This window comes from Ahaetulla prasina, chromosome 4, assembly GCF_028640845.1.
Source record: "Ahaetulla prasina isolate Xishuangbanna chromosome 4, ASM2864084v1, whole genome shotgun sequence".
In the NCBI taxonomy this organism is placed as follows: Eukaryota; Metazoa; Chordata; class Lepidosauria; order Squamata; family Colubridae; genus Ahaetulla; species Ahaetulla prasina.
In genome coordinates, this window is record NC_080542.1 from 104,817,828 (window position 1) to 104,889,916 (window position 72,089).

The following is a 72,089-nucleotide window of genomic DNA, read 5'->3' on the forward strand; positions in this document are numbered from 1 at the left end:
AAAGAAGGAAAATGTTTAATAAACTAAAGAGATTAAATTTGGGCATAATAGCAATACAGTAAGTCCATATAAAACAAAAACAAAAATAATTGCTAGAATATCCCAAACTAAGGAACATATATGCCTCATTAGCACACACACACACACACACAAAAAAAAAAGAGGAGTAGTGTTATATATCAAAGAGGCAATTTCAGCTAAATAAATCTACAAGGATGAAAAAGGAAGGATCTTGATTGTAGAGACAGAAACAAATCAAAAAAAGGTTTTACTAGTAGAAATCTATGCTCCGAATGGAGGACAAGAGCAATTTTATAGGAAATTACATAACATCATTCGTGATATAACATATGATAATATTTGTACCTTGGGAGACTACATTGCAATACCTGATAAAAAATTAGATTATAAAAGTAACAAGATGAAGAAAGTAATAAGAATCTTACCCAAAACTTTCTTTAAAATGGTGGAGGAACTGAAAATAAAAGATTTGGAGAGAGAGAGACATCAGGCCATAAATCAATAAACGTATTACTCAAATAGACACAGATCTTAGTCCAAAATAGATATGGTCTGGATGTCAGCGGAATTACAATCGGATGTGAAAGAAATCAAAATTGACACAAATCTTTGGGTGGACCATAATCCTATGAAAATTAGCCTGATAGGAAAAAAGAGGGAAGCAAGATAGACATTGAAAAGATCAATTTTAAAGGATGAAGAATTCAAATTAATGATGGTCAAACAACTAACTCTCTTTTTTAAAGAAAGCAAAAAAGAAGATACATCCCAAAAAACCTATGGGATATGGCAAAGGCATAATGAAAGAAGTTGTCATATCTTATATGGCAAAAAAAAAAAAAAAAAGCAAAGATGGAATTGCCTGGAAGAAGAATACAAAAGATTGGATGAGAAATTACAAGATGAGCCGCAAAAGAGAAATATAAAACAACAAATGGATTTAATTAAACATAAACTGAATCTACTTGAGAAAAAGGACTTGGCACAACAGATAAAAAGGACAAACCAATTTTTTTTTGAGAATGCCAACAAACCGGTGAGAAAAAAAAAAACAAGCAGAGAAGAGATGGATCAATAAATTACAAGATGAAGAGGGGAACATACGCTACCAAAATGAGAAGAAAAACACAGTCTAATTTTATGAGAAATTATATAGACACTCACTTCTATGCAGAACTGAAACTATTACAATGTCTTAAGAAAGTGGAACTACCAAAAATCCCGGAGGAAATTAAAAATACGTTAAATGAAGAAATAAGGATGTTAGAATTAATAGAGGCGGTCCAAAAACAAAAAACAATAAGACACCAGGCCCTGATGGTCTACCAATAGAATTATATAAAAAAATGCAAGATAGCCTTTGTTGTGACCCAGGTTCCTGGACCCGGACTCCTGGACTCGGATGATTCAGAAAGTGAGGGAGAAGACCTGGCAAGGCATGCTTCTCTTGGGCCCTCTCCCTCCCTGGCACCCACTCAAAGGGAGAAGGAGGGGCCGGCAAGGCTTGATTCTCCCGAGCCTTCTTCTGATTTGGCAACGCCCCAAGAACAGTTTTGGAGTGATGCAAGACTGCACAGACGTGACCGGCACGCGCAGCAGAGGAAGTGTTGGGACAGAGCCAAGGAATGATGGTCATGCAGTGACATCTGCAGAAACTATAAATAGGAGGCGGGACTTCCTGGTTTTTTGTCTTGGACAAAGCAATTAATTTGCGCTGGCAAACTGTATCAATGGAGGGAAGAATATATTTGTGAGTAATTCTGGCCTTATCTATAATTTCCTCGTTATCTCCAGAGACTTGGCAGGCCCGTGGGTAGATGTGGCCAGGACATTTATCTATGTAATTAAATTAGAAGAGAAGGCCTTTGACTGACTCTTTGTTGGGAGTATTGGGGGAGGGAAACAGAACAGCCTAGGACAAGTCTTACTTGAAGTATATAACGCAGTGTTAGGAGAGGTGAAAATACCATCATCGTAGGTGGAGGCAAATATTGCACTGATACCAAAGGAGAACTCTGATAGGAGTTAATTAAAAACTATAGGCCTATATCTCTTCTAAATACAGACTATAAGATATTCACATTAAAAATAGCCGATCGTCTAAAAAAGTTTCTAAATGAGTTTATTCACATTGACTAGAATGGTTTTTTACCAAAAAGAAAAATGAAAAATAATATGAGAATATTACTAGATGTTTTAGAATATTACGAGACATACACTGGTACACAGGTGGCACTGCTATTTTTAGATGCCCAAAAAGCATTCAATAACGTTAATTGGGAATTTATGGCACAATTAAAGTATATGGAATCTGGTGATAGATTTTTAAAAATATTTTTGATGATATATTCTAAGCAAGAAGCTAAAGTAAAAGTGAATGGGGAGGTGACAAAAATTTTTAAAACTAGACAAAGGTGCCCACTATCCCCATTATTGTTCATATTGTCTTTGGAAGTGTTAATGAGGATAGTACGGAAAGAAACACAAATGAAAGGTCTGGAAATTAGAAAGAAATTTACAAATTGCAAGTTTTCACAGACAATCTGGTTTTTATTCTTGAGAAATCACTACAATCGGGTGTGAAGCTTATGGAAGTATTAGAAGAATATGGTGATGTAGCTGGACTGAAAATTAACAAGGACAAAACTAAAATGATAGTCAAAAATATGACAAACAAACAGAAGGAGGAGTTAACTAAGGGAACAAATATACAGATAGTGAAGAAAATGAAATATTTAGGAACTTATATAAGCGCAAGATGCACTTCAATTAAAGAAGATAATTATGCCAAACTAATAAACCACATAAAAGAAGATTTGGAAAGATGGAGAAATTTGAGGCTCTCTTTAATGGGAAGAATAGCAGTGATCAAAATGAACGTACAATCAAAATTACTCTTCTTTTTCAGAATATTCCTATAAAATTAGATAAAAAATATTTTGAAAAATTGAATAAAATGACTCTGAAATATATTTGTTGAGGGAAGAAACAGAGGATTAAATTTAAACTTTTACAAGAAGCGAAAGAAAGAGGAGGGTTTGGCGTACCAGACTGGGAGTTATATCATCAAGCAGCAACACTCACCTGGATAGTAGAATGGATAACTCTAAAAAATAGAAGATTGTTAACTTTAGAGGGTCACAACCTACATCTAGGATGGCACATATTTTTTGTGGTATGGGAAACAAGTAGCACGCCAATATTTTCAAAGACATTTTATAAGACAGGCTTCATTAGAGATATGGAATAAATTCAAACAGCATAACTACAGGAAGGTTCCTATTGGGTTATCTACATTAGAAGCATTAGTGCACCCAAATCTTATAAATCAGGGAAAATATGTTACCTATAAGGATATAATAAATGAAGAAGGGGGACAGAAATCAAGGCAAGAATTAAAACAAGGGTAGAATTGGAATGGTGGCCCTATTTACAAATCCAATCGCATTACTTGAAAGATATGAAATTAATAGGGAATCAATGACAATAGATCTTTCTGGGAACAAATGATAAATTGGTAAAGAAAATTTATAAATTCTTATTGGATTACAATATGGAGGAAGAGCAGGTAAAGGAAACAATGGTGGCATGGGCAATAAATGTTGGTTACAATATACAATTGTGGAAAAATTATGGAAAAATAGCAAGAATTATGGGGGGGAAATAGGAAATTAATATTGGCAATACCGTATAAAGAGAATTTATTCAAAATGTTCTACAGGTGAGGAGTGAAATTGGCAAAAATGTTTAGAAATTTATTACCAATATGTTGAAAATGCAACCACGAACGAAGCACATACTACCATATGTGGTGGTCATGTAAAAAAGCAAAGGAGTATTGGTAGAAAATTCATTTATGGCTGGTAGAATTAACTGGAAAAGAAATAGAATATAAACCAGAACTATTCCTATTGGGAATTATAAATGGGAAATATAGTAAAAGTGTAATTTATTTAATACATATCATAACAGCAGCAAGAATGATCTTTGCCCAAAATTGGAAAAATAAGGAAATCCCCCTAAAAGATAAAGTGATCAAAAATCCCCCTAGAAGATGAAGTGATCAAAAATTTTTTGACATGCACGGAAATGGATAGATTAACATTGGAATTGAAAAATAAAGGCGAGTCAAAATACTATGAGATAAGGAACAAATTTTATCAATAGTTGGAACCATTTTATCAATGGTTGGAATGGAAAGGAGGGACGAAAAATATGAACTGACTAGAATTCATAGAATGGAGAATTAAAGTTATGTATGTACTTGCAATAGAACGAAAGTGGATAAGACAAAGGTATAAGTAACATAGATAACAGACGAATGTTTTCATATATGTAAATACTGAAAAGACCAAATGTATGTAAGTAGTAAGGTATATATGATACTTATATTTTATTTTAGCATGTATGGCAAAGATAATGCCAGGACGGTTACATCATGTCCAATGTTTTAATATGTGTTTAATAAAATTTATTTAAAAAAAGAAAGAATGAAATAATTGCCAACAGGATTTTTACTCCATGGGAGTCTGTGCATGCAACCCAACATTCAAAAACTGTATACAATGGTACCTTGGTACTCAACTGCTTTGAAACTAATCGATAATTCTCATCATTCATCTGGTACTTAATGCACAAGCTTGAGCTTGTTGGTGTCAGCTGCCTTATGACTCACTACATTATTATTATTCTTAAGGGGGAAAATGGTACTTTCCCATTAAGTGCTTTGGTACTCATCATTTTTGATACTCATCACACCTTCCCAAATCAATTAAGGATGATTACTGAGATACCACTGTGCTTATCAATATTTACACTGCACATTAAGATATAAAAGGAAAAAGAATGCTAGCTGGTATATTTGACATCAGAGGCAAGATCAGTCTATTTGTTGTGTCCTGGATAAATTAACAACTGGATAGGTCTGAGTCCTCTCAATTAAATACAGTTTTGAGGTGTTCCTCTATCAGCAGTGACTTTTATTTTTGCATCACGATTCTCAAAATGAAGCTCTCTTGCCATATTTCTTCCATTCACTTCATCAAGCACTCTGAAGCTTCAGGCTGGATTTCAAATTAAATTATCTGTGACAGAAAATGAATTTTACACTCTAGTAATAGAGGAGGGAAGAGTGGGATGCCGGAAACTTATTATAATTTCACGCCAGAAATGCTTTAAGAAACAGAAGAAAATAATGATTATACATAATTTTTCAGAAATTTTAACTTAGTCAGAAAATACTAAAAGAAAAAATCAGTGCAGGAACACTTCCTTAGCTTATCATTTGATTATTGGCAGTGATGGTGAGATCAGATTCACATCAGCAAACAAAATGTGCGCACTGTCTGTGCAAAACATAATGCCTAAAACAGGATTTCATTGAGATTAACTACTATTTGTCGTGACAGGAGTCAGAGGTTACCCTATTCGCTAAAAGAATGGAGCACCATTTCTCCTTATCCCATTCTAATTTTTCCTCATTAATCCATACCCATTTTAACATCTACTTTGTAATTGTAGTTCACATTCGACAGAAGAAGAGACAATTTACTGGCTAAGATTTGCTCTTTTTTGTATTTATCCAGTCCAATGCTACTCTCTATTTAATGGTAAAACTGAAGACAAAAAAGGTTGGGCCAATCAAAATTCTAAAAAAGTTAATTATAATCCATAAAAATAGGAAATATTATTTTTGTTGCAAAATAGTAATTTTAAGGCGTAATTTCGCATCCTGCTGAAATTGAATCATCTAAAGGCTTTATATGGATGGGGCTTTTCCACTTTTCTCTTTATCAGTAGTCAGGACATTATATGAGAACAGACCAGAGGTGGATTTCAGCAGGTTCTGACCAGTTCTGGGGAACCGGCAATGGAAATTTTGAGTAGTTCGAAGAACCTGTAGTAAAAATTCTGACTGGCCCCGCCCCCACATCTATTCTCTGCCTTCCAAGTCCCATCTGATTGGGAGGAAATGGGGATTTTACAGTAATCTTCCCCTGGAGTGGGGTGGGAATGGGGATGTTACAGTATCCTTCCCTGGAGTGGGGTGGGAATGGGGATTTTGCAGTATCCTTCCCATGGAGTGGGGGAGGAATGGAGATTTTACAGTATCACTCCCCTGCCATGCCTACCAAGCCATGCTATGCCTACCAAGCCACACCCACAGAACCGGTTTTGAAACCCACCACTGGAACAGACATATCTTTCAGTAAGACAACAATGTCCAAGAGATCAAGGAGAGCAAAAAATAGCAAGACAACTGCTATGGACAGCCGGCGGCCATGTGATATGGGGCGCACAGCTGATTGGTCTGCCGGCAAGGCAGCAAACTGGCGGGACACAGTAGCACGCTGATTGGCTGAGACGCTGACAGCTCCTATATAAAAGAGCTGTCAGCGCTGTTGTTGTTGCTTGTTAACTCGTTATCCAAGTATCGGAAGCGAGTCACGGTTGAAGGTTTCTGTCAGTTAATAAATGGTTGTTAATTGTTACCCTGCATCGCCTCCTCATTGTTGTTCTGAGAATACAACACTGGCGACGGAGGATGGGATTTGCCTGAGGCGGCAGGGCTAACAGAGTCATTTACAGAGTCGTTAAGAACTATCAGCTGAGCAGATCCACAGCGAAGACAAAGACGGGTCAGTTAAAGCTGCAGAACAGTGCCTAACCAAGCATGGCAACGTTATCAACCTTCACACCCTTTGATCAGACAAAGGAAACCTGGGATTCCTTCTTAGACCGTTTTGCTTGTTTCCTATCTGCTAATGATTATAAGGGGCTACCCGGGGACAGGAAGTTAGCTGTATTCCTGAGTGTCTGTGGACATGATATGTTTGAGAATGCACGAGCTCTTTTGGCACCTCAATCAGTCCAGGATGTGGCTTGGGAGACCCTGTTAGCTGTTTTGAAGGGTCACTATGCCCCACTGCATATTCTAAGTGGGTCGAGGTTGCATCCATGACTTCGACCACTGCTGAGGTGGTTGTAAAGACATTGAGGAAGGTGTTCGCTACTCATGGCCTGCCTGATGTGTTGGTGTCAGACAACGGTCCGCAATTAACATCAGCACACTTCCAGACCTTCCTCGCGAGGCATGGCATTCGCCATGCGCTGTCGGCCCCGTTCCATCCGGCCAGCAATGGCCTGGCTGAACGAACCGTCCGATCGGCCAAAGAGGTCCTGGTAAAGTTAGGGCCTGGGGACTGGCATACAAAACTTGCCACGTATCTCCTATCACAGCACTCAACACCTAACCCAATAACTAACCGTAGCCCGGCCGAGCTACTGATGGGCCGGCGGTTGAGAACTACTCTTGATCGATTGCATCCTGACTACTCGACAGAGAAACCCCCGGACTCCATGGGAGGGGCTAGGATATTCCAATCAGGGGAATGGATTTATGCCCTAAATTTTGGTGGGGACCCCCGATGGCTGCCAGGTCAGGTAGTTGAGGTAACTGGGCCTCATTCATACCGTGTGCAATTGGACGATGGGCGGATTTGGCGGCACATTGATCAAATACGGAAACGCCGTTTACCCTCGGTGGGAGAAACCCCCAATGAGATAGCTACCCCACTGACACCTGTGATGGTAGGCAATGAGGAGGAAGTTGAGGACATTCCTAGCACAGGGGGGTCTTCCAGTACAAGCGAGGCCACAGACTTACCCCCATGTCAGGGTCAACAGGCTGTAAGCGAGTTTCCTGCAGTAGCAGCCGATCCGCCTCCAGCAGTTACAGAAACTCCGCTGAAAGGTCCACCATCCCAAATTGAAAATGCTGCACCGCGCAGGTCAGGGAGGAGCCGACACCGCCCGGCATACTTGGCCGATTACGCTTGCGCGATCCAGGAGGGAAGGAGTGCTATGGACAGCCGGCGGCCATGTGATATGGGGCGCACAGCTGATTGGTCTGCCGGCAAGGCAGCAAACTGGCGGGACACAGTAGCACGCTGATTGGCTGAGACGCTGACAGCTCCTATATAAAAGAGCTGTCAGCGCTGTTGTTGTTGCTTGTTAACTCGTTATCCAAGTATCGGAAGCGAGTCACGGTTGAAGGTTTCTGTCAGTTAATAAATGGTTGTTAATTGTTACCCTGCATCGCCTCCTCATTGTTGTTCTGAGAATACAACAACAACCACCAAATAGTTCAATTCCTTTAATGACTTTATTGACAGCCACATTTTACTTAAGCACTATCACAGATCTGCACCAGTGGTGGGTTTCTACTGGTTCACCCCAGTTCAGGCAAACTGTTAGTGGCGGCAGCGGGAGGCTCTGCCCACCCACCCAGATGTCATCACGGACACTCTGCACATGCACAGAAGATGCGCAGAAGCACCATGTGTGAGCAAAGTGAGCGCACACACACACTCACAGTTCAAAACCAGTAGCGAAAGTAAATGGAACCCACTACTGATCTGCACATCTTTCACTATTGCATACCTATTGATCATGGAGATGAATAGGGAGGGGGAAAGAGGTTACAGCTTGAGGTACTTTATATTCACATATTATTTTTCTCAGCAAGCTTTGAGTCTGGTTCTTCTTTTGATTGTTGCTGTTGTTGCTTAGGTACAATTTTCACCTAGTGTTTCTTTAGGGCTATTCTGGTTCCAGACTTACTGGTCTTCATATCTTAAAGGTCGCATTCTCTAGATTGCTTTGTTGCTTGTTTGTTTGTTTGCTTGCTTGCTTTCTGGCTTTGCTTGCTATTTTCCCTTTTCTTTCCTTAAACTGTTCAGATATAGTCCACAATCTTCACAATAAATTAATTTTCAGGGGAGGTTGAGTAATCAATTAGAGGTGAAGCAAGGGTAGTGATAGAATCACCAGCAAGGTAGTCATCTTTGGAGATCAGGAAGCCAGAAAAGAGGGAACGAGGGAGTGACAGAATGGTAAGGGTTAAGAAGAGATCCTGTGAAGTTCAGGTGTTGGGAGAGGGAGACCAGAGTGCAGACTAAACTGGACCTGGCCACCTGAAACCGGAGGAAGATGGAAATCCACAAGAAAAATGCTATGGGGTTGATGCTATCCTAGTCATTGCTGGTTGTCAATATAGTAATACACAATATAGAAGGTTGCTGTTCTCTGGGACAGAGACAGATATTGGAGGAAGCCCCCAGTCTGGAATGGGAGTATGGAGAAGCTCCCATAATCAAGACTCTTAATGAAAAAGGGTTCTCTTCTGTTACAGAGGCTGAGAGGCACAAACTATTCCAATAGAACAGCTGAAGTGCTTGAGTTATATGCAGAGAGCTACTGGAAGAAGAGAATATGTTAAAACAATTACCTGTATAAAAAAGACAATCATCTCAGTACTTTTAGAAGTAGTTTCTAGTTAATAACTCTTCCCAGCTGATACTTAAAAAACATCCATATGATGTTTCTGAACATCATCCGTATGAAAGTTCTGAATAATTCTGGGAATAGAGGCACTATAGCAAAATAAGCCTTCTCTGACATGGGAAGAAATGTAAATGGTACTTCTGGACTAGCCAGATAAGGAAGCTCTATCGCAGCTGGAGTTTTATGCCATTTTAAATACAATTCTTCATTTCAATGCAGAGTTATATTAAATTCACACTGCAGCAAACACACAGTTTGTGCAAGAACCTTAATCATAAGTTTTTCTCGTTTACCACATTTGGTTTGGAGTCCAGGCAAGAGAGCAAATAAAAGATGAGAACATCCAGCCAAGTGTAAATCCAGAAGGATGACTCATCATTTCTGACTGATGTCACCCCTTGACTTAACAGATGTTCTCAGTCTGAAAAGAAGAGCTGTGGTCTGCCATGACGATTAATATTCTGTGAATAATAGGAAATTGTGTTAATATGGGATCCTGCCTAAAGCCTTGAGGAATTATGAGAAGCAGTGTGATAATGGAAAAACCTGATGTACTAACTCATGGCAAAATTAATAACTCTTATTGAAGAATGGTAGAAGCAATAACTGTGCCTTTATTATTCCAGGTGGCTTGCTTGGAACTATTTTCTAACATTAATTTTTAAGTAAATTTTAGCATAGGGCTACAGCAATAGCACACACCCATTTGAAATATTTCATGAGATCTGTGTGATTAAAGAAGAAACATGTAAGTTTGAAATTGGTCATGCATACATGATCTCCTATGGTAATGTTGTTTATATTTGCATTTCCAGACATTAAGCATAATGACATTTGTAAGCTGTATGTTCACTCAATCTAGCCATTCAAAGCAGAGTAATTTGCATCATTGGGCATCAGCAAAACCTGTCTAATCCTGACAGGTAATCCTTGTTTAATGACAGCAATTGGGGCCAGCATTTCCATTTCTAAAATATGTAGACCCAAAGTGTAGCATCTTATGAACACACCAACCGACAACAGCAATTCCACTTGCCATTGTTAAACAAATGCTGCATGGTCATTAGGTGCAATGCCAATTATTGTCATTTGCTACTTCCTGCTGGCTTCCCCTTTGACTTCACTTGTCAGAAGCTGACAGGGAATGTTTCAAATGGTGATCATGTGACCAGACAATGCTTGACCATTATGTGTGGCAATATCCAAATACCCAAATTGTGGCCAATGCTAAATGAGTGATCATTAAACAAGAACTATATCTACTATATTCCATTGTTCTGATTCTTTTAGTCATCTGTATGTTTTGTGACTCTTTGGAATTTTGCAGTAAGAAAGCAGATCCATTAAAGACAACTGAGGGATGGACAATCTTTACTTCAGGAAGCAAAATTGGTGTTGCCAAGTTGTCCTAGTGAAATTGATAATAAGTACTGGGCACAGGCTCATTATTCTCCATTTGCTGCTCAAGCAATTTTTTTTAACTTGAAAGTGTTTGATATATGTGATCATTTAAGCAACCAAATTTGCTTATATGAGGACAAAGCACAGCATCTTCCATTTCACTATTCTATTCCCTATCACTGTGTATGGAACTACTTGTTAGATGCCCCGTTTTTGTTGGACTATGCTGGCAGTTTGCCACAAATCCATGAAACCAGTTTACTCCTTTCTATCACCATTTGTACATTGTTGGAGGCAGAAAGTGTTTGTGTTCACACATTATAATAAGATAGTTTATTGATTTTGGTCAGCATATTATATGAATCCAGACACAATAATTTACAAACTATGGTTTTATCGATTAAAGATGTGTCATCCCAGGGGCCATGGTTTATTTAAAAATCATTGTTAAACAAATTATAGTTGTTGTGAGATTTTTTTTTCTCTACTTTTAGGATCTTTGTATCACAATGAGAAATAGTAAAAATCCATGCCCATTAAAGAAAAACACACAAAGCTTCCATTGCAATGTTTGAGACATTTCTGGCATTCTGCCTAATTAAGTCTGGAATTAAGCATCAATCTCTATGGGCCTTGCCAGCAGTGGTGCAGCCATCTCGAAGATTAGTTCCCAATCTTCTTACAAGGAAGAAATAGAGCAGGGCAAATTAAATTATTCTCATCAGGACTCCATTATTAAATATCTGTCATTTCAGCCTTTCAAATACAGACCTTATTTTCTAAATTTTCCACATGAGAAGCATACATTCCATCATAACTATATAATGTAACTGGCTAACTTGTCCAAATAAACACTGCTGTTATATTAGACTTCTTGCATGCTAAAGGCAATTGCCATTTCCTTCTTCTGGGATGCTTTTTTTCTTCAGTCTACAGTTGTAGCATTTCTTGATGGTCTTCTGTCCAAGTACCTTGTAGATCCAATTCTGCTCCAAAATAGGCAACTTTACCATGAATGTGGCAGCTTCTTATATGTGGTAGTGGGCAAATTTAGGTATTTTATTTCGTTTAACAGTACATAATATGTATGGGAATAGTCAGTTTGTAGGTGGTTTTTCTTCTGAAATCTTGCCAAGAAAACTACAAGGACTAGTCCAAGCACTCACCTGGAGTCAGGGATGATTCAAATATACACTACAAACAAACAAATTATGGAAGCAGAGAAATTCCTCAGAATAAGAGTCCCCAATGAAAGTACCAGGAATTACCTTTGAAGAATGTGATATGACAATAATGCATTTTAGAACAGGGCCCAGCTATCCCCATAATTATTATGAGGGCATAATTTGAGAGGTGGACAGGCAGGCAGGCAGACATAAGTATCTCTGGGGAAAACAGGAAAAAAATATATCTGGGAGAACTGGGATAAGATGAAAGTCATTGGCCTTATTTAGAACACGCAAATGACATCATGTAGTTTATTTGGTTTCGGCTCAATCAGTTATGTGATCTTAGCTAGTGATGGTTTATTCACTAAATTATAATTGTAAAAGTTAGAGCATGGCATTATGTGTGAATTCAGCACAGTAGCACTATCAGCCACTATGCCATGATTTGGATTATGTCAGGACAACTTGGCTGGCAGGGGAGCCATTCTCAGCTATCAATAGCACTGGAGAAATGTTCTTCCATGGGGACCCCAAAGTTTGGGCCTATTGGTGATAGACTGTGTTCTACTTAGTAATCACAGATTCTGCAGTAATGTTTAATCTTTGCAAATTAATTATTTCTGTTTTCCTAAAAAATATTTCTGTTTTCTTATTTCTATCCCTTCTCCCTGTAGATAATCTTAAAATGCATGGAGTGGCAAGGATATTAATATGCATTTCTCAATTAGTTGGAATATTCCACTGGAATATTAGTAGATTCTTTCCTTCTCGTAAAAATGATACAATAAATAGAGTTGTCAAGACAATAAATAATATTCTATACACAGATTAGAGAAATATGCACTTTCCACATAATTTTATTTTTTTTTCAGTTGTGTCATAGGCAACAATAGTTATGAAATAAATAATGTTGTAGAAATCAATTCTTAAAAGTGAGCCCCTGGACGAAATATATAAAATGAATGCTACTTTTTATACAATTATTAGGTTGGGTACTACAATTATTATACATGCTATTTTAGACAATAATGAAGTTGTAAATTAAATTTTAATAGCTTGAAAAATCACTCCTCATTAGGGTGACTCTCTTGCATTAAAATGTTTCCATGTATAGTGCACAAGTAATTTATTTAAATAAACATACGTACAAGGATAATGAAGGGAGGAAAAATCTACAGAATTCAGGATAATGACTGCATGCACTGGTGGGTGGACTTATAGCTGATCTTCTACCAATGGCACATGGAGTTTAAACCAGGAAAGAACTATGAGGGTCAGTGTGACACCCATCACCACATTGCAGGATCTTCATACCTACAACACATTATGAAAAAAAAAAGGAAAAGATTCAGATGTCTCTGCAAGAAAATTAAAGAGCATTATATAATGTTAGATTTTTGAAAGAGGCATAGACAATGAGGGATCATAATACAATTGAATTTACAATAATTTGCACAATGATTTGAATTAAAATTTACATATGAAGCAAGTGAAAAATAATATTTTACTTCTAAAATGCAGCAAATTCTGATTTTTTAAATTTCTTTTTATTATTGGTATGCCACTAAAGAAGATAGCCAAGTTTAAACTTACTAAGCAATTGAATTGTTAGCTATGTATTAATAAGTAGAACTTATCTGTCTTTCTTCTTTGCATGCAGGATCATTATCTTAGCAATATAATGAAACATGTTTATACTTAAAATGTATTATTTAGTTATACATAATTTACAAAATGGTTATGTAAAAACTATGAAATTATTTCAGACATATTATTTTATACTTTTCTACTGCTCCTTATTCTGGAATAAGTATCAGTAACTTTAGGAGAACTTAGTCACACAAGTTACCTTATATTTAGTCCCAGTGAATAAATTAAAAATGGAGACATTTTTGACTGATAAATGTTGCTGGATTGAAGTTCCACCAGCTTCAGCCACCATGGGTAATAACCAGAGAAATGGGGAAGAACATGAATTCCTTATTCTTGATGTAACATGATTCATCATATGAAAGAAAGCAAGTGTCTAACAGCCTATAAATTATGTCCACATTGTGATAGATTGTACAATGAGTACAAAGAAATTATGTGACAGTTTGAACATGTTCTCTGAGATAGATGCTAAATTTCTGGATTTACATGAGTCTTCAATTTTTAGCCTCCCAAGTATACTAGAACTCAAATTACCAGAATTCTGAGCCAGAATAATTAAATATTTTCAATATTTGCAAGTTAAAGTCTCAAATTTTATGAAGGACACTCAGTTGGGAAAAGAAGAATAAGACAAAGCATTTAGCAGTTTTTAATGTATGTATGCTATCAACTTTTATTTCAAATCAATGAGGGACTGTGATCAGAATAGCTCCAAGGGGCACATCAAGGAGAGCCCAACAATATATATAAGAGTGAGAAAAGGCAGCTGAATCAAGATCCTCTTGCTATTTCACTTTATAAACATAGGAAGTGTATAACACATAGTCCAGCTCTTACTTCTTTGTGCTGATGTTGAAAATCCAAAGACAGGTAATTGCTCTGTTCAACTGAATAAGGTTTCTCCAATTGCAATGGGAAAACTTTGTGACTGAGCATAATCTTACTGTCAAATTTATCAGATTTGGGTTATAGCCTTTCTACAAATCTTTCCCATCATATCGGATAGAATGGAGAGAGGAACATTTTTCTCATCTCTCTAGGGTTACATTGGCCAGCAACATTGGAAACAACCATTTGCCTTACTATCTATAAAAACACCTTATAAGTAAATGAGGCTTTCTTCTGTTTTTTTCCCCTTGCCTCTACACAAAAGGCTTCCCATAATAAATAGGCATTCTTCATCCCACACCTATCAATTTATACCCATGTATTTATACACCTATCAATTTATACCCATGGGAAAAATGGGTATAAATTGATAGGGGGAGAATGAAGAGCATCTATTTATTAAGGGATGCCTTTATGTAGAGGCAAGGGGAGGGGGAACAGAAGGGCAAGGGAGAAAATTACAGAAAATGGATATATCCCAGAACATGAATTTCTTCCCATGCAGAAAAAAGAAAGAAAGAAATTGGGGGAGTATTCAGAAAGAATAACTGCGGAATAATAGCTGCCAACATTCACTATAGTCTGCAATTTATAGTTTTACCACAACCACTGACATTTATCTGCTGTGCTTATAATCACTTAGAAATAATTTTAAAATTCTGCATTTGAAGAAGGCAAGTTGTTCATTTCCAGAATTTCATTTGAATCTAAGATGGCTGGGAATTAAACCATTTCTGTACAAGAGATGATATATCTCTTCTTAGTAATGGAAACAACACTTTTCAGATAATAACACTGGTCTACAAGGAGACAGTCTCAAAAATGAAAGTAGCTTAATTTTAGCAGAATTGGATTACTAATAAAGGAAAATTAAGTCCTATTAATTGGGTCCAATTTCCAAGATACAGCTTCAGGTCAAAACTGAATCAAAATAATTCAAAATTATGAGGGGGATGTGCGATTATGCTCCATAACTTTTCTGCAAAACGTGATATAGCAATGAGAATGGTGCCACACCAATCATTACAAATTTATCTTTTTATTGATACCAATAACATAACTTTCCACTCATTTATTGGTTTTTCATGTAACATTTTCATGCTTTTTGCATGAAAAACTGACAAGCTCTAACTTCAGATTAAACGGCAAGGTTCCATCTTTATTCAGTATCTAAATTGCGCTTTTTGGCTTTTCTCTAGCAAACTGCAGTAGGATCATCCCTGGGGATATTTCAGCATTAATTGGCAAGCATGGACAGTCTTCATTTCCCTTGCTATCTTTTCTCCATGCCTGCTACATCCTGGTAGAATCTCTTTCCATGCTCATCACTCACTGCCCCACAGTTCAAAGGAAAATAGTTTAAATGCAAGTGTAAGAAGTGAATTTTCAGTGATATGTTTGCATCAATTGCTTTATAGGACCTAAGCAAATTTTCCACATGCTTTTCATAGTCATCTGCCTTGCTGTTCTCAAAGTGAAGATAAATTTATACACTTCTACATGATTCCATTTTCATTGTTCTACCGTACTTTGTTGAAAAGCTACGAAGTTTCATGATCATTAGACACCTCCCTCCCTTGTAGGCAAATATGCTCGCCTGTGTATAAATCTTTATTGTAAAATATCTTGAAAACTTTAGCCAACTAGCACCTTTATCACCTGTTTTCTAATTCATCTAATCAAAATATGTAAAATTAACACATTTTATCTCAAAGATCAATAATTTCCCAAAATTTGTAGATTAGTGTAATATGGTAGTACCTCAATACTCATCATTTAGTGGTTCTGTGAGGCATGATGATGCCAAAACAATGAGTATCTAACAATTTTTTTCAATAAGAAATAATGTAGTGAGTCACAAGGCAGCCAACACTGACAAGTTCTAGTTTGTGCATTGAGTATCAAACAAACAATGAATACTGGGACAAAATGTTCATGTCAAAATGTGTTGAGTACCAAATTAGATGAGTTTCAAAGTAGTTCAGTACCAAGGTACCACTGCATAAACAACTGCATTCATAGCAAGCCACAATAACATTGAAAAGACAACACATATATATTATGATGTCACTGTACAAATGGTGCAATTATAAAATCACATCTAAAGCAATGTAGTTCACCTCACTGTGTGATAACATATACATTCTAATTTGTCTCCTGTTTCTCCCCCCAAGATTATTCATAAATACAATTGTTAGAGTCATAGATTTCTCCATTATCCTATATATGTTGGCTAAAACAGTTTGTCACAAATTTCAGAAAAAGCAGAAAAGGAACAAGTCATTTTGGGATAAGTTTGACTTTGACAGATCTTTCAATCTATTGAAGTATTTAAAGGAATTTACAATAGGTATATAATAATGTATACCAAAGCTGAATAAGAAAAAAATAAACAATCCATTAAAACATGCAGAGAAGGATGAAGAAACGGAACGTTAAAAAGAAATTTTTAACTGATGGCATCCAGATAATCTATTTTAATGTTGTAGTTGAATTGTTAAATATATGTTTATCTGTCTGCTTTTATAATAAAAATGACTGAGCATTCCTTAACTTCGGTGGAGACTTACTGTGTCATATTAAATTATAGTTAGTTATTATTATATATGATATTAGTTATTCAGCTACAATTAAGATCAGAGAGTTTTTTTCATGCAACTGAGAGGAGAGGAGAAAGTGGCAATAAATGAGAGACCTGTTATTCATGTAAGACTCAATCTGTTCATAGACCAATATAACATTCATACTTGCAATCACAATGGAGTGAGACAGGAGTTCCTTCTTTTTCTTTTCTTTTCCTTTCTTTTTTCTTTTCAGACACCGAGTAAGATTTGTCATCCTTCAGTTTAGGATACAGAACTCATCAACATTCCAAATTTGTCCATGTAAAACTTGGACTTTAAATTAAATATAGTATAGTCAATAGTGCAAATAAAGTTATAAGCAACTTACAAGAATAACTACAGAACGCTACTTTTCTATTACCTAGATCTAGGAATGTTTTCTGTGCTTTCTCGCAACAAAAGATCGGAGATCAGCGTCTCTGGGCTGGATCGTTTCCCATATCTGTTAAATGAGTTTAAAAATTAAATTTATTAGATTTTTTAAAAAAATAAAGCACTAAACATGTATGAACATGCACAATTGTCACCCAACATTCCATTGCATATTTATTATTCCAACCATAATAATATATACTGTTTTACAGATCAATTGAAAAAAATATATACTATATAAAATCTAGTATTAATAACAATGGGGAACAATTCAGCATAACTACTAAATGAAAATTAAAACACAATCTAAACATTGTATTTCTCCCATATGTAATCCACAAAGGTGCAATAGCTGATTGATATTACACATAGGCTTTCTCAACAAAGGATCTATATTCAATCTGGCCATCTGCAAATAAAAAAATGGAAGAATACAGGACTCAAAAAACTCCTTGGAAAGACACTCAGAACTCAGTAACTGTCCCCAATGTTGCATCTTCTGATATGCTGGAATTCAATTTCTTTAACTCAATATAAATACAATATAGTAAAAGTTAAGTAGGAAAATATAAAGTTATGTATGGTAATATGAAACATTAAATAATGATTAAAAGCCTGATGATATAGAATGGTCATCACTGTGTTCATGAAATATAACTGAGAAGAAATCAAGCTAATCTTTCTAAACAATAATTGTACTACCTTAACAAAAAGAGATAATATACTTTTACTACTATTCATCCCTGCAGTGACAGCATACCATTTGACCAAGCAACTTACAGAACCTCATTTTACTGATTTTTACTGACAGTGAAAATTTAAAGAGATACTTTAAAAAAAAGTTCTATAAGTCAGGAGACAGAAAAAGGAAAAAAAATATGCAATAAAAACTAGTTGCTGCAGAAGAAAGTTCTAGTAAAGCTTACAAAATATCAGCAGATCTAGATTTAGAAATACTATTTTTGTTGCAACTGTATGCATACTTGTATAGTCAGAGATATTTTTCAGTGTTTCTCTAAATCATCAAAAGCCAAAATATGTGTTTTTCATGTAGAATATGAAGGGAACCAGCTGCATTATTAAATTGCAAACACAGTGTTTTATTTCATTATACAGTTGATTCAAATATTTATCTAGAATGGTCTGTGGCTTGTTTCTGCATGTCTTTCTCAAAATATGGACCAGTGGACCTACCTTAAGTAGCAGAGCAAGTAAATATTTTTTTAATAATAGTGTCCAGGGATTCTTATTTGTTTTAAAGAAATGTAACTATAACGAAGTTTTTAATGGAATCAGTTAATAAGATTATTTGCTGATGTGATTAAAAAGAAAAGATTTATTTTCTATAATTAAATAGTTTGAGCAAAACTGGCACTCTCACATGCTTGAAACTGAGCTCAAATCTTTTTATTCAAGCAGCTCTACAATCAGTTTTAAGACAATATCTTTTTCTTCATCCAAAGCAAGAAAGCAAACTAAAAATAGATTCCTTAAGCGTGCCACTTTTATTATATATCCGTCAAGAGTTAAATCCATTGTTTGTATTTGGAAGAAAAAAACTAGAATATGGTAACATATTTTTACTATATTGATGGACTTTAATGGAGATATATTTATGCAGTTATTACAACATGATGATTTGATGGTTTAAAGACCTGTGCAAATAAACTCACTATGCATGAGGATAATTTATTAACTCAAAATTTAGAAATGCTCATTTGTCTGCTCAGCACTGCACATTATCAAGAAAGCAGATAAATACATTTGTAAATATATACTAGCTCAGCACTGTATATTATCAAGAAATCAGGTTAATATTTTGGTAAATATAGTTTGTGGCTTATGGGAACTGGCACTAAAATATCTCTATCCCAGATGACAAAAATGTCCTTAATACTCAATCTACAAATTAGACCAGCTTCGCCTAATCTGGTACCTTTTGCATGTGGTAGACATCTCCTTCCACTGTTCCATGTCAACCTGGATCATTTAGAAATACCAGGTTGAGAAATAGATGGAATAGCCTCAAAATATGGGAAGCTCATTCTGTTCAGTTAGCAAATGCAAGGGGGGAGGGGGTTGTCTTGATAAAGTTAAGTTAATGCTAAATGCTGATAAACTTTGTAGCTGTTGCTTACTAAAAATTAGTTCTGAATTTTTCTTTCTCAAGAGTCTCATATTTGTCTTAAGAGTCCAGAGTCTGATTTGTCGAAGCTGCTTTTTGGAAGCTTTAGAGCTATGGGCATAGAAAATAATTACATTGAATTGTCAATATTTTACCCACTATAAATGTGTTTTTCAACATTGTGTCTTTTGGAAAACAATATGAAAAGCCATCTTTTTTTCTGGAAAGAATGGAAGAGCTAATGTGCCATTGCAAGAAGATATGGAACATAACAGTAATTTCATTTCTCATTGTTTAATCACAAAGTTGGCTTTTAAACTCATATGTTGAAATCCTTGCTAATAACTGTGGTAAGGGTGATAGAATACAGACTCTGGCCTGACATGATTTGCCAGATGTTTCTTATTAGTAGTACTGTAAGTTTGTTTTCAAACCTGATCAGTTAGATACAGATCAGGAAGAATGCTCTGAATCCTACAGATGCATAAGAGTGTGTCAGAGGGTCAAATAATCCTGGGGATGAACCCTTCCCCCCAAAATTCTTTCCCACAGTGAGAATCGGCCAATCTCAAGTCAGCAAATAATGGGCTTTTTGATTTTTTTCAAAAGAGCAGGAAAGAATAGACTGTTTCAAACTTAGCAGAAATTCTCCCCCATCTCCTGTTCCACAAAAGCAATGAGCAGAGAGACAGAGTGATTAAAAGTTTTTATAACAATTTTCTTCCAGATTTTTGTACCTATTTTGCTCTATATTTGCTACTTTGTTCTTTCTTTATTTGAGAAATTGTACACCCCTTCTTTTCTTAGAGCATTTCTACTTGTCAATCTTAAATCTGTTTCTAATTCTCTTTAGTGGAACTGTAAAGTCTACATTGGCTATAATCAGCTTTTTTAAAAAAAACAAAAATCTATCCTGGATTAATATTGCCATTTGGCGGAAACCATGAAATAAACCTTCAAGAATGTCTATGTTTTAGTGACACATAAAAATTGCTTATTACATACAGAACACTTTCCTGTAAACATGTGTTCTTCATATCAGTAGTGGTTGGAATGCACATTGTTGTTGCATGTTTTTACGGAATTTACTTTTTCCAACCTGAACCTAAACAAAGTATTTCATACTACTGAATACAAATTAGTTCAATTTCAAGGATTTTTTAAAGTGAGTGTTCAGTGTAACTCAATTATTTTTCAGTAATTGTCATTTTTCTTAACTGACTTAACTGAGGCTTAACTTAACTTAAAGTTTACAATAATTTAATTTAACAACAACAACAACAACAACAACAACAACAACAACAGAGGTGGAAGGGACCTTGGAGGTCTTCTAGTCCGACCCCATGCCCAGGCAGGAAACCCTACACCACTTCAGACAAATGGTTATTCAACATTTTCTTAAAACTTTTCAGTGTTGGAGCATTCACAACTTCAACTGTTCCACTTATTAATTGTTCTAACTGTCAGGAAATTTCTCTAGCCTAATAAAAAGTTCCTGCCCTATACATTTTTTTTACAAGGCTACTATTGCTTTGTATGAGAACTAGAGTATACCAAATTTAGTCATTCTGTAGAAGATTCCTGTACAGGAATATTGAACACTTTGCTGGCATTTTTATTTGAGGATTCATTGCATGTGCCATTAGATACTTCTACTCAGTTTGGCTTTGCTTGATTTTTATTTCTAACTTCTACGGCTAGAAAGATAATATTTTTGTTAATATACTCTGATTTATTTTCTGTTTCTCAGAAATTTCTATGTACAGATCTGTATAATTCTGATAAACAAAAAATAATATTAGCAGCTGGAATTTATATTTTTTAAAATGGAGAAATGACAAATGTTTAATTACATCTTTCCAGCCACTTTTGAAAGAACCATGACACAATATTACTCTTTATCTGATAGGCCTGTTCATGTCTGAAACTCTCAATCTTTCCAAGAATAGAACAAGGCAGACACTGATCCATGATCAGTTATTCAAAGACTACTTCGTGACATCCTACTTCTGATCTCTTCCACCTCTGTTGTCATTGACCAAGCAACAATAGAAGTAAGCCTGAAATATAATTTCATTTAAAACCAGCTGCACGATCTTGATTCAGTCACTCTCTGTCAGCCCAAATTGACATCAAGTTGTGTGACATGAAAAACAAAAACCACAATTGTAACATATATTGATAAGCTTCATTTTAAGAAGCAGAAGAGGCACCAAAAACCCACAATTAAGAATTTTAAGAATTCAATATTTGTTCTAGATATAATTTTAAGTGTAACCCAGTCAGAATTTGAATATTTGAAGCAAGTCATTGTATGGTATATTGCTTTGTATTGTAGTTCTGTAAACCTTGCAGAGTGGCTTATTAAATAAACAAGGTTTAGCACCAGTGAAAGCCACCATAGTGCAAAAGGGATCTGCTCAGGGGTGAAATGCTCCCAGTTCGGACCAGATTGGCCAATCTGGTAGCAATGGCGGCAGGTGGTTTGAAGAACTGGTAGCAAAAATCCCTGCCTCCTCCCCACTCATGCCCACCCAATGTCTGGTTGCCCGCTTCCCTGCTTCTTTTTAAAAATGCTTTTAAAGGGTTAAAAAAGAGGCTCTGATGATCCCAGCTGAGCCACGTGATCGTCAGAGTCTCTTTTTTTACTGTTAAAAGCATTTTTATAACTTATTTAGTTGAATAGGTTATTAAAAAATGCTTTTAAAAGGTTAAAAAAAAGACTCTGACGATCCCAGCTGAGCTGCCTGATCGTCAGAGCCTTTTATTTTACTTTTAAAAGCATTTTTTACAACCTATTCGGCTGAACAAGTTGTAAAAAAAATGCTTTTAAAAGTAAAAAAAAAAGATTGTGCACCACAGCTGATCCCCCTCTCTCTCACACACACACACATACACATCGTGCCCTCTTCTACTTACCCCATGCTTCCTTTAGGCGTACACTGCATGCGTGCGCACCTTGCATTTGGTGCAAGGTACGCACTGTGCATGCACAGCCAGTGAACCGGTACTAAACAAATTTAATAAATAAATTTCACCACTGGATCTGCTTACATGTATAATTTGACATTTTAAAGCATTACAATCAATTTCTTATGTTTGCATTTGTGCAGAACTGCCCTATCCAAGAAACAATTCTGATTTGTTTTATGTTCATGTAAACAATACAAGAACCTCTTTTTTTTACTTCCTCTTTAGAAAACTTCTAATAAAAAATAGACCAAAATGCTGAAAGAAAAAGATTTCTATTCAAGTCCTGAAATCTTTTTAGCTATTTTACTGCAGAATCATTTATGTATTTGCTAAAACAACTTCAAAGGGTAATATTATCCTCCAAGCTTCTAATTCAATTCTTCCTGCTCTAAGAGTCCACAGTAAGTGAAAAATCTAATAGAATCTTATTTGTTTTGAACTGTAAATCAATTAGTGGTTGAGTCCAACTGGACCATGTTATAATCAATTCTTGGAGCTATATGGGATAGCTCATAATCAATTGAATTATAGTATTAAAACATTAAAAGGGAGATTTTACCTCTGATTTTCATTTCTATTATTCAATGTATAACATTGAAATATTAAAATAATCAGTAGCTCTAGTATTTTTCCCTCTCTTTTCTTCAAAAGTTAAAAGTTAAAGTTACATGCACCCTAGAGATCTGTATCTGAACTAATTATTTTACAATATACAAATCTACTTTTTAAGTAAAACCTTGCAAATCTCAGAAAAAAATATAAAACATAATAGCCATTTAAAAAAATACAACAGTTTAAATCTTGACTAATCTCTCTAGACTGAACTGCCCAGAAATCTCTTTCTATTCTTGGGTCTATTCTTGTTATGACTTAATCATGCAATCCTTAAAATGATATTTATTCACTAATAAATACATAAAGCATGTACTGTATGCCCTTCTTTGTAGGGTCCTTTGAATTTTAACATTTATTTGACAAGATCTCCAATCCATGTTTATTTTAAGGAAACAGAATCATAAGGAAGAAAATGGGCATGGAAGTTGCATCTATACAATCAATTGAAAGGAATAGTGTATAAGTCAATTGATTAATTTTCCATTATGAAGTATTGTAATTCAATTTAAATTCTAGTGAATTATAGGTGTATTTAGCATATACATATGTGTAAGTAGCATATAAAATTTATATGCAAAAAAACATCACATTTTTGACATTGTACAGGTAATCCTCAATTTATGACCAAAATTGAGCCAAGAATTCCTGTTGCTAGGCAGGTTAGTTATTGCATGAGTTTTGCCCATTTTGCAACCTTCTTGCCACAGTTGTTATGTGAATCATTTCCGTTGTTATGTTAGTAACACAATTGATAAGTGAATCTGTCTTCTCCATTGACTTTTCTTGTCAGAAGGTTGCAAAAGGTGATCACATGACCCCAAGCACTGCAACCATCCTAAATAACACCAGTTTCCAAGCACTGACTTTTAATCACATGACCATGGGAATTCTGCAAAGTTGTAAGTATGGAAAAGGATCATAAATCACTTTTTGGTGCCATTATAATTTCAACAGTGAACAAATGATTGTAAGGCAAGGAATATCTGTATTTCTCTTTTTGCAACAAAGCTTAAGAAGCTACACTATCTGGCAACTGTACAATAGGAAATCCAGACACTTTTAAGATAAAAATGCCCTTAAGTGATTATTTACGCAAAGATAGCACTCCATTTGAATCATTCAGCTTATAGGACCTATTGGGTCCATTTTATATACAGTCTTTTTATTCAAAAACAAAAACACAGGTCAATTATTATAAAAAGATTTAAAATTATTTTATAGGAATATGTTTTCAGTTGATTAATTTCTGTGATATGCAAATAGTTTTCTATAAATAGTTAAATAACATTTTGTCTTACAGAGGTCCACTGTTAATAATACAAGTGTGAATATATGTCCTAGGAAGCCTATTTTACACACTGTATCTACTGGAACGTTCCCAGAAAATTATGTAAAGACTGGATGCCTGAAAACGAGCGAGGAAACTTTTTTGTAAACAATCAGCTCAGTCTTGAAATACAAGCCTTAAGAGTAATCATTCTCATACAACATTCCTAATGATTCTTACAAAGCTAAGATCTGACATAGCTCCCATTTGTTTCTGCCAGATTTGAGCATAACCGTTAGAAGTATTTGAAGTTTTTCTCCTGCCACATAGTAAAAAAAATCAGGTGGGGACCTGCTGAACACACCAAAGTAGTAGAGAGGTTAGATAACAATTTTTATTTGTTTAATTCTTATCTTCATATTTCCTTCCTAAAAAGAGAAAATGGAACACAGAAATTCATAGATAAAAGTGTGGGAGGAGGATCAACTTAGAGAACAGAGATGGGTGTATACAGTCCATGAGCTGCCTGTACCTTTGTTCATATGGTCTCCTGAAGGCCAGGAATTGAAAAAAATGTCTTCCCACTTTAAGCAATGTACCCCATCACTGCTACATTCGTTAAAATAATCTCTCCAAGCAATGCTCAGTATACGGGTCACAGTTCCCATCTACAACATACTTGCATCTGAAATTTTTAGATCAAGTACGGAATAGATTTTATTCTTTACTTCCACAATATGAACAATATTCTTCTTGCTCTCCCTTTGCCTTTTTCTCTTAAGAATGTTAGCCTAGGATTGATAGGATCAAATGTCATTCACTTTTATCTTCAAAAGTTCAAACTGCATTTATGGTGACAGCTCCATGTTGGGCGGATGATGACAAGGTGAGATCAAGCAAAGAGCAAATAAAAAAATCTGATCTTTTTCTACACTCTTAAGAATGGTCACTTGGTTAGTCTGTTACAGCAAAGACAGCATCTTACAACTCTTATCAAGAATAACACATTTATTATTGCATAAATTTGTATCATCTAGAAAGTTGATGGAATGAACTCCAATTGGCATTTTATAGCATAAGCTATAAAATGGATTGGCCTTCATCATGACATAAGATTGATTTTCTTCCTCTTGATAGTGCATACTTAGAGTAAAGATACTTAGAGAAACAGCCATTTCTCATAATTTGAGCAAGATTAAGAAAATCAGATAGATTAACAAACAGTAATAATAGAACTATTACAGGAGTTCATATAACTCCTTTTTTCTTGAAAGTGCCTCTATTTTCTACCTTTTATTTGTTGCTTTGAAACTTATTAAAGTATAATTTAAGTCTTTAATAATTGCAGATTTTTAGGTGATGTTTTTTATTGTTGTACAGTATGTTTTTCCATATTCAGAAGCTACTAATTCATACTTCCTAATCTGAAAAAAGTCCCATTGGAAGAGTCTAATTCAGGTGTAAGTCAGGGAGGCTGCAGAGACCGCAGACTGTTACAAAAAAAGTAAATGAAAATACATAGATCCATCTCAAGTATGACCCCAAAACAAATATATTTTCTTTATCCCATATGCCAGCCCATCTTAAATTATTGGACAATCATAGTTATTACAAAAGGTAGAGGGAAGGAATGGTGAAACTGACGGCTCTATCTCACTGCTATTGGAGAGAAAAACAGTTCAATGCCTATTTTTTTTAAAAAAAACAAGGGACTACAATGGGCCCCACTTAATATGTCTTAATATGTCTACCACCAATGAGATAAAATCAATGCCACAACATTTTGAAGATTGCCTTGAAATAGTATTGAACTTTGTTACTTTTTATTACAGTTTACCTGGAAGAAAAATTCAAGAATACAACCAGTTGGGATCAACAGTTAGATTCCTCAAAATAAAGGACAAAGTTAACAGGGAAGTCATCATTGTTGGCCAATGGTATTAGAGAAATACAGTGTGATTAATAGTTTCATAGGAAAGAAATTTCACCTGGAGCAACTCAGCTAGTCTAGTTTCATGTGAGAAACATGTATTTGGAACAATTCTACATTTTTTCTGCATAATTGAATATGAAGTACAAATGAGCTGAGAAATAAATGGCACTATATCCAAGTTCTTTCATTTTCTTATAGGGAGGACATCAGGATAAAAAAAAAGTTATGAAAGACAATGGAAGATTTAAAAAATACGATAAATAATATATCCCTTCCCTTTTTACACTAAATATTGCCCTGGTGCCTACCTTTGCCGTGTTATTAGGTTAATGTAATGCCTCAATGCTGAGTAGTATCTGGCCATATCTTCTGCAGGTGCATCCTCACCAGGACTGTCTGGTTTAGACGGATAAGCTTCTGCCAATGTTCCCAGACAGATCAGCAAGCACAGGACAAGAGTCATCATGGAAAGCCACAACCGCATGGTCCCCTGCATCTGTAGGAAAACAGAAAATTGCAAGGAGGCAACCAAAGAATTATTTCAATATTTTTCTGTTCCCTTACCCACCCACCCCGGAATGAAAATGTGCAGTTACCAATCTCTTGCCTTCACAAAGATTTTTAGAAGAAGCTCATTCAGCTCTACTAAGTCACCATTTAGAATCATCTGTGATTGGCTTATAAGTCTACATAAGTAGATAAATAAAGAAATAAAATTATTTGTCCAGAGGCTACTTTCTAAAACTAGAAGATGGATGGATGGAAATTTGCCTCTGTTGCTTGGAGAAATGCTTCTGTAACCTTATTAGCTTGCATACTAGCCCCTGTAATTATTTAATGTTGAGAGGGAACATGTTTGTGGTTTGGTTTTAATGCATTACAAATTGCTGTGAGGTTATTTTGGTTCATGAGCAGCATAGAACTCTTTTAAGTAAAAAGAAGAAAAATATATAATTCATCTGAATGAAATTATATTCTGAGGAATTACATTTAGGAAGACACTTGTATCAAATTCCTTTCCTATTTCCTTTTGTAATGGCTGTTATTTTAAAATATTCAAAACCTTTTCCCTTGTGGAAACCGGGATGTCTATACCCCATTATATCATTTAAAAAGGCAAAGTATAGCTATTCCACCTTTTTCTTCCTTAATGGATTTGCCCTAAAAAGAAAAATAGGATAGAAGAAACAATAGGATTAAAAACAGAAAACATCATGGAATCCCCACCAAGGTACGTCAATTGGCGCAAGATTGCACAATAAGAATATTGTATGTATTTGTCTAGATCCTCTCATGGGTATGTTTCATTTTTAAAAATACCTAATTCTTATATGTTGATATAAAATTCAGTTGAAAACTTACTAAATTTGCAGGTTTGGTGCCAAATGTTCTCATTAGCTGCCTGACAATGAGGCATTGAAAATGATTGAAAATCTCAAATCGCAGCTAATTCAGGAATGCTTAAAACTGCGCTCTAGGATTTGAGTCTAAATGTTAGGATACTCTGCACACACAAGACACACACCTTTCCATCCACCATGAAAATGGAAAAATTAACACTGGGATCCTTTGATGAAAAACAGATGTGGATTTATCACTAACTGCCCAACAAATCCTTTCCCAACCACACAGAAGTCGATATAATCCAAAATTATTATATAATCCAGATGTTACATTCTTTTGAAAGTCTTGTTTATTTTATTGGGGCTTTGTTGGCCTAATAAATTCAAATTATTTTAACTTTTTCCCATAAACTACTGATAACAAAGGAATTCCAATTCCTTGGAGGGTAGGAGGGAAATCTTTCTCTGGAAAGAAGTGGAAATAAATCGATGAAGATTTTCAGTCATCCAGATAGAGTTATCTGGAAGTTGAGTCATAGCAATTGGACTTTTTTTCTTTGGGTTTGAAAGATCTCGCTGCTTATCCAACTAATCAGTTTGAAGAAGCTATTTGGATAAGCAGCGAAAATGTTTCAAACCCAAAGAAAAGAAATACAGTTGCCATGACCCAACTTCCAGACTAGAGGAAATAAAGGTATATTAGGAGCAAGCGGCACTCCCGGGTCCTGGGAAGCTAAATGACAGGGATAAAAATCCAAACGAACTTAGCCACACGCTTCGACCGCAGCATCGCGCGGGAAAAGTGGCGAGCTTTTAAAGCGCAAGAAAACGGTGTTGGATGGAAAGCAGCTTTCCTCAGAAGGAACTGGTTGGCTTAGGAAAGGAGAAGCCCCCGTTCTGAAGGAGACAGGGAAGGTAATAGACATCGAGGAAACTCAATCCGGTCGAATTTCCCGCGAGTAGAAGGGACTCTTCCTATAAAGGAGAAGACAGGGACAAAAAGAAAGCGGTGCGATTCGGGACAGGCGCCTACTCACCTTTTGTGTTGTGTGAGAATCTTTCTTGTTCTGCCTCTCGCGGATCAGTATTGGCCGCTTTTCCTCGCCAATGGCTCAGCTTTCCCAATGTGGGACTGCGCGCCTCGGCAGGGTATTTTATGGCTCCTCCGGAAGGCAGGAGGGGCCTCGGGCGATCGCGCATGGGTGACTTCAAAAACCCCCCTCCTCGCCCGCGGTTTCCTTATTCTGTTTGTCCCGCGTTTGGCGTTGGAGGCTGCTTCAGCTCTTGGCGTTGTCTTGGGAGGGGGCGCAAAGCTGTTGAGTCAGAGGCTCTTCTCCTCCCGGCCGCTATCGGACAATTTTAAGTGAAACGAACAAGCCGAAAAAAATATGTTTCTCCGATTTTCTACCGAGCGATACATTTTCTCAAGGCTTCGGCAGATCCACTGCTCTCCCTAGGGAACTATTGAATCTAATAGTTGAGCTGATGGAGCTTCTTAGATGAGAAGCGAAAAGTCTTCAAAGAAAAACAAGGAAAAAAGCACCTTTGGGACAACCATAACCTGGATGACAGAATCTCCATAGACATTTAGTTATTGAATCCAAACTTTTGAGGCAAGATAGGTCTGGAACCTATCTTTCACTAGCCTCCCTGCTTTCATTTGTCTTGACTGTAACCCAAATGTGTGGAACTACATTTCAGCCACTGTTCTTTAGGGAATCCAAAAAGTATTGAAAGCCCTCTGGGTGAGATGGCAGGGTTCTATTCAGGAGTGAAATCCAGCAGGTTCTGACAGTAGTGGAACCAGTAGTGGAAATTTTGAGTAGTTCGGAGAACCAGCAAATACACCTCTGGCTGACCCCAGAGTGAGGTGGGAATGGAAATTTTGTAATATCCTTCCCCTGCCATCCCCACCAAACCACACCATGCCTTGTCACAGAACCGGTAGTAAAAAAAAATGGATTTCACCACTGGTTCTATTGTGCAATACCGTGGGGCATATGAAGATCTGGAATACATCCCCAACATTCAAGAGAGAGAGCACTTGACAGGGAATCATACTTCCCACAAGTACCTGCAACTGTAGACTTCAAAGTGGAACCAAAAGGTGCATTTTTCAAGAAGCAGATGGACCTTCTGGTTTTTCTTCGAAGATGTTTCGCTTCTCATTCAAGAAATAAAAGTTCTTCAAAGAAAAACCAGAAAGTCCAGATGCCTCTTGAAAAAAGCACCTTTGGGACAACCCTGACCTGGATTGCTGAGACTCTTCATAGACTTCAAAGGTGAAATTTCTGTAGGGGTGCACCAAGAATTTGCATTCTGTTTGGTCCCTGGGACCTTTAGCATCTAGAGGCCTTCACTCTTCTTTTTTTTGCCAATGTTGATCTTAAAATTGAGAACTCAGTCATCTCATGAGCTTTGTGATAAATTTCAAATCTAGAAATGGAATCCTGGCAAACTGAAGCTAAACAATAAATCCTATTGGTTGCCGCCTGTTGCCCCACCAGATAAGGCCAGGTGACTGGAATTCCATCAATGTGCACAATCATATCCCTTGATTCACCTGCTACTTTGCTTGATATAAAGATTAACTCATGGACCAAAGAGTAAGAAGAAATATAATGAGAACTTTATGGAAAAAGTTAAATGTATGCTGTTTCATACATTCATACATGCTACTTTTTCTAGATTTATTGGTGTGTATGATCCACTGAGAACATCAATACAAACATTTCTATTTCACACACAATATACACTAAGTATGATGTTGAAGTTTTTTTATTTATGTAATTATTACATCTTTGCTCCCCATTTCACCTCAAGGCAACTCTGCTTACAACATGCGTTTTTTACATTTACTAAATCTGTAATGTAATGAGAATTTTAGATTTGCTCACTTCTGCAAGTTAAAGGAAAGGTTTATATTTTCTGGCAAAAAATTAAGGAAACATGAATGAAAAACTTGAAATAGTATACTAGATTTCCTCTTATTGCACTCATTGCATTTGCAGATGGTTAGATATTCCAAGAACTAGATACAATTTTAAACTATTTTCCAAATGGAGGGAAGATGACTATAACTAATTATGATTGTTATATGACAAAAGGAGAATCTTTTATTTCAATAAACATACTACTTTTGCAAGTTAATATAAGTTTTATGAATTAGTATTTGGGAATAAACTCCATAGATTGTTGGATTTATTTCAAATTATTCATGCATCAGTAAACTTAAGTCATTCAGAGCCGTGATGGCACAGTGGTTAGAATGCAGTACTGCAGACTAACTCACTGCTCACTCCAGTAGTTCAATTCTGAGCAGCTCAAGGTTGACTCAGCCTTCCATCCTTCTGAGATTGGTAAAATGAGGATCCAGATTGTTGGGGGCAATGTGCTGACTCTGTAAACTGCTTAGACCAAGCTGTAAAGCACTATGAAGCAGTTTATAAGTCTAAGTGCTATTTCTATTGCATGTAGTTAAGGTTCCCTCAATAGACCATTAATGACATTCTGGTTAGAATCTTGTTTTCATCAGCATATAGTTAAAGATGATATAATCCAGCAATATATGAAGAGATTCACAAATTTCCTACTCTCCCCTTCATTACTTCAGAAGGGGTTTATATTAGAGTTTACTGTAATTTCTGATTGTCAGCAACTTGATCTTGACTGATGTGTACTATCAATGTTAGTGTCAACTGTTAGTGATCATATACTGTAGATCAATCTTTTCTAGAGAAATTTGTCCTCAGTCAAACCTTCCAATGGTGCATCTATTGAATTCACCCACATTTTGCTATCCATTCTCTCCTTTTCTCCCATCCTACCTTTCCCAATTTGGACTTTTCAACAAAGCTGGGTCTTCACATAATATGTTCAAAAATGATACAGTGCTATCTCAGTACACATCATTAATTGGTTCTGGGAGAAATGATCAATACTAAAAACAAGTACCAAACAAACCATGTGACTAACGCATCAGTCTTTGTTTCAATTGGAAATGGTAGCAAGTCACCAGGCAGCCAACACTGAACAAGCTCTAGCTTGCACATCAATTACTAAACAAACTAGGACAAAATTTTCATATCAGAATATGTTGAGTACCAAATTCAATAATAAATTTCAAAGCAGTTGAATACTGAGGTATGACCATAGTTTCCAAAATATGATAGCTTGAGCCAACCAATGTTATCTACATAATATTTTGGGCAGAGGTAAGGACTGTGTTAATTTGGTAGAATATGTCATAGGCTGAACATGATTAAGATGATTTGTGATATTAGATGTGGAAAGAGAGAAACTGTTTAGAATAAAAGTGATATTTTCTTAAAGCCAATTTGTAGTTGTTTATATTGATTGTCCTCTCATCCAACTTCCTGTTATCCACACTTAAAACTCAAATTCAGGACATACCAAAAAGAACCATATATTTTCCCATTTTTAAAAACTTTATGGAACATGATGCTACATTACAATGACCACTTTCTTAGATGGATTAATTTATAGCAAAAAAAGAGAGAAGTCTATCCACAGTCATGATGAGCTCCAGTATGGAAATCTTTCATATTCAGAAAGTTAATATTCAGTTGTATACAACTGTCAGTTGTTAAAAGGATGAAATGACATTAGATGAAAGAGAGAGAGAGAGAATGAGAAAGAGGGGAGAGAGAGGGGGGAGAGAGAGAGAGAGAGAGAGAGAGAGAAAGAAAGAAAGAAAGAAAGAAAGAAAGAAAGAAAGAAAGAAAGAAAGAAAGAAAGAAAGCGAAAGTTAGCAGAAACCAGTTCTGGAGATTTCCCTCTTCCCAGTAAAGACGTGCATATGTCTCATGGATATGTGTTTATCTGCCAAAAAGGTATAGGTCAGAAAGAAAAAAAAATACTTCAAAATAATTGAAGTAATAACTACTGATTAAAATTAATTGCCTGTAAAATAAAGTATCCCAATGATTGGTCCCCAGGTGCATATATCAGCCATTCTGTTACGTATATAGAAACACATAAACATACACTGCATTTTCTTCTTTCACAAAGAAGAAAATATAGGATGGAGATGGGATAAGAGGAAGGATTTAATGCACTGGGGAAAAAGAAAATTAACCTGTGAAATTCATTATCACAAGATGTAGTAATGACCATTTTCTTGAATAGCTTTAAAATGGGATTGGATGGATTTGTGAAGGGCATGTTTATTATGAGCTAGTAGTACTGATTTGCTGAGGAATATTTGCAGGGGAACATTATTAGCAAAAGAAGGATGACTTCCTCTTGTTTGCAGGCAGCCCAGAGGCATCCAGTGATGGTGGAAACAAAAAGATTAAACTGGACTCTGGTCTGATCCAGTAGAATTTTTTGATCATGTGGAAAGAAAAAGGAGGCAACAAAACTGAAGCAGAAATAGGTGAACAGAGAAAGAAAGAACAGAGAGAGGAAGCCTGCTTAGGCATTATTAAAACATTGCTCTGATGTTCAGCAACCTTAATTATAGGAGGTTTGTAAGAATTTGCAGGATTGTTGAGCCCTGCCTTAGTGGAAACTGATTATTTTAATTCAGAACTTCTATTGCACTACAGGCATGGCAAATCAATAGTCTTAAAAAAAAACACTTGAAAACCAGGTCTCTGTACATATATAAAAGTCCTTTTAAGTGATGGGAACAGGTTTTTGCTTAAATGCAAAAATCTGCTATTGCCAGGTGAAGTTTAGTTCTAAGATATTAGATGGAAAAGTTTGCCCACTGGCCTTCAGTTATAGAGATCAGACTTCTTGTGCCATGTTAATTTACAATAACCAACCCCCATTCTAAGTTACCTCAGATTCCCAGATACTATGACTATATAGAGATATGAGCCCTGGTGGTAGTGTAGTTAAAGTGCAGTATTGTAGGTAAATTCTGCCCACAGCTTGGAGTTCGATCTGATGGAACTCAAGTTGACTCAGCCTTCCATCCTTCCAAGTTGAGTCAAAATGATGACCCAGATTGTAGGGGCCATATGCAAATAATGCTTACATTGTAAACGACCTAGAGAGTGCTGTAAAGCCTAAATGCTATTGATATTGCTAAATCAAGCTGGGGGAAATTAGTGTGCTCTTTCTAAGTCATTGTAATATGTTTGCACATATAGAGTTGCACTAGTTATTTTAGGGGATACTTTGGTATCTGGGGATTTATTCATTGCCATCTATGGATGGTTTAGTTTATGCTTACCTGATATGGGACACCATAATCTTCCAGCTAGACAAATCTTCCTTCCTGTTCAGTCCTGCAACTTGTAGCTGTTGGAAGTTAAAGTCACTCCTCTCCTAGAAAAATGAAATATTTTAGGAGATACTAAAAAGGCAGAATATTTACCCTAAAATTGTTAATGGGCCATTCTATTCTACATAACAAAGCCACAGCCATTTAATTGCCCTTCATTGCACCACCCACCAAGTTTCAACCAAACTTGGCACACAGATAACCTAAAAGGCTAGCTATGACCTCTGGCAGCAACCAATCAGGATACTCTTCCTGTGCCCAGGAAGTTCAAAGCCAGAGAAGGTATAAAACCCAGGGCCCCTCAGCATGTCTTTTTTTTTTCTTCTTCTTCACCCAACATCTTCAGGGTATGTGATCCATTAAAACCATCTTTCCAAACAGCCACCATGTTTCCAGTGTCTTTTTCCCCACTTGGAACTGAACCCAGAAGGACATTTCTTCCAACATAGCTAAGATGCCTTCATTTTTACAGACAAAAACATTAGGCTACTTGGTCACCATAGTGAATTTTGATAGTCATCTCAGGCTTTTTTAAGTCCTTTGGTTGATGTATTTCTGATCAAATGGAGGCAGAAAATTCCAAACACTTAGCACATCAATATAAATATAAAGCTTTATACTTCCAAGTCTTAATTTTTAAAGAAGAATATCTACACTTATTTGCAGGATTGTTTCATTGGTTTGTATTTTGATGTAGTATTTTTAAATAACTTGGACATAATGTTAAGATTGATGTTAAAAAGCAAAATAAGGTTTTTTTAAATGGATTTTAAAGAACCAAGTAAATCAGCTGATATGGATGAGAGAACTAGAGAAAAATAGATTTTGGCAGAATTTTTATTAGAAGAAAAACCATGTCAGTTTCCAACTGGGCTTAAAAAATGCAGAACATAGCCAGTTGCTTGAAGCAAATCAGTACACCCCCCCCCCAAAAAAACACGAAGATTCAAGTGAAAGCAAAAAGAACAATGGATTGGAGATTGCAATGGTGAATTTCCTACAGAGGTTTCTTTTGTAGGAAAATATTTCCTTTGTTCCTCAAAAGTGTGCAAGCAGAGACCTTTCTCTAGGAATTCTTAGGAAGTTTAATTGACTGGCCCTCCAAAAGGGGGATATTTTAGGTTCAGGCACCCTACTGAGCTGTAAATTTTTGTTTATTTCATGCTCAATTAGCATTAAAGGTAGAAATGGGAGTCTCCTGGAAGAAAGGATCTTTTGTTTATTAGGGAACATCCTGAAAAGAATGTTTACCTGAATGGCTTGGTGCCTTTTGTCAATTTCATTCTTATCACTTGTTTATGTCAGTTTCTGACTTTTTGCCCTGGAAATGGCTGTGAGGTTGGTAAGTGAGGAATAAGGGAAGATTGAATGGTAGGGTAGCTTTTATTCCTTCCCCCACACAGATATTGCATCCAGCAAAATCCTTGTTTAATCTTTGTTATTGGTTTAAATCAGTTTGAAGTAATAGATATGGAACTCCTGAAAAAGATTCTGGAAAGCTCATATGAGTCAGCTCTCTGTTTCTTCTCAAACACAAGAACTTAGATTCAGAAGTGTCAAAGTAGTGATGTACATCCTGTGATGATGTTGAACGTGAGAGATTTTTTTAAAAAAATATTATAAAATTAAAATAAAATAAAATCACAAAACATTTAGCAAATGTCAAGTTCTAAAAATAGCATTTACTGTTTAATCAATAGTAACAGTAAGTGGGAACAAAAACAGAACAGAAGGAGTGTAAGTAAGTTGCAGAAGTAAGTAACAGTAAGTAACAGAAACAATAGAGTGTAGCTAAAGAAATTATATTGCAAGGCAGCAGGGGCAGGTTTCAAAACCCGTCACTACCAGTTCACTCGTGAGTACTCACACGCTCATTCGCATGCACAATGATTTTGCGCATGTGCAGAAGCCTCCGGGCGGGTGGGCAGAGCCTCCTGTATCCGCTGCTAACAGTTTGCCCAATCTGGGGTGAACTGGTAGCAACCCACCACTGCAAGGCAGCCTAAAAACATTTTTCAATTTAATTGTACATAATTACTATTTATAACAAAATTAAGTTTTCAGGAAATGTGGAATTTACTTTATTATTAATTTATTCAAATTATTTTATTATATATATATATATGTATTATTATTATGCACATATTCATATATATATATATATATATATATATATATATATATATATATATATATATATATATATATATATATATATATATATATATAATGCTTATTAAGAATTTTTATTACAATAGTAACATATAATAAAAACTTAAGAAACTAAAGAAAGAAGGTAGATTGAAAGGTGTAAGAGAAAAAAGAGAATATGTAAAGAAGTGATTTCTAACTTTCATCACAAGTATATATGATGCTTCTGACATAAATAATAAACAATGATCACAGGTATAAACAAATTTAGTGACCCTTTACCACCTCTAAGTTTACAAACAATTATTTCTTTATCCTATATCCCAACTATAGGAAAAACCACAAAACATCCTCTTTTCAGTCATCTGATAATCCATAAAGGATTGCCAAAAGTTATAACATATCTTGTTTTAATTTTGATTAACTAAACCAACTTTATATTTCTTCCTTTATTTCAACACTCTTAATCTTTAGTTCATTAAAATATTATTGAAGGATTTGATTTCTCTTCCTTTATTCCATTGCAGAAATTTCTTGAGGTTTTAACATGTCTCTTTTGTAAATCCAATAAGAAAAAAAAAATGCCCAGGTCATTTGTATTTGCCTTTTGATTTTTAAAACATCACCCACTTTCTTTTGTATATCCAGTAACACATTCTTTTTCATGTCATACTGTTGGCTGTCATTTGTAAATCAAATCACTTTGTAACCATCCCTATGTTTTCAGAAAAAAAATATTCCAAATCTGTCATTTTTGAATAACATCTTTTGAAGATAGTCTATCCATAGAGGCAGACATCATGAGGGATATTGCTGATATTGTAGTTACTAATGTCTGGTTCTATTCTTCAAAAGTTTCCTTTAATATTTTTCATGTTTTACATCATTTTGTAGGTCAGTTAATTAACACGAAAGATAGGCTTGTATGTTTTTCTCTCTGCCTAGACTCATTAGTCCCCTCTAGCATTTAATTTTTAAAACTATAAAATTACTTACCTTTGTTATGTCTTGCAACTAAACAGATCTATTTCCCATGTGAAGTTTTTTGATCTTTATAATTAATCTTTATAATTAATTCCAAAATCTTACTGGAAAATTTTCCGTATTCCAAAATGATCTGGATCCTTAGTCTGTTTACAGGTAGTTTTGGAATCAGAATTTCCCTCTAAGCAACTTAATTGTTAAGTGAATTGTGACTAATTTTATAACCTTTTTAGCCATGGTTGTTGAATGAATCACTGCAGTTGTTAAGTGAATCATGTGGTTGTTAAGATAATCTGGCTTCTCCCATTGCCTTTGCTGGTCAGAAGTCAGCTGTAAAAGTCAGAAATGGAGATCAATGATTCTGGGACACCAACCCATAAATAACATGCCAGATGCAAAGCTTCCAAATTTGGATCATGTGACCATGGATAAGTGCAATAGTTGCATGTGTGAGAACCAGTCATAAGTCATTTTTTTCAGTGCTGTTATAACTTTAAATGGTTGCTAAACAAATTATGATCCAATTGCATCTCATTTCCAAAGTTATAAGTCTCTGTTGTAAATATTTCTGTAATATCCATTGTGGGATAATTCTCCTTGATAACATTTTTCTTGCAAAAAAAAGTCCAGTTCATCCTTTATCATATCCATTATCTCAGAATTTCTTATATTTCTATACTTTTCAATCTTTCTGGCAGATCTATATTTTTCAAACCAAACACTTTCTTCTTTGTACTTGATGGTAACCAACCAATTCCTGAAATTGCAAATCAGGTCCAACTGTTATTTCCTGCTTTTGAATATCATCTTGAGTTTGCAGAACCGTTATTTACCTATTGAATGTTTTGTTTATATTTTTGAATAAAGCCTGTAAGTTGGAGGCCATTCCTTTTAGAGGCATGAGAAATCCTTTTGTTCCCTCTTCAAGAACATAAGAAGCAGATAGATCATAACAGTTTAGACACAACAATGCCCCCCCCCTGCCAAAGTTAAAGCAAAGGGAATTTTCCCATCAAAAATTAAGAGATAAATATTAATGCTGTTTTTAAAAAAAGGAAAAAGAAAAAACTAGAAAGAGCAAATTTTGTTATAATCCTGTGTAAATATAAGTCCCACTGCAAAGTTCCTTATGGCTAAAAGATAGTTTGGAATTTAATAGTAAACAGTGAAAGAACAGAAAAAAATTGTAAAAATTCAGCAAGGAGTTATAAAATAAGACAGAAGTCAACTAATGATAAAACAAGAAATTGTAAAGTTTGAAAAAGTGTAATTAAAATCTAGACCTTCTTGTTGTGACCTAGGCCCAAGTAGTTATTATCAGATGCAATCAGTCCTATTTTATTAGTTTATTTTATTAGAACACCTGAGAATTACTTCATTCTCAGCTTAGTCCAAATTAATTCCAAAACAAATACTTCAGAAAAAGTCCTTCGGCCTTATCACAAACCTTTGTCTTCTTTGGCACCCTGCCAGAGGCTTTTCTTTTCAAAGCCCCATGAAGTTCAGAAACAAGAGATTAGAAACAATTGTAGCAATATTGCTTTCCTACAAAGAGCTGCTGCTGCTCTTTTAAGCCTTATGGGAGGGGTGAATCATCTCCTGGCCTTACTCCCAAGTTGTCTTTTTTGCTTTAGCTCCTTTTGCCTTCTGGAAGCTCTTTGCATGCATGCACTAGGAACAGATTTCTCCTGTTCCTCTGCCTCTCTGCTATCTGCCTCTAGAGGCTCTGGAATCTAAGCATTGCTCCCAGATGGCCCTGGCCCCATCTCTGCCTCAGATGCAGAATCCTTGTCTGGACCTTCCCCTGACTGTAGGACTGACCCACTGTCCTCCCCAGCTCCGCAGGCTGCTGGTGGACCACAACACTTATTAAGAAAAATCAGCAGCTGAAAGGAAAAGGTGACAAGAGACCACAACTTCTGATTGCTGCTTACCAAGAACTGCGGGTACCCAGACACCCCCCTTTCTTCTTCTCAGTCAATGCATGATCATCCAAATGCCCTTTGAAAAATGGAAAGCAAAGCCACCAAATAACCAGGGTTGGTGGCAAAATCAGCTGTTCATCAATAGGAGACTTAGCCATGAGACCTAGTTTTGAAATACAGAGAATAAAACTTAGCATAAGTATCACAGAAGAGGAATTAGAAAACTTTGGATTTATGGGATTCTTTTTTTTTTTTTTGGACCAAAACACCTTGAACAAATATCACGTTCTGTCCACAGAATATATATGTCAGATTGCCTCTGATCAATGCTTAAGAAAGAATAACCCTGACTCCATTTGATTATAGAGATCAGTAACTTTTACTAAGCATGTCAGATTGCAATAGATGCAAAGCTTAAACTGGAAATAGATATGGCTTAAAGATACATTTCCCCTTATTCAGCCCTCCTCCCTCCAAAGGTCAAACAGTTCTAGTCCATTGTCCTTCTCCTCTTTAGCCACATGGTACTTTACTTCCGATGTTATTCCTCTGTCAATCTTCTGGTTGGAATGTCTGGCATGCAGTGCTCGTTAAACTGCGGGTCATCTGTCTGTTTGGATCCTTTATCCCTCCTCCTCTCAAATGTCAGCCGGAGCATTAAAAGGGCCATCACCTCATCAATCACACATAACAACAAGTAACATTAAAACATTTAACAAAGAGATAAAACAGTTAAACACTCTACTAAGTAAATAAACACTTAAAGTAATAAGCGGAGGCTGACAATATATTTCTCCTTAGATATATATGATTGGAAAGAGATGATAACGTCTAGCCTAGTCATTGATTTACATTTACCCAATATCACTGGCTTAGTCTGTTCATTTATATATTTTCCTGTATTAAATGATATTCATATTTTTGTCTGAGTACCTAAATTATTAATATGTACAATATAACATTCTGTGTCATTAGATTAGTATCAGTGCACATTGTTTTGAAAATTTATGAGTAGAAATAAATATTAATTTACTCTTCTGTGAACTGTGTTACTGTAATCCTGATGAATTTTTGAAAAAAATAATAGAAGCATTAGAAAGCTATTTTTAATTTTATATTTGTATGTATCTATATGCGTATAAAAGAAAGAGAGGCCAAACAATTAAAACTCAGTTCATTCGAAACAGATGGTAAGAACTGTTAAGAAAAGTAAAGATTATTAAATCTTAAAGTAAAGATTATTAATGTGCAAATAATAAAGATAAAGGTAAAGGTTTCTCTTTCTCTGTCCAGTCATGTCAGACTCCAAGGGGTGATGCTCATCTCCATTTCTTAGCCGATGGAGCCAGCATTGTCCAAAGACATTTCCATTGTCATATGACCAGCATGACTATACTCTGAGGTGCATGGAAGTCTGTTACCTTCCTACCAAAATGGTACCTATTTATCTACTCGCATTTGCATGCCTTTGTACTGCTAGATGGGCAGTTCAACTGGAGGTCACCCTATCATGCGGCATTCAGGTCTTGAACCCAGACTGTCAACTTTCCAGATGACAGACTCAACATCTTTAACTGCTGAGCCACCATGCCCCCTATAATGGGTGGTTTTATTAGGTTTATTTTATATTTTATTAGTTTTTAAAATTATTGGGCCAATTTTGAATTAGATTTTTAATAATGTTCTTAACGTTTGTTTCTGTGCGATTTTATCTTGGCTGTAAACCGCCCTGAGTCTTTGGAGAAGGGCGGTATAGAAATGTGATAAATAAATAAATAAATAAATAAATAAATAATCATCCAAATAATACAGGTTCTTAATTTATAAATGCCCAGTTTGAAGACAAATTGAGAACCTGACAAAACATCAAGATGCTGCAGATTATGGGATTATTTTACAAATTCCACCTGTGAATTACAATTTTCAAAATTTATAGTGTACAAAAGAGTATCATTCTTACACAGAACCATGGTTGCGCAGTGGTTAGAAGGCAGTACTACACGTTAACTCATTGCTCACTTCAGGGGTTTGATTCTGAGCGGCTTAAGGTTGATTCAACTTTCCATCCTTCCAAGGTCAGATTGTTGGTGACTCTGTAAACTGCTTAAAGAGGGCTGTAAAGCACTATGAAGTGTATATGTCTAAGTGCTATTGCTATTGATTATAACACATTCCAGAGTTTTGCAGAATTTAAGGAGACTCATTTTGACTTTGCAAAAAATTTCTAGGAAATGTTAATATATTAAATAAATGAAAGCAAATGAAAGTCCGCATTTTGCAGACTAGTATGGCAGCGCCAGCCATGAAAAATTAAGAAGAATAAGCATTTGTTCTAAGAATAAGTTCATTTGATAAATGAAAATGGGCCCATGCTTGTTTCATTCTCATAACCCAGCCAAAACCTTTAGAAAAGAGGTTATAAAATCTTAGGATGTTAGTTCCAGAGGTGGTTTTTAAAAGACAACTGGATTTCCTTGGTTTTTTTCCCCTTGAAAATGTTCACTTCTCATCCAAGAAACTTCTTCAGTTCTGATTGAATGGTAGGGAATGAAGGATTTACAATATATCAATCATGATATGGATGATTGAGAATCTCAATCATCTGTTAGGTGTAGTCGTTAAGGTCCTGGCCTAGAAACCAGAAGACTGTGAGTTCTATTCTTGCCTTGAGCATGAAAACTGGCCTGGTGAATTTGGACCCATCACTCCCTCTCTCAACCTAATTTACCTCATATAATTATTTTTGTGGGGAAAATAGAAGAAGGAAGGAGTATTATCTATGTTCACCATTTTGAGTAACTTATAAAGTAATGAAAGTGGGACAAAAATCAAATAAATGAAATGAATAATGAATGAACTGAGAAGTATTAGCACATAAATTCTCAATCTTGGATAAGGAATCCTTCTTCAAGCAGAGTGCCATTTTGGAGATTTCAGAAACTTTTAAGTTGCCACTTCATATTTTTTTAGTGCACTTTTGCCTGCTAGACAGCACTATGTGCTTATTATTTATATTTTATATAACTTCATTTGAGAATGCAAAAGCCACATCACAGTTGTTTTAAGGCTCTCAGAACGGTTTGCAATAGTCCATGAATTAAATTGTATATATGTTTGGATTTCAATCCATGAGCCAATGTTTAAAATTACTTCAATAACTTTCTTTCAGTGCACTTCTAGAATTGTTTAAAATGGTACACCTTCATTGCAGCTATTCACAAAATAATAGCTTGGTGCTATTATTATTATTATTTTTTCTTCCAAGATGGCGCCGACGAAGGCTGCCTCGGTGAAATGCTCTCTAATTGTTTCTTTATTTCTAATTGTTCTCTGTGACTCACTATGGATTTCCTACTCACGAGACCATCTGCTAAAAATTAAGGAACATTTCTTTAAGGAGCAGCTTTCTTTAATCTCACCCCCACCTGTCTTTACAAGCACGGAGGAGATTCTAACACAGGAGGAGGCAATTCCCACGGAGCCATGGATTACTAAAAAATCCAAATGACGGAAACGAAGGAAAAGAGGTAAGCGATCTGGGATCTTAATCAAGCTAAGAACTCGCATTAAAACTCCTCTGCCTTCAATTTTCCTAACAAATATACGCTCACTTGCAAATAAGATGGATGAAATACTCCTCTTAAACAAATACTATTCTGATTTTCGCAATTCAGCAGTCCTATGCTTCTCTGAAACCTGGTTAAATGAATCAATTGAAAATAGCAGCCTGAACATTCCAGGATTTCAAATTGAACAATCAGACAGGATTCCAAAAACATCTGGTAAAAAGAAAGGAGGAGGCTTATGCCTATATATTAATTCAACCTGGTGTCAAGATTTTAAAATAATTTACAAATTCTGTGACAATAATTTAGAGACTCTAATTATCAACTGCAAACCTTACTATTCGCCTCTTGAATTTTCCTCATTTCTTCTAATTGCTGTTTATGTCCCACCACAAGCCTGTGTAAACGAGGCATTACGAACTCTAGCTGACCAAATCATGGAGGCTGAAGCCAAACACCCTGATTCACTGGCCATTGTTTTGGGAGATCTAAACAAGGCAAACTTAAGGAAAGAGCTACCAAAATACTTTCAGCATGTCAATTGTCCCACCAAAGGCAAGAATACTCTAGCCCATTGCTACACAACACTAAAAGATGCCTATCGGTCTTTACCACGTGCAGCTGTAGGACACTCTGATCATTGCATGATTCACCTTGTACCTGCTTACAGGCAAAGACTTAAAGCCACAAAACCAATAATTAAATCAGTGAAAACCTGGACGGAGGAATCAGAATTAAAGCTACAGGCATGTTTTGACTGCACTGATTGGAATATTTTTAAAGATACCTCTGCAGACCTGGATGAACTCACAGATACTGTAACATCATATGTCAGCTTCTGTGAAGACCTATGTGTACCTACAAGGAACTTGCGAATACACAGTAACAACAAACCTTGGTTTACACCTAAACTTAAGCAGCTACGACATTCCAAAGAGGAAGCCTACAGAAAAGGTGATAAAATGCTGTACAATCAGGCCAGAAATGCACTAACAAGGAGATAAGAGCAGCAAAAAGAAGCTACTCTGAAAAGCTAAAGAATCAGTTTTCAGCAAATGAACCAGCAAACATGTGGAAAACTCTTAAAAATATCACCGGCTATGGCAAACCTCCTTCCCAGGCTGAAGGTAATCAACAACTGGCAGATGACCTGAATGAGTTTTACTGCAGGTTTGAAAGGAAACTACAGCCACCTATCTCCACAAGCCCCATCTCAGACACACCAACAACAGCCAAGCCTCCTACAACTGACCCCATTTCATTGGGTTCACAACCCCTAGTGATCACAGAAAAGGAAGTGCAGGACCTATTTCACAGACAAAAGCCAGGAAAAGCTCCAGGCCCAGACAAGATAACTCCTTCTTGCTTAAAAGTCTGTGCTGACCAATTGGCCCCCATCTTCACTCATATTTTCAATAAATCACTAGAGATGTGTTATGTTCCTTCTTGCTTCAAACGCTCTACCATCATCCCAGTGCCAAAGAAGCCCACCATCAAGGAACTGAATGACTACAGACCAGTTGCTCTAACATCTGTAGTCATGAAAACCTTTGAAAGGCTAGTGCTTTCCTACCTGAAAACCATCACGGATCCGCTGTTAGACCCCTTGCAATTTGCATACCGAGCAAATAGATCAACAGATGATGCTGTTAATATGGCTCTGCACTACATCCTACAACATCTTGAGTCTCCAAAGACCTATGCAAGGGTCCTTTTTGTAGACTTTAGTTCAGCATTCAATACCATCATTCCAGACATTCTTCTAACTAAGCTAAACCAGCTACAGGTACCGGAACAGACTTGTAAGTGGATCACAAGCTTCCTAACAAACAGGAAGCAGCAGGTGAAGCTAAGCAAGATCACATCAAATACCTGTACAATTAGCACAGGGCCCCCCCAAGGCTGTGTGCTCTCCCCACTTCTCTTCTCTCTGTATACCAATGACTGCATCTCCAATGATCCATCTGTTAAGCTACTGAAGTTCGCAGATGACACAACAGTGATTGGTCTCATTCGAGACAATGACGAATCCGCATATAGACAAGAGGTCAAACGACTAGCCTTGTGGTGCAACCAAAACAATCTGGAACTGAACACACTCAAAACCGTAGAAATGGTGGTAGACTTTAGGAGAAACCCTTCCATACTTCCACCTCTCACAATACTTGACAACACAGTATAAACAGTAGAAACCTTCAAATTTCTGGGTTCTATCATATCGCAAGATCTCAAATGGACAGCTAACATCAAAAACATCATTAAAAAAGGACAACAAAGAATGTTCTTTCTGCGCCAACTCAGTAAGCTCAAACTGCCCAAGGAGCTGCTGATCCAATTCTACAGAGGAATTATTGAGTCTGTCATTTGCACCTCTATAACTGTCTGGTTCGGTTCTGCAACCCAACAAGAAAAACACAGACTTCAGAGGATAATTAGAACTGCAAAAAAAATAATTGCTACCAACCTGCCTTCCATTGAGGACCTGTATACTGCACGAATCAAGAAGAGGGCCATGAAAATATTTGCAGATCCCTCGCATCCTGGACATAAACTGTTTCAACTCCTACCCTCAAAACGACGCTATAGAGCACTGCACACCAGAACAACTAGACACAAGAACAGTTTTTTCCCGAAGGCCATCACTCTGCTAAACAAATAATTCCTCAACACTGTCAGACTATTTACTGAATCTGCACTACTATTAATCGTTTCATTGTGTTGTAAATGTTGTACCTTGATGAAGGTATCTTTTCTTTTATGTACACTGAGAGCATATGCACCAAGACAAATTCCTTGTGTGTCCAATCACACTTGGCCAATAAAATTCTATTCTATTCTATGTTACCATAATGTCATTCTTGCAATTATACATTTACTTAATGGCAGGAAGAATGATTTCAAATATCCTTTTTGCAGCTTTATAAACTGAAATAAAATGTGTTCACTGTCACTAGCTGTCAACTATGAATTTATATACTATAAAGAAAAGTTGTTCAAATATCTTAACCATGTATAACTTTATCAACTAATCAATTTTCAGAATGCAAATATTGTGCCAGTCACAATATAATGCCATTATATATTTACGTATGAAGTATGGAATACATGTTAAAAGGCAGAAATATTTATTCAGAAGGAATTCAATTTAGTCCATAGAATGAAGAGTCTAAAGAACACAAGGTCAAAATGTGAAATTTGTGCACTTTAGTATTGTATTTTATGGCCCACTGGCCACAGAGAGGCAGTAGGGTATGGATAGAGAATAGATGCAAGGATTGCTCTGTGTTATCTAATTGCACTCAGTCTCCTTTGTGTCTAGGATATAGCTAATTTCAGGTCACTTGTTTCTGTCTTTTTTCCCCTAGGCCTACATATCCAGAGCAATTTTTCACCTTCCTGGTAGGATATAGGCTGCTAGGTTTTGCCAATTTCTGTATAAGTTGGCGATAGACTTTGCATATCTCTTTAATATATTTCTTAAATAAATTTCATTACAATTTTATAAAATCTGGTTCACTAATCAGGTCAAATTCTTATTCTCAGGAACATGCACACAAATTACAGTTTCAACTCAAGAACAGTCATTGGCTCCCACAGGAATGAAAAGTGAAAGTTTCCCCTGTCCAGTCATGCCCAAATCTTGGCCATGGTGCTCATCTATGTTTCTTAACCGAAAGAGCTAGCATTGTCCAAAGACACTTCTGTGGCCAGCATGACTACACACCAAGGCACACAGAACGCTGTTACTTTCCCACTGATGATACCTGTTTATTCACATTTGGATGCTTTTGATCTGCTAGGTCAGGGGTATCAAACTCAAGGCCCAAGGGCCAGATCCAGCCCACCTTCAATGCCTCTGCCAGTGAAAATGGAGCTTGGGAGGCTGCGGCAGCCTCCTGAAACCCTCTGCTTGCAGGGAAACAGAGCTTGGGGGAGCACTTCTGACACAGCCTCCCGAGCTCCATTTTCACTGGCACAGACATCGTGGGCCACCACAGGCACCCCCAACATGAGTGAAGTCAAGCTGGCCATATCCACCCTGGCCACTTCCACCTGGCCCCCAAGGTCAAACACAACCCTGATGTGGCTTTCAGTGAAATCGAGTTTGACCCCTGTGCTAGGTGAACAGGAGCTGAGACAAGTAGCAGGAGCTCACCCTGTTGAATGGCACTTGGATGTCAAACTTGGACTGTCAGCTTTCCAACTGACAAGCTCAGTGTGCATCTTTATGTGAATTAAATGAGACAATGACACTCTGGAGAAAAGTGCTGGAAAATGGGGGGAGGGGGGATCCAGGTGGGATTAGCCAAACTTTTCTGGATTGATTAAGTTTTGTTCGATGGTATAAAGATGTATGGAAATCATAGATTTCCATCACATGGAACTAGTATTCTACAGTATGGTAGTATCCTGCCATCATCCACCCTTAGAATTCCACCCTAAATTCTGAAATGGAAACATATACACCAATGTGTGGATTAGGAGAGTTTCTAATTCAGAATAATGAAAGTAATAAACCTGAATTTGCTTTTATATATCTGGTTAAAAAGGGGAAAGTTAGCATAGAAAGTTAGCATAGAAAGGGAGATGCTTTCCAGTCGTCAGTGTGAAAAAATTAAAAAATGTACTTAGTTTTTTCCAATAAAGCTTAAAAACTTCATATTATCAAGTACACATCATCTTACATGGATACAATTTTATCAGGCAATTGTAAACCAATTAGAACAATCCCTCTGAGTACTTTATAGGAAACTGTTAAATAAGAGATCTTTATGAAAGTATTAAGATAGACAATGTCTTAGTTTTTGTGTCTTGGTGCTTAATTTGTCCCACAAAATTTGCAACAAGGCAGAGCCCATTATTACCTCACCTGTTTGTCATCAAGTGATTTTGCTTAAATTCCAGTACTTAATATTTCTTAACCAACTTAATGACTTGGTTTTTGATTCTTAATCATTACAGGCTGTGAAAATACAACCTTTTCCCACTTGTGGCATAATGATTTCTGGAATCCTATCTTCCATTAGAGCAAATCTACCAACAATGAATTTGGCAGGCTATCTAACTATCTATATAAATGATTTAATTTAAAGGATCTAGTTCCTAGCCTAGAGAAGTTTTTCTAGTCCTAAATGCAGGTCCCGGAGTGCTAACCCAATGGCTAACTGAGTCTTTTATCAGTAAATGGGATTTTCTTATCTTTATCACAGTGATATAAGATTTTTTTTTCTAACCTGGCACTAGATAGTTTAGACTACAACTCCTATAATTTTCACAGAAAATCCCATTTACTGATAATGCCCTGGTGCCTGGTGATGTAACTGGATGGAGAAGTTCTGAATAGAACCAGTAATGGTAATGGTAATGGTAATATAGACGCATGGCCACATTTAAACACTTTTTTCCTGAATAACTGTAACTATGGTGACACATTATTTAAAAACTGGGAGCAGGACTGGAGTGAAGGAGGATCAGTTTTAAGAAATACGTGTTAAAAAACCAAGATTGTAAAAACTGATTGAAGCTGCTGTAAAAGTACCATGCTTCTTCACAGATAACAATATTGGCAACTTAGCAAATGTTCAAGGTCAAAATAATGTTTCATTGAGGCAAATGACAGGTGGTTCTCAACACAGATGGGAAGGCTACAGCATCATGAAAACAGCTAATCAGTGAGGCATTTTATTGATAAATTATTTTCTGGAAGTGCCCGTTGGCTCCTGATTCTATGACTACTTGGCATGAGAATCGGGTCAGAAAAACCTTCTCAAATATCAGATGTTCCCAGGGACAGGTCTACTGCTTCTCCAAGGTTGCCAGCATTTGATGAAAATGCCACAACTTCGGGGGTGGGGATGCTTGTTTCTGCTCTGCATAGCTGGCTGATCCTTTGTCTATTGCTATATCTATTCTTCCAGGAAAAACATCTGGCACTGCTTTTCTTGAGAATTAGGTTGCTTTCTCTTTCTTTCTCATTAGTCCTTCAGACACATTTACTGTTTCTCATTTCTTCTCATGATAAATTGCATATTATTCAATTCTTGTCCAAAACAGGATCTATGATGAAGATTCCATGTTTTATAAGATCTAAAGTAACTCTAATCTTAAAGGGTAAATTCTATATGATTATGAGTCTATAAATTTGATGCTGACATACTATCACCATGCTGGTTAGAACAGACATAAGTTAATATCAAACAATGTGATGTTTCTTTATGTATATAGTTTTTATTTATAATAATAAGGTTATATCATTTTAATGCTATTCAATTTATATATAATAAAAAAATATGAAGGGTTTTTAAAATGAAATGTTAATTACAATTTTTGAAGTTTAATAAAACAAAAATAAAGCTGCACTATAGATCCTTTGTATTATTCATTCTCTGTTTCTCAACTATAATGTCAATTAAAGAGATCCTGAATAAGTTGGAGGTAGAAATACCCCTTACTAAATGAAGTTAAAGATTAGTACTGGAAATTTTGGCTTTGCCCATAATTAGCTTAGAGTTTAATCTTAGCAAGAGAGAGGTTTTCTGTTTATAAATTTTCCTTCCTATTTTCAGGAGCTCTACAGAGTAATCCAATGCATATGTTACAGAAGTAAGTCTCAATTGAGTCTAGCAGGGCTTATTTTATTGTAAGTCATTACTGACAAAAAATACCAGCATTTCAAATTTAAGTTTTATTGTGCATACGATATCCTGAGATAAAAGGCACTTATTTTTACTGAATTTTAGCATCTTTACTTCTGACTAGCTTTTTGATTACAAACATTTTAATAAGTAAAATGTTCTCCATCCCTGTTCATTACTTGGACATGGCTAGGGGACCCTTTAAAAGCCTCTCACATATTGAAATCTACAATTAATAAAATACATTTGTTATAATACAATGATTATGACTATATTAAAAAGTCTCTCTCTGCTTTTCTGGCCCACAAAGAATTTTACCAAAGAAATTGACTATTGACAAAAAAAATGAGGGGCATTTTTGCAGGTTTACAAATACCTAAATATCTTAAGGACGAATCTAATATGATAGATGAAATGAATAATTCCTAACTATCAATTCAATAGTGAACTAAAAAATGAAAAGCTGATACTGAGATCTCTAGGATTGGATGCATAATCCAAGAACTAATTTAAGTACATATTTTCTTTTGTATAACAATAGGGGATTCTTTCTCAATTAACTAATAAACTGAGAGAACCAATTAGTTTCTACCCACTGTTTTAACACTGTTTCATGGATTGAGACACTTCCTCATTGGCCCACAAGTTTTAATTCAAGCCTTTTAATGCTGTGGAAAATCAATCTCTTTATTGTTAAAGTGTCCCTAGGGCCTCATGATAGGTTATGGCTAACCTCACCAATGATGTGCTCTTAAAAAAATGGTCAGTGCATAAAAAGTGCACATGCTATAGCCACCTCATTATTGTTGTCTCAGGCAAGGTCCGTTTCAAGGCAATTTTGTGAATTTTATTTACCTACAGAATGCAATCCATTTTAGCAAGTTTCACATAATGCACAGCTTTCTGAAAACAAAGAGGGATTAAAATGGATTACAGATTTGGGGAACTGGAGTCTAAATAACTCCTGTTCCTTTAATTAGGTAAACAGCTGCTGCTACACCCAAGGATTCAGAGATACTCAATAAGATCCCACTTGTTTTCCCATTTCACCACCAAACATTCTTCTACCAAGAAAATAATCAGCTATTTTGACAACAAGGTTGACTCAGCCTTCCATCCTTTATAAGGTAGGTAAAATGAGGACCCAGATTGTTGGGGGCAATAAGTTGACTTTGTATATAGTATACAAATGGATGAAGACTATTGCTTGACATAGTGTAAACCGCCCTGAGTCTTCGGAGAAGGGCGGGATATAAATGCAAATAAATAAATAAATAAATAAATAATATTTTAAAGCTTTCCCTTAAGATCTCAGAAGTGAGCATTTTCAATTTCAGGGTTACAAGTAATTCCAGGTATTAGAGTTTGCTCCTATGCAAGTTTGTCCACAAATAAAAGCATCTGCATCAGTTCGCTCAGCACCGAAAATGTGAGCATGATCGAACATAAAAGCACTTAGTGTAACACAGTGTCTGAGGTACCAGCACTTTTTACCAGAGTTTATGGGAAATTGAAAAGAGACAGTCTGGGAAATGGGAAAACTGGCTCCTTAGGCATTTCCATGGTTTTAAAGCTGTTTACTCATAAAACTTCCCCCAAGCTTCCCAAAATGAAAAATAGCTGAACATTGTTGTTCCACAGTGAGGTTCCACTCTTGGAGTGCTGGAAATGAGCTATGAGTTCTGCTTCTATATTGTATCCCAATAAATGTGGAGTGCCTTAGCTGAAGGAGATTTGGATGCTTTCAATAGAACATACCCTAAAACTAATACCGTATATACAATTGTATTCAACTCTTTGATACCTTTGTGCACATTGTATGAAATTTAGAATTTCAGCCAAAGAACATACAGTGGCTGCCACATGACATACTTAATTTTTCCAATGGGAAATTTTAAAGACTGCATTTTTCAGACTGTAAGATGCATTCCCCTCACAAAAAAAATGGGTGGAAATCTCAGTGCATCTTATAGACTGAATATGGCCCTGTTTTTGCAACAGGGTGCACAGAGGGTTTTGGAGGCCTGCAGAGTGCTCCTGGGGCTGAGGAGGGTGAAACCAGGATGCATAGGGGCGTTCAGGAGGCCAAAACCAGCTCCATTTTTTGTGGAAATGGGCCAATTTTTTGCAAAAACAGGATGCACAGAGGGTTTGGGAGGCCTGCAGAGTGCTTATGGGGGCTGGAAAGGGCAAAAAACTTTTTTTCTAGTTTTCCTCTTTGAAAACTAGGTGCGTCTTATACTCCGGTGCGTCTTATAGTCCGAAAAATACCATAACTTCCTCCAGAATCCCAATGAGGATCAATTATTGAGCCCTAATCCATTAGAAAGCAAATTCAAATGAGGAAAATGCCTATTTCCATTGTAAGTTCATTAGCTAATACTATCCAAAACAAGGAATCGGTTTTTGTAAGCGGTTCCATCTTTCTTTTCTGTGCTCTCAGTTTCAGCATACAGAGCAACACCATGGACCTATACGTGAAGGCTGCTTGTTTAAAGTAATTAGCCTTTCTTCAACTAATCAATGGGAAAGGGCCTAATCAGAATGTTTTATTGCCACAAAAACCAAATCTCATCACATTTCTTCTTGACTGAAAGCAGAGCTGATAAACTTCTGGCATTTCAGGTCAACTTTTACCAAGTTCCCAGAGCCTCAAAGGAAATACATGCAATGGTGAATCAGTGCAGTCCTTGTTGTGCCTGGCAGAGCACAGAGAGCTGATGAAGAGTGTGGCAGATCTTCAGCTGTGCATTAGCTAGCAGCAATTTCATCCAAATTGGTTGGTCAGAAGTCATTAATTTCAAACCAGGCCATGCCCTTTGAAGGGGAAATTACAGACCAACCAATTCACTGTTATACTTTGTTGTGGTGATTGTGCTGATAGATTTGATGGAATTAAATTTCTTTCCTTTTCTGCCAATAGAAGATAACTTTTTTGAGGGAGAGTGGCATTACAGAAAAAGTAAACATATGTTTGCAATTTAAGGAAGTTCTAATAAATATAAATGACATCTGTGCATACTTATTGAACTAAATACTGAAGTAGCATTATCAGCTGGAATATTTTTATTTAAACTGCTTCTCTATTAAACTTATTTTAGAAAATTACCATGGAGTCATGAAATATTTCAAGGTATGAGACACATGGCACATTCCTTTCAGAAGTAAAGCAATTGCATGATGTATGTCTTGTCTGAACGCAAGGGGATCAGCAGGGGAATGGGTCAAAAAAAAGTTATAGATGTATCAGGGGTGGGTTCTAAATTATTTTACTACCGGTTCTGTGGGCATGGCTTATTTTGTGGGCGTGGCTTTATGGTCATGTTACAGCATGCATGGCTTGATGGTCATGTGATTAGGTAGGCGTGGCCAACTCAATGTCATTCACGTCAAGGGGTACCTCGTCTGGCCCCTCCACTCCAGCCATTCCTTGTCATACCATTCCTCAACGTATCTATAGTTCTGCAAAAATGTTGTTCACCTTTTTTCAACTTTATTATCTACATACTATAGATGTACTTTCATGGACCACTGAAAGGAGGAAATGGCTCACATGCTTTGCCCAAGAGTGTGATAGGCAACAGGCTTTTAAGGGGCTGCCAGAAAGAAATGGGGGGGGGCAATGTATTTTCCAAAGCACCAGAAGACAAAATGAGAAGCAATGGATGGAAACTGAACAAAGAGAGAAGCAACCTAAAACTAAGGAGAAACTTCCTGACAGTGTGAACCAATATAGGTTTCAGTCATAATTTCAGATATAAAATAGCCATTTGTGTAACACCACCTGCATATTGTTCAAAACAGTCATTAGTATTATGGCTGATATTTGACAGCAAGCCTAAAATCCCCATTCCGTCCCCACTCCAGGGGAAGGTTACTTCAAAATCCCCATTCCCTCCCACCCCACAAATCTGTTCTGGGAAGGAATCAAACTCCCCCCTCTTCATTTCCAAATAAAATATTAAACATAAGAAAAGGCTCCCATATAAGCAAGGACAAATGAAGCTGCTAACAAGGAATCTGCCTGGAATTCCACATTCCTGCCAGCTGCATAAAGGAAAGTTTGTAAGCAGAAAACAGCTACTGGTGCTTAGAGATAATAGAAAGTAGAAGCCGGAAGTTCGGCTCCATTTACAAGCAGGCAGAAAACTCATTCAAGATAGGATATTTCACAATGGAAATCACCCAAACCTTTTTAGAAACACAAAGCCCATGTTGCATAAACCCCAAAACTTCAAAAATATAGAACCATATAAGAATCCCTCCTCTTATCCAGTTTGTTGTTCAGCTGATCCAGAAACAAACTGCTTCTGCAAGTAAAAACCTCCTTCCAGCAGCTGCGTCAATTTAAAGCGACGGCGTCTTTTTTCCCCCCTTCTTCTTCTTTGCCAAGTGATCTCTCTGAGAAGCGAGTCCTAATTTTTTCATTCTAGCCGATCAGTTGGGAGGCTTCTTGGCTTCTGAATTTAAAGCGACAGTGTCTTGTTTTTTTTCCCTCTTCTTGTCAAGTGAGTCCTGATTTTTTCCTTCTAGATAATCAGCTGGGAGTCGGGAGGCAGCAGTAGATTGGGGGAGGGGCCAGGCCTTTACCGGTTCTCCGAACTACTCAAAATGTTTACTACCGGTTCACAAGAACCAAGGAGAATCAGTAGCAACCCACCACTGGCTTGTACGCATGATTCCATAATACAGGCCATTATAAATTAATCCAAGGTTTCCTTAATGAGTAAAATGGATAAGACTGCATATTTTTCTTCCTTTTATTCCTTAAGATGCCAATCAGAACATCAAGTTGTAAACAAGAAAAATAACTCTCAAGGGTGGAAAGTATACAAATATTTGTATAAAGAAATAAACCAATCATACAAATGAAAAGAGTGTGTGTGTGTGTGTGTTTGTGTGTGTGTGTGTGTGAGAGAGAGGGGAGGGAAGGAGGGAGGAAGGGAGGAAAGGAGAGAGAGAGGGAGGGAGAGGGAGATGAAGAGAGAGACAAGTGAGTCAATGATCCTGATATGAAAACAGAAACATACATACCGTATTTTTTGGAGTATAAGACGCGCCTTAGTTGTTGGAGAGGAAAATAAGAAAAAAAGGTGATTGGCAGGTAGATCAGCCTCCCAGAATAGCCCAAATCAGGTGTTCCCAGAGATGAATTTTAGCAACAGGTTCCTTGGTTGTGAGCTCTTGCCTTGCTTTTTTTTGGGGGGGGGGCTTTTTTTCCTGCCTCTGAAACGTCCGAAACTCCATTTCAGAAGAAACTTTTTTTTTCTGCCTCTGAAAGCCTCCAAAACAGCTTCAGAAAAAAAGTCTCTGAAGCTCTGTTTGGGGGCTTCTTTTCTGAAGCTTCTTTTCTGATGCTTTTTTCAGCCTCTGAAACCTCTGTTTGAGAAACTGGGCAGGGCTACATTCGGAATATAAGACGCACCCTCTTTTTTGGGGGAAAAAGGTGCGTCTTATACTCCGAAAAATATGGTACATATTTTTACATATGTACATAGTATGTACATATGTGCATGTGTGTATGTGTATGATTTCAGGGGCAGGTTTTTCCCCCCCTTAATGGCAATTTAGTTATTATTTGGCTTTACCCCATAATCGCACTAACTGTGTGTTGGCTCAGAATTTATGTTGTGTCTCTGCAGATATCAGAACTTTACAAAGAAGGAAAAACAGGACCACCAAAGAAATAAACACTCTTTGACAAATAAAGTATGAACCTCTAAATGAACATAACTTCTAATTCTTTGAAATTGCTTGGGAAAATGTTATTTAAATATAGATTAAATTATACTGAAGTATATTATTTATATTGAGTTTTTAACTGCTATACCACTAGTTAGAATTATATGGTCAATTTAGAAAAAAATATAGCTATACCAGAAGAGCAAGTAATCCTCATTTATTTCTTTATTTTATAATGTTTATAGGTTATTCCAATCTAAATGGACTCTTCAAGGGCAATCAAGACAAAAAATGCATTAAAATATATAAATAAATAATAATTTTAGGAAAAAAATGTATATCAATGGCATCAGCCAATCTAAGGATCAAACACCCCCTGAAATACAGTGCTGCTTTGGCCTGTATTTGAAATATTAATTTCAAATTAATAAGTAGAGCAGTATGTAATTGAATTACATATGCCTGAACTATTTTATTGTTGCCAGCATGCAATTACAAAAAGGACATCTAGATCATGCCAAATAGCTTGCCACAAATCTCTTTTTAAATCAATACTTGAAAAAAACAGTCACCACAACCCAAATTGCAGAAGTCTTTCTTTTTCAAATATCAGCAATCCCTGAAGTTGCTTCTTCCAAAGAAATGGAAGCAAACATGGATCTGAACTTCCCAACATAATCATTAAGTGGACTGAGAAAAACTTTTGGGGGAAATTACACAGAAAATAGCCATTGAAGTGAAATATTCTATTTATAAAATATTGTAAAAATGTGTTCATTTATACTATGTTAGTTAAAATGACTGCAGCCCCAAATCAACAACCTCTTTCTTCCAACTAGACCACAGGAATAATTAAATCAGCTTGCTTTATCATTAGAATTGATTTACTATACTCCCTTTTCACCTACACTCTCGGAGACCCTAATCTATAAATGGCTATTTTCCACAAGTGAATAGTCAGCATACCCAGTTGCTTTCAAGAGAAAATGCATGTGAGAGAATTACCATCAGAAAGAAATGAACAGTTCTTGGTCATCACTCAAGATTCATTCACTGGGCTTTCTGCGGCAAATTGCAAGAAATAAGAAAACATCATTTAAACATTGCTGCAATAAAATGGTTAAATGGCCTAGACACGAATATATTTAACATCCATGTTTTATGTTATTTTTTTTTATTTTTTTAAAAAGTTTTATTTTTACAATCATATCAAATAATTCATCCAATGTACAGTTATATACAATTAGTCGGGCTTGCCCAGTCACCACCCCCCTTTTTAACACTCTTCCCTCTTCTTCCCTTCTTTTACTTTCCAAACCTTCCTCTCCTTCTCTTATCTACATCCTCTCCTCCCTCCACCCTACACTTTCCTTTTCCCTCTTTTACCCCTCTTCCTTCCTCTTCTCCTCTTTCCTACCTCCTACTCTCTCTTTTCTCCCTCCCCACCGTTCTAAAATGGTAACTGGGCAGACCCAACCCTACATTAATTATATTTATACATCTTCAATAATCCCTGTACATTAACCATCACTCCATCTCTACCTCAACCCCCAATTCCCTCCCCTTACCCCCCCCCCACCCGACTTCCCAGAACAAAATGCAGGGTATCAAAACTAACAATCATAATCTAAAATAATTCCTAAATTATAATCTCTAGTCACTCCACACTTAATCACACTCTCAATTCCCCTCTCCTTCAGAAATATATCTAATACAAAATATTTCCTAAATTTACTCATATGCTATTCGATATTTTTTTATCTGATACTTATTTTGAATATAATCAATCCACATTTTCCATTCTAAAATATATTTTTCTTGTGTATAGTCTTTCAAATAAGCAGAGATTTTGCCATTTCTGCCAGATTTGATACTTTGAGTGTCCATTCTTCAATTGTAGGTAATTCTTCTTTCTTCCAATATTGAGCAATCAAAAGTCTTGCGGCTGTTATTAAGTTCAAAATCAATTTAGTCTCTATAGCTGTACAATCCATAATTATTCCTAGTAGAAAGAACTGCGGAGTAAACTTAATCTTCTTTTCAAAATATTCTGCATGATCCACCATACTTTAATCCAAAATGCTTTAACTTTTTACAAGTCCACCATATATGGTAATAAGTGGCATCTTCACAATCGCATCTCCCACATTTAGCCTGTACATTAGGATACATACATGACAACTTTTGGGGTCTAAATGCCATCTATAAAACATCTTATAAAATTTTCTCTCATATTTTGCGCTTGTGTAAATTTAACATTCCTCACCCAAATTCTTTCCCAAGTTTCCAACATTATTGGTTGCTGAAAATTTTGTGCCCACTTAATCATACAATCCTTAACCAGTTCAGTCTCTGAGTCTATTTCTACTAATACATTATACAACCTCTTAATATGCTGTTGGCCTTGATCTCTCATTTGTTTTAACAAATTATCCTCAGTTTGCTTAACACCTATTTTTTGATCTAATTTCCATCTAGCTTGTAATTGTCCATATTGGAACCATGTATAATTTTTCCCTTCTTCCCCCATCTTTTCTCTGGATTTTAATTGTAATTCCCCCTTTTCCATACAAAGAAGTTCTTTATAGGTAACTACCTCCATCTTTTGATGTATATTTATATTTTCTATCATGTGTCTCGGGATTGCCCATATTGGAATCTTTCCATCTAATTTATATTGATATTTCCTGCAGACCCTCAATAATGCATTTCTAATTATATTATTTTTAAATATTTTATCTACTTTCTTATCATATAATAAATAGGCATGCCACCCATATAACAAACCATAACCTTCTATATTCAAAACTCTTTCCTCAGTCAAATTAATCCAATCAGTAATTAATGATAAGACAACTGCTTCATAATACAATTTTAAATTAGGCATTTTAAGGCCTTATTATTTTATTTTTTAATATAGGCAAAATATTAATATTTGTTGCAAGTCTATTTATGATATGCTATTAGTGTATAGCATAAATAAGTAAACATCACACTTGGCTGTTTGAAATGAATCGCTTTTAGGTTGAAAATGTTTTGACAGTATACACAAAAGAGTGCTTACATTCTATTAGCCTGCCCTCCCAAATATTCAATTGTTATTTTAAAGTAATATACCTCTGACCTCCAGTGACTTATTTTTCAATTACAATAAAAATGGACAACTGCATATGATCACCAACACCATTAATGAGCCCAGTCCAACAAGATTTCTATTCTTGAAATTTGGTGGTGATATTGCAATATTTCAGCATTTTTTCTTCAAAATTAAGGATAGAATGGAGAGTGAGATTCTAAAAACTCCAAAAAAATTTCCTGCTCCTTCCAAACCCTGAAAAACACTTTAAAGTAATAATTTTGTTAATTTGAGGTGGACTTAAGGATGGCAATGGGAGGAGTTGGCTTCTCAACAACCTCTTACAACCATTAACTCCATCATCACCACTCCATGCAAAAACAAAAATGCTCTACCCCTTATGGCAACATTATAACATCATCTATTGTTATCTTTTCACAGGGCATGGAGCCTGGGGGGACGGGGGTCTGGATGGGGGATAAGAAATTTCATCTGATAAGATTGGGTGGCATTAGGGCCGTGGCATTTCCAACTCAGTGTCTTTAACAACTTTAGTACTGGATGGGGTTGCATTACCCAGACAGACCCTGTGCACAACTGGAAGCTTTCCTGGACCTGCAGCTCCTGCTCAATGGGCAGGTGACAGTTGTAGCTGGGACAGACTTTATATAATTTCAGGTTGTGTGTCAGTTGTCCTTTTCTGGAATGGGAGTTTCCATCCTTAGTCACTCAAGCCCTGATTATCTCATCCTTGGACCACTGCAATGCACTTCACATGGGGCTTCCCTTGAAGAGTATCTGGTAGGTTCAACTGGTACAGAACCCAGCAGTGCAGGCAGTTCTTGGATGTCCCATGTTACATATGAGCTATACTGGCTGCCACTTTGATTCTGGCTCCAATTCAAGGTTTTTGTTATCACCTTTAAAACTCTTCATGGCATGGGTCCAGGCTGAGCAACTGGCTCACCCTATGGGATCAGTTCACCCCATCCATGCTGGGAGAAGGGGCACCTTGTGGATCCCATCAGCCAAAGAATTTCAGGTGGCAGATTCTAGAAGAAGAGTCTTTCTTGACATGACTTCCATTGTCTGGAACATCTTGCCCCCCACCCCAGATCAGATCTTATCACCTCTTTTTGCCTTCTGAAAGGCCTTGAAGACATGGTCATGCAAACTAGCCTAGAGCCTTAGTGAGGGTGTGGCATGCTGGAAGTGCCCTGGGGGCCTGGGCCCAACAGGGGTATGTCATGTTGGAGGTGGCTGATGGCGTTGAGAACATCCTCTCTATGCCCACTTTGCTCTCTCTCTCTCTCCGTTCTGCTTAATTTTATTTAATTTTAATTTTTAAACTTAAGACCTTTATTTATTATTTTAATGTTTTATACTGAATTTTGTTCAATGTTTGTGAGAACCTAGAATCCATCTTTAGTGAGATGGGCGGCCCATAATTTTGATAAATAACTAAATAAATCAGGTGACTTCTAATAACTTTGTGGAAAGTCAGAACAATGACTTCTGGCAAAAGACCAAAAATATGCAAAGAACATTGGTAAATAGCTTTTGTTATTTACTGGAATAATGAAGAACTTGAGTTTGTGGAACCACATCTAGACTTGAGTAATAACTCCTTCGAAAATTGTAATTGATAGTAATTAGTTGTGTGACAGAAAAAGGAAACTATGAGACCCAATATATTTCAGTAATTATGGTGTTAAAGGCATTTATGTTTCAGTAAAATAAAATAACAATAGACCCTACATATTTCCTTGTCCTGAATCCTTCTAGTTTTAGTGAACTGGATACCCTCATAGGGAGATGGTTATATTCACAATTTGGATTAATATTTTGCTAAAATTATTACATCAGCTATTTGGTCAAATGCTTATTTTTGCTAAGCCTTAAACAACAAATTCCATGATGGAGAAAATACAAACTGCTGACAACTTCTATTTGGATTATATATCAAGAAATCAATTGCTTGTTTTGCTGGATTGTTCCTAACACTAAACGACACACAGAGCAAGAATCTGTAAGCTTGCACCTGGTCAGGAAACTGTGAATTAGGACATTGGTTTCTCTTTTCGGTAATAATTATGCCTCTGATGAAAACATCAGCATCCTACTTCACAAAGTGAAAGCTACAGCAATGTAAATGATGAAAACATAGATATTTAAATCAGGAATTATTCCTTTCTCTCTCCACACCTCCACTTGGATTTGAATGGTTATGAATTTTTATTATTTCTTTGAAATTCCAGCTGTCACTAGTTCCGCAAGGTATAAACTTTACAGGTGACAAGATGTGTCATTTTTGCTATAGGCTGAATATAGATTGTCGATGTTTTGACTCATGACTCAAACCTTTCAAATGCAGATATGATTGAAATCCTGAGTTGTTAAGGTGTTCCAAGTAGTCCATTTTTGCATTGGTTTTACGAAGTTAGCTTTCAGATTGCTATTTTAGCAACACATCACACGTAGCTGTCAATCTGATCACAAAAGAGGCTATTTAGGTCAATGGAAAACTTGGAATCCTAGTCTGTAAAAAACGAGTTATTGGTTGAAATCAATGTGACTTACAGATAGTACTTGACTTATAATCATTCATTTAACAATAATTCAAAGTTATAACGGCATTGAAAAAAGTGACTTATAACTAATCTTTGTACTTGGAAACCTACAAATATTTATGATGGTTGCAATATTTGTGGGTTATGACCATTTGTGGCCTTTCTAACCAGCTTCCAATGAACAAAATCAATGTTGGAAGCTGGATTCATTTAATGACCATGTTCATTTGCTTAAGAATTCTGGCAATATAATTGGGACCAACTTATGTAATGCCTGCCTCACTTAATGACAGACGTTCTGGTCCCAATTATGATAAGAAATCAAGGACTACTTATATTTCTAATTTTACCTGGCATAGAATATTTATTTTGTCTGTTTCAGCTTTCAGGGGTTTTGGCAGATATCTTCCCGTTTACTTGCAGCTTCATTCTACTAAGAGAAATTCTAAAATACGAGTCTAGGATTTTCCACTTTGAAAACAATGTACTCTGCCAAGGGCTATGCCAAATATCCAGCTTATATTATACAGTAGGTGAGTAATAAACTCTGATGTCCCACATGTGGTAGAGATAGGATGCTTAAATCAGAAAAAATCCAGGCTCAACTTCACACTCAGCCACTCTTTTCAGCCAGTTCCTATTCCTTATCTGATTTATTTTAAAAGGTTGCTGTGATGATTAAAAACTAGAGAGTGAACTGTATGTGTGTATGTCATCTTGCAGTAAGTATGGATATAAATCTTATCAATAAATATATAAATCTATGTATTGCAGCATTAGTTGGGAGAGTGAAGGGGTAACCATCTAAATCAGCTTTCTGAAACCTGCTGCCTTCTAAACGTGGTGTGAAATAACTGGTCAGGAATTTTAGGAATTACTGTCTTAATACATCTGGAGATCCCATGCTGAGAAATCTAAATAATACTGTAATTTATGGAATCAGCTACACTTTTATGGAACCTTTGGAAAGAAAGAAAACACTATTTCACTATGTTGACCTAGTAAAAACACTATGTCAAACATTAATAATTTATATAATTTAATAATTATAATTTAATTATTTAATAATTATAATTTAATAATTTTCCCATACTGAATTTCTTTTCAAATGATATTCAATTCTTATTTTTATTAGTCTGTATGGTAGTTCATTCTAAGCAAGGTCATAAAGCATGCTGCAAATTAGTCCTGTCTTTTACAAAATAAATCCAGTTAATTTAAATAATTGGTGTCCAGAGAGATGTGGTTAAAAACAGCAGAGGTTGTATATATGTTTCTGTGTGTGTGCTTCCATGTCTTTTACTCCTTATCTGCTCAGACAGCTAAGCATTCATTTATTCATGAGAGAAATTCAATATGGGCCTAGTGAAAAGAAGTAGCTGCATGGATTCTTCAAATATTATTGGGTGTCAGGAAAAATATTTCAGAAACAAAATACAAAGATTGTAGAAATAAATACAGATGGGTGAAAAGAAAATTGCTGCATGTCTCAAGCAGCTTTAAAATCAATTTTATATAAATTTCAGAATTTTATATGGCTGATATGATATTGTGATTTTTATCCTAAAATCTAGGAAACAAGCAGAGGAATAGGAATGCAGTATGACCATCAAGCTGCCCTAGTTCTGAGAACAACTCTTTATTTGAAGATTCCATTTAAATTGGGCAGGCAACCTGAAACCTTCCAAATTATTTGAAATGAGAGTTCCAACAGTGCCCGGTTGCTTAGGTTGAGAGGAAATTGAAAATATAGGAAAAGCAGCACAATATCAGTCCACATTCTGTTGTACTTTAAATATAAAGAATCATAAGATACAAAATAGAATCCTTATTTTTACGCATCAAAGCAATCAGGAATAGGAACATAGCTTGTAACTTTCCCCATCGTGATAAGATTACTGGTAATTCTTTTAAAATACATAATGCACACAATATACGTACATGTGAACAATTTCTGTTCATTTGTTATACATTTCCTCTTTGATTTCAATATCCAATCTGTCAACCTACTATTTATGTACAAATAGCAAAGCCTCTAATCTGTGTCCAACTTTCATTTTTGATGCTGTGTCTGTGTTTGATCCATGCTAGCTCTCCCTTTTACTGCAGTCTTGTTTTGGTGTATGTCTGTCTTGTCTTGGTATATATCAGACAGGGTTAAGCATACACACCTTAACTCATGTCCAGAAAGAGAGAGCATACCAATTTCAATTATTGATGCATTATCCTAAAGCCTACTACACTAGAATATTTCATCAGCTACATTTGAAGTGGGTGTCATAGTTTAGGGATAGTCAAAATATAGAATAGAATACAGATCAGAAGGGACCTTGTAGGTCATCTAGTCCAACCCCCTACTCAAGCAGGAGACCCTTTCTGACAAGTGGCTATCCAGTCTCTTCTTAAAAGCCTCCAGTGATGAAGCACCCACAACTTCTGAAGGCAAGCTGTTCCACTGGTTGATTGTTCTCACTGTCAGATAAATTCTCCTCATTTTATGAGTCGAATCTCTCCTTGATTAGTTTCCATCCATACTCTTCAAAAACAGTTTCATGTACAATATATTGCTGTGGTTTTATGATTAATAAATCATGGATTGCTGTAGCTAGATTGTCTTGGTTTGAAGGAGACATATCATGAACTTAGAAACAGTTCATGTCATGACTTATGGTGAAGACACACTGTATGTTTCTGTACCATAATACTAATACGATTAGTGATAAGCAATGGAAATAAAGAACTAACATTTGTAATGCACTATCATAATGCTCAAGCAATTTATCACTTAGTCAGGAATTACTTTTGTTGTTCACTTTTGGTGAAAATGATGGGAATTAGCTGCCAAGCTATCATTCACGTTTAAAGTACAGCTTGCCTTATCGCTCGGATTTGATTCTATAGCTTCTTCCAGGCTAAAGAAGAAAAGAAAGCACACAAATTTTTATTGTATTTTGGTTGTATTTTTCTCCTTTGGTGATCGTGCCTTATAAAAGCCTAATGCCACATAAGATAACAAAACTAAGCAAGCTTTTAAAGCAAAGGAAATTTTTGGCAGCTGTGATCCACATGTAGAGAGAGCCACTTCAAGCATTCCAAGCTATATTGTAAGACTAATTTACTATATTGTATGAATATACTCTATAAATTAAGAATTTAATTTGGTGGTTTTGTCTTTTATGTCGAGTGCCTTAACTGCCAGGCTCTAGAAATCAAGAAAGACACATAGTAATTATTTCAAGTAAATTCTTTATTATTCCACACCTATAGACAAAATTTACCAAATTGAAGTAGACCGTATGAAACCTACATTCTGGGAACTATTAGGAAGGGCAAACTGTCTGAACTGAATTGCCTTTTACTTGTTTGAAATGCGCTCCCTTCCTCCTAGAAATCCAAATTATATTCCTTCACATCAATAAAATTTAATTCTTTGTTATTCACAGTCCTTTTGACCTGCACTAAAAGTCCATGAAGCAATATCTGTACATGAAAGCAACCTTTGCCAAGATGAATCGATGTTTTCAATCGGAGCACAAATTCCTTCTTTTTTGCCTCCACTATATGCATGATCTTAAAATAATTAGCAGATGGGGAAATCTACATAAGCTTAAAGTAGGCAATCACCAGAAATTTTGGATTGCAACTGTCATAAAGCACGGTTTGCACAGGCAATGATCAAAGTTTGTATGAGTTGTGATCCAAAATATGTGAAAGTATCTAGCTCTAATATAGACTATACAGAAAATTCAGGTTTTCAGCATCTAAATGAATATTTTATTTATTTGTTTATTTATTTTATTTTATTTATTTATTTGTTAAGCATATATAACAGATAAAAGTATAAACATGATTATGAATACATGAAATGGATAAGAATAAAAAGTGACATTAGGACAGGGACGGGAGGCACATTGGTACATTTATACACCTCTTAGGAATGGGGTGAGGTCTAGTCTAGAATTAAAGTTTTGGGGGTTTGGGAAGAAACCACAGAGTATGTAGTGCATTCCAGGCATTGACTACTCTGTTGCTGAAGTCATATTTTCGACTTTGGAAATTAAGTTTTGAACGGTTTACCTTATGTTTGTATCTATTGTGTGCTCATGTATTGTTGTGGTTGAAGCTGAAATAGTCATTGACAGGTAAGACATTGTAGCAGATAATTTTATGTACTATGCTTAGGTCAGACCAAAGGTGGCGTAGTTCTAAGTTGTCTAAGCCCAAAATTTCAAGTCTGGTGGCATAAGGTATTCTATTGTTTGTGGAGATTCCAAAAGAAACTCCACAAAAAAACATTCAGAATCACAGATAAAGGAAGGACTTATTTTCTGATAAGCATTTTGATAGTTTTTCTCAAAACTGCATTGACCACGGTTTCCTTTATTGAGAAAGAAATTACACAAAATGCAGAGCCTAGGCAATTCATGAGGATGTAAAATTGTGAAAAGACTCAGCCTCAATTTCATGCGGGTCCACTCTGAATAGCACCCTATTAAACCAAGAAAATCATCACTTATCTTTGCTTTTTATTGTTGGCACTGAATTAATATGAAGTGTTTCCCATTTTAACATTTCATTTTACATTAAGTCCCTTGACAATAATATCTACATAATCAGTGACTAATCAGATGTGACTCTAAAGAAGAATTGCCTCCAAGTTGTCCCAGTGACATATGGGAAATATGTGAGGGGGAGAACCTCACTTTTGACAGGTTGACATTTCAAAGTCAAACTGAACATTAAAAGCACTTACTTCAGGTTTACGAAGCCACAATGTGACAGCAGGAGAACAGTGAGTTTCTTGGGCACTACAATTCAGGCCCCACAAAACATTAATAAAGGGTCATTAGAACCAAATCTTTATTAGAAAGGAGACAGGATAGATATAGCATCCACTGTAACAATGACACTCAGTTTAACCTTTTATTGGAACAAATTGGATAAGGGGGAAAATATCTGGAACAGACCAATTGTCTTGATTTTTAAAAGCCTGGCTTTTGTCAGACTGTCAGAGGCCTTCCAGATATACATTGGCTTTCTAAAAATGTGAGTTTTTTGCCACAGTCTTTCTTCATTTTTTTAAAATCCTAACTACATTAATTGTTGTTACAGCTTTCTGAGTTATGGATAATAATTTTTTCCCTATTATTATAAATGTTTTATATGTAGCACTTTGGTGCATATGAATATTGGTTTCAGTCCTCTCCTATAAGATTCCCTGGTACTGGCTCCTAACACTGGTGGTTTAATCAATATTACTGTTTATTCTAAACTATCAGGATTTTTTACTGATTTTGCAGTAAAAGAGAACTAATGAATTCATGGATTGGGACTCATAAACAATACAGACCTTGTATTCAATAGCTGAGAAAAATCTAACACAAAGTTTAGTCCATAAAGCTGTGATAGAGATGAGATACATAGATGATAGAAGATAGATAGATAGATAGATAGATAGATAGATAGATAGATAGATAGATAGATAGATAGATAGATAGATAGATGCATATGCTCACATGAATAAATTATTCTGTAGCCAAAATCCCTGATTCCTCCAGTTAGAAAAATCAAATAGCAAATGTTTGGAAAGAATGGATATATAACTTAACTTTTCCAAACTAGTACTCAGTGTCAAGGTCTTAACTTGTGCCAATACCACTGGAAAAGAAAAATGTATGTTGCCAAGATGTTGTTGCATATGACAGCTTTATGGTGATCCTTAACCTTCCATCTTTAGCTGAATCTTTGTTCTTGTTGCCTTTATTTCATCTTTTTGTGTTTTTCGTCGTCTTCTTACCAGTTTTCGCAAAGAGAAATTGATGCCCTTAATCACTAGCACAGCTAAGAAGATAATAGATGAGATCTTACTTGCTGCTCTAAAGAAGTTCTTCCTGTCGCCAAATGTTTAAAAAGACAAAGAGGCATCTTTATGTCAAGAAAGGGCTACCATTTTTGCTATATTAGTGTGGAGGCTGTTTTGAAGTTATACATCTACGTTGAGGAAAGATGGCTGAAAACCAGTATTTTCTTCATTTTTTCTCTATATGTCCTTGATTGGACTAGCCTTTTTATGTTTATAGAATCAGTGTAAAACTCAACCGTGGGCAACACAATTGTCAAATGCATTCATCTGATGGTTAATAAAACACACTAGGCTTTGCACACAATAAAGAAAAGGATTCTTGAGCATGTCAAACAAAAGAATGATCTACATATTATCTAATATTTCCTTTAAATGAATTGCACAGAATTAAAATTTCTGAGAATCTTTCAAATTCATGAATTGTTTACTAGTTTATCATAACAGATGCTTGAGACAAAGGAAGCAGGAAATTGTTGCAGCCTGTGGCTGATCTACAGCTTGACACAGATGAATGCAGTTGCGTAAATTGGTTGCGAGACTTTGTTGAAGAAAGCCAGGCAATAAGAAGGAATCAAAATTACAGCACCGCTGAAGGACTCGTTTGCCTGCAATCAACTAAAATTGTGCCATTTTCTGTCTTCTCTGCTGATAATGCAAATGTATTTTTTGGAAGAAAACTGTTTGATGTGTAATGCATCTGAAAGTAAAAATAAAAATCTTGTTTAAAAGATATGCTCAGAGAAACACTCTACACCTGTCAGACATGTCCTTGGCAAGATGGGGAAATTTTCAGAACAAAAATGGGACCTAACATCAATAGATGTACAGTAGGACTGGATAAATTTTTTAAGACTAAATCAAATTCCTCTAGAAAAAAAACACTAAAATGTTTTGATATATTTTCCCTCTGAAGTTAAAACATAGTTTCCAATCTTATTGAATAGAGCTAATAAAATCTATCAAATCATGAAGAAAATATTGTCTCCATCCATCCATGAGCCATGGTGGTGCTCATGGATGGATGGATGATGGAGCAGTGGTTAGAATACAGTACTGAAGGCTACTTCTGCTGACTGCCAGCTGCCTGCAGTTTGGCAGTTTGATTCTTATTGGCTCAAGGTTGACTCAGCTTTCCATCCTTCCAAGGACAGTAAAATGAAGATACAGGTTGTTGGGGGCAATGTGCTGATTCTTAAAGAGGACTGTAAACAGTGATGGGATTCATTGGTTCACACCGATTCATTAGAACCGATAGCTAAATTTTTCTGGAGTTCGACAAACCGGCTGAATGGTCTTCCTCCCCCACCCCACCCTTCTGCTACCCCAAAATTGCATTGATAAAGGGGGATGGGTGACTAAGTGAGGGGCAGGAATCCTGCCATGCCTGGTGAGGGGAAAAGTGATGGTAAGAGGAGCCCCATCTTGCTCCACATGCCCCAATGAAGACAATCCAGCCACTTTCCTTTCCCACCCTCTCCAGTGCTAGAAGTCAACTGTTAGCCGTGTGCCCAGTCACTCATTCATCCCTCTTTCTCTCCCTTGTGTGTATGTCTCTGGGCTCACCTGGTGCCACAGTCCACCACAAAGGCCGGGAGCCACCCTGCCACCACAGGTTTGAGACACCACTGAGGAAAGGTACTGATGACCCCCATGGGCCTCTCTCTCTCTCTCTCTCTCTCTCCTCCTTCCATTCTAGGGGAGCTAAGGCATCACTTTTGCAAAGGAGCGAGTCACTTCCTAGACATCCCGCCCCAAACAGTAATGTTAGCAAGCCCTGACTTTAGGGTTATATTTATTATTTCTAAATATTAGAATAGCCTTAGACAACAATATGTCTATATTATTTTTTTAAATGATGTGATTTCAAAAAAAAGCAGACAAAATTAAAACCCAAGCATACTTCTAAAAGACTGCAGTAAAACAGTTGACAAGAGTCTATGAATAAGTGCTTTATAATAAATAAACCTAATGTTTATTGTAATTGTTATGGAAATAATGTAAATTATAGGTTTGTTAGGCATTAAGATAATCTAGCGGTATTCTTTTACAGTCCTATACGTACTTTTAAAAAATTGTCAGGTTTGATTTACTCTGATTTGCTGGACACTTCTGTTTACTTTTATCAGCAACAATGGAAAAATGTTTTGCCTCTGTCTTCTAACAAGGCACACATTCAACTTCCAATTTAGCCCACAGTCCTGGTATTTCCTGGAGCCTCTCATCCAAACATTAGCCCAGTCCAGCTTTGCTAACAAAGCTAACAACAGTTAACTTAGTCTAATCTTCACCTAAAGAAAGTATTCTCTAATTCAGGTTTCTTGTAGATCAGGGCTGTCAAACTCGTGGCCCATGGGCTGGCTGTGTCACGCATTGGTCACACCTATGCTGGATTTAGCAAAGGGGGAAAAAGTCACAATTCATCATGTGACACTGCTGTGATGACACAAGTTTGATACCCCTGTTGTAGATAGCACTCAAAATACTTAACCCATAAAAATGTTTACATGTGATTATATTTATTATTGCAACCATACATGTGAGAATGTGTCACAATCTTCTCAAGGCTGCTGGAAATCCTGTGACTTAAAAAAAATCTTCTAAAAAAACTGAAAGAGTTATCTACACTGACTCATTATCAAAGAAACTTGCTATCACCCATGTCATGTGAATGCATTCACCACTGGTTTGTTGAATCTGTGCATGTTTTGATAAAGCATTCATTAGGTTTACCCTTTACAAATGTCAAAAAAAATGTGGATTTTCATTTTGTTGGCATTAGTTTCTGTATTTTTGCTTTACATTTTCTTGAAAATGATCCAATATACAATGTAGTACTATAATAAATCTTGCTGCTCTTTTGAAAACGTTGCTTAGTTGCACATTCTAATAATAAGGCCTGGCTTTCTTCTGGAGAAAGTGGGGAATAAAAGTCATCAAAAAAAATCATAGAACAAGATATAAATTTAAATTTCATTTATTCTTATGTAAAGATTTGGATCTGCTCTAGTTCTGTTCCTAGAGCAACAGGCCAGAGGAGGGGGCCACACTTATTACCGTATCCTTCCATGCAGGCTGTGCCACCCACACCTACCTTGGTGCCTGAAGGCCATGAGGATCTGGAGATATCATGGCTAAGGATGCAGACTCTGACTATGATAAGCTGCTCCATCTGAACTTGTGGAATGTCAGCTTCATAAGACCCAAAGTGAAGAATGACTTGCACCTGATCAAACACGGCCACCACTTCAACAACTGAAGCAGTCAGAGAATGATTTCCAAGCTCTCAGAACCAGCTAGTAGATGTGTTGAATTGGATATGGAAGCAAATCGGTAACCAATGCAGTTTGCTCAGCAGCAGTATTATATGTGCAACTCTAGGGGCACCTAGAACTGTGCATTCTGCACCAGCTGTAGCTTCCAAATACTCTTCAAGGATACACATATGTAGAGCATATTGCCGTAATCCAACTGAGAAGCATGAGTGACTGTGTGCAAGGCCTCAGGATCCAGGTAAAAGTACAATTGGTGTATAATACAAAGTTGCACAAAGACCCTCCTAGCCTCAACTGCCATCTGCCCATTGAGCAGGAATTGTGGGTTCAGGAGGACTCCCAAGTTGCACACCAAGTTTCTCTGGGGTAGTGCAGAGTTAACGATGATAAACAACCAGATCATAAGGTCCCTTGCACCCACAGTCACTCCATCTTGACTGGCTTCAGGTGAAGCCTGTTGCCTCCCCACCCCCACCCCACCCACATACACAGACTCCAAGCACTGAGAAAGAGCAGCCAGACTTCACTTGGCTCACCAGGGTGTTTCTGGAACAAAACAGATTACACCTCTGTTGCACAAGCTGTATTGCTTACAAGGCTGTTTCCTTTTTTTTTTTTTATTCAAAACGTTTTACAAAAAAAAATCCCCCCCCTTTCCCCCCCAACTCCCTCCTTCACTAATCCCTCCCCTCCCCTGACTTCCCAGATGAAGCACAAGGTATAGATAAAAATAAAACAAACATATGCTAAGAAGATTTCCCCCCAAAACTATTATACCAATTTTCCCTCTCTAGCTCTGACTTCCTCCTAACACAACCAAAATCCTTCAAGAAAAAAATATATAAAAAAATAAAAAAATTAAGAATAACAAAATATGTAAATCAATAAAACAAATTAATCCTAAAGTATTTAAAACCAACTAAAACATAAAAATCCAATCCAATTCAAAGAATATCTCCCTTATAGCTTCTATAACCATATAATTTTTCCCCCAGGTCTTTCTTACATAAACTCTTTCAAAATTATTCTACTTACGAGGCTGTTTCCATGTCCATTTCAAGGTGCTGGATTTGAGCTTTAAAACCCTATCTGGCATGAGGCTGGATTATTTGAGGGACATCCTCTCTTTGTATCTGCTGTGCCATCAGATCCAGTAGAAAATGGATGCCATTGTCTAGGGAGCTACATTTAGCAGATTTAGAAGTAAGGCCTTCTACTTGTTTTGTGGACCATCCCTGTTGATTTTCTGGAAGTCCCTCAAAACCTAATTTTGCCATCAGGCCCCAGGGGACCAGTAAGATCCTGAGATGCATCCACTATTATAAACATCTGCTTTTATCTCTTAACCTTGTGGGCTTTTTTAAGTTTTTGTAAAATAATAACTTTTTTGTATATTAACTCTTTTATAGTTTTTATATACATCATCAAGAGTCATTTTTGGTGAGAAGGGTAGCTATATAAATTTGATGAATAAATAAAATAATAAAGTCAATCGATTTATCACCCACCATAAAGATCACAATAAGGCATATGAGCATCAAAAGCAAAATGGGAAGATGGGTTGCCTTTGGGCTTTTTTGATTGGCATGCAATTTTATATTCTGTGTGGGTGGACTGCAATCAGTCTGCAAAGTACAATTTGTTTGTGACTCTGTAAACATCATATCAATAGACAATTACAAATGGCCGGTTATATGGAGATAAGATAGACCTTGGTCACAAAAAGTTAAAAGCTTACCTTTCATTAATCATGAGCACTGATGTGCATTATCGTCAGCTGCCCAGATGGCTTGCTCACAAAGAAGAGGAATTAAAGTTAGTAAGAGCTTAGGTTTCTGTTTTGATGGCTCGGTTCAATAAAGGAGATAATATACTGAAGTGAACTTTCCAACAACTTTTATTTCAGAGGAAACCCTGATCAAAAGAAATTGTTCTGTTTTTGGCTTGAGAGGGGAAGAAATTATATTCTGTTAAAATAAAAACTGATTACTGTAGCATCCAAGTAATTTGATATGAAAATAGAGAGGGAAACTTTGCAGATGAGATTTGGTAGAGGTTACTATACAAAATGTAGTTGACTACATAGAACTATAGATTCATAGAAAGCTTGCTCCAAACTCATATTCTTACTTCTCTAAGGCCAAAGTAGACTTGGTTTTTCCTAGAGTTTTATATTAAAATGCATGTTTTTAAAAATGTAGATGAGGCTTGGGTAAAGATATATTTAGGGGGAAAAAACCACACAATTAAGGGAAGAAATGTGTTAATAGCAACTTCAGAGAAATGATTTTCTTTGCGACCAAAGCACGGGAAAAAGAATTTTTCAAACTTGTCAACTTTAAGATGTGTACACTTCAACTCCCAGAATTCCCCAACCAAT

General features: G+C 36.2%; 1 protein-coding gene across 1 annotated transcript; it reads right to left on the bottom strand.

Moving 5' to 3' along the window:
• Nucleotides 1-12,773: 12,773 nt before the first annotated feature.
• Nucleotides 12,774-28,987, bottom strand: NPY (neuropeptide Y). Its single transcript, XM_058183770.1, has 4 exons — nucleotides 28,767-28,987; nucleotides 26,695-26,882; nucleotides 17,463-17,543; nucleotides 12,774-13,250 (listed from the first exon to the last, which is right to left on the bottom strand). The coding sequence occupies exons 2-4, from the start codon at nucleotides 26,880-26,882 to the stop codon at nucleotides 13,226-13,228; spliced, it is 294 nt and encodes a 97-aa protein (XP_058039753.1). The 5' UTR covers nucleotides 28,767-28,987; the 3' UTR covers nucleotides 12,774-13,225.
• Nucleotides 28,988-72,089: the final 43,102 nt, after the last annotated feature.

What these genes read in the sequence shown, in the direction of transcription:
- NPY (XM_058183770.1), bottom strand. Translation starts at nt 26,882, where the DNA reads ATGCAGGGGACCATGCGGTTGTGGCTTTCCATGATGACTCTTGTCCTG. An exon ending in AACCTAATAACACGGCAAAG is followed by an intron (nt 17,544 to 26,694) that starts GTAGGCACCAGG and finishes CTCATTTAACAG; the next exon opens with ATATGGGAAACGATCCAGCC. An exon ending in GAAAACATTCCTAGATCTAG is followed by an intron (nt 13,251 to 17,462) that starts GTAATAGAAAAG and finishes AATGTGTTGTAG; the next exon opens with GTATGAAGATCCTGCAATGT.